Here is a 72089-nt window from a genome sequence, read left to right on the forward strand (position 1 = left end):
TGATTTAAACGTAGGTTGATTATCTTTGCTAAAGTCTTGCTAAGGCATGTGAATTGAATTTGCTCTTCAATATCCCCAGAAAGGATCGGGTATGATAAGGGCCCAAATGTTGGATGAGTTAAGAAATAGCTATGATAGATCAAACGAGTTAATAAGAATGTGCATTGTAACTTTGTCTTTTCATCATTCGCAAGGTTACCGGATATCAGAATTGAAAGTTCTGAAAAGTATTCCAGTTTTATCACTGCGTGTCAGCTAAATGTGTGAGGAAATATAGAAGTGATGCAGGTCGCAGACGTTTACAACCTCGGTGAAACCCATGAGCAGGTGTATGGCTCTGACAAACCTAGAATATAATCGAGGCAAACCAGGATTCGAAGCCACAATCAGAGGTTTCTTGCGTGCCCAAGGGATGGAACTGCACAGCGAATTACGACGCCTTAGACGTCTGAGCCAGCCGTGCCCCCAGGGAGGCATCAGCAGCTTCTTAAAGCGTATATTCAATATTGAAGTCCTTTTTTGTTTGTTTGCGTACGAATGTGACTGAAGGCTTGATCACCGTCACATGCCGTCCGAGTACGAAGCCACACAAGTTAACAGGTCACAGAGCCTGATCCCCCGATCCCTATTTCGGACGTCGTATGACAAGAATGAGACACTAATGATCCCTTCTACCCCGGAGGCCCCAAATTGACCCAAAATGTTTTTCTTAAGCGATGAAAATATGAGAATCTGGTGATTACATTTTGCATTATTCAGTCATTCAGTCTTTCACTCAATTTATATGTAGTCATACCTTTGTAAATGAGAAGCATTTAGGTCAGTTGTCCCATACTGGTGCTACCTTATTAATTCTTTCCAAAATAAAAAAGTTGGGTGTGGGTAAGTGTCCTACTTTAAGTTGGGAATTGTCCTGTGGGCAAATGTCCATGTAGCAAATGTCCTGTGGAGAAATGTCCTGTGGAGAAATGTCCATGTGGTCTGTCCGGACCCCATGAATTCCTATATACGCACCACAAATTCAAATATATTACCTGTGTGAAGCATTAGGAAGCTGAGAACTGAGGAGGCAAGTATTACTCGAATTCACAAACAAATTATTGTAGATATAGTTGAACGTCAGTTGTGGATGGGGTCATTGACGTGTGAACGATTTAAAAACGCTCGTAAAAACTGTGAGAACATCGGAGCTTCACCAGCGCTTTTAAATCGTTCACACACTTCAATGAACTAATCCAAAATAAAGTTCTGGTATATCAGTATTATATCGTAACAATAATTGCTTACATTGAAGTTCTCTGGGTTCGCCAAACAACATTGCAACAATGTTACTTTGTCGCTATATTACGGCTCTCGATCACATACCCTTCCCTACTCATACTTAGTTACGCAAAGAAAAATAGTTCTTTGAATATATGCAACATAAGCTGAAAATATATCAATATCAACATAATTTTATTCTCTAGACAAACTGACAAATAGGTTTTGAGATTCATCTAATCTTCTACATTGGTAACAGGAAAGCAAACAAAGATATAAACATGACTCGATGCATTGAGGCAAGGTAAACCTTCAAGTGCGGATTTATATATAATGTCACAGACGTTTGTAAAGAGGTGTAGTTCGTTGGTTGGTTGGTTTGTTGTTTAACGCAATATCAACGCAATATTCCAGCGATATGACGACTGTCTGTAAATAATCGGGTCTGGGCCAGACAATCCAGTGATTGATATCATGAGCATTGATCCACGCAATAAGGATCGATGACATGCATCAACCAAGTCAGCGAGCCTGACCACTCGATCCCGTTAGTTGCCTCTTGCAACAAGCATAGTCGACTTTTACGGCAAACATGGATTGCTGAAGACCTATTCTACCCCAGATCTTCACGGGTCAGTCGTATTTCGAGTTGAACGGGAGCATGAGGATGAAATTTATACTTACTGCTGTTCAAAGTTGAGTTTATGGAACAGTTGTGGAAAATACCCCCATGCATGAACCTTCCCATGGAACTAGCAGGTTGTGAATACGACATATTTATGAAGGTATTGCTTGTGTTTGGAAAATCGCAAACCAATACGAACGATGTGGATTTGACTGGTGGTGAATGAACGGATTGCTCTGAAACGTGTGTGTTTTGTGTTTAAACGATAGGGTGACTTATGTTTGGAGTTTGGGATTTGTCATGTGTGTTGTAATACTTTGCTTCCTGGTGTTTCTTGTCACCTGAGATGGACCTACTGTGTGACCTGTTGTTAGCTTCATTTATGTGCCGTGTCCTTCCTCACGTGCAACCGCTTATCGGCCTAGAATGCACGGAGAAGGTCGGCACACTCAGAAACCGGAATAGTAATCCATTCTACGGAAATATTTCTCGTCTCCGATGACCAATCTGTAATAGAGGTGGGCATGTTTTTATTTATTTATTTGGTTTCCTTTCTTTCAGTTTAATACCTTTTGTGGCCGATTAATCAGTTTTCATGAAAACTCGTCGACAATTCGTCCACGACATTACGGGAAAACAAGTGTGAGGTTAATCAGTATGTAACAGGAAAACAGCCTTTGTCCGGTATAAATAACTGTGGACTGTTATGTCAATGTAACTAGCAGCGAAAGAAATAAGTGTTGTCTAAGCGTGTCATTAATTGTCCGATTTGCGTGGATTGATGCTCATGATGTCAATCACTGGATTGTCTGGTCCAGACTCGATAATGTACATCATATAGCTGGAATATTGCTGAGTGCGGTGTTAAACAACAAACAAACACGAACAGTGTTGTCTGAGACTATCAGAGATCAGATTCAATCCTCATGATCACAACTATGACAATCCATCTTCAACAGCTACATGTTTTCGTATTCGAGTCTCAATCACCTTGTAAGAGAGCCAATGATGTCTGCCCCATGTGTTCCTCCACTTGATGTATCTGTATAAGCACCAACAATATCATGTCTATGCGGCCACATTCTGTGACACTGACCTAAAAGTCAGCAAAGCATACACTCGAATGCAGTGACCGAAATCTCAAGATAAAGACACAGGTTGTCATTAAAGTAAACTTTATTTACACCTATCCCAGGATTTGGCAATAATATACCATAAATGACCACTTTGGATTGATTGACATACATATGAGGTGTACCATGTATGACCTTTCTTACATGGTGTTACCACATGATTTTGATAACGAAACACCACAAGAGAAAGAAAAAAGCAACTATTGTTTTACTCTCGATTACACTGAATTGTTCCTTAGTTAAGTTACTTGCAAACGATTACTGCAAATACGGAGGTGAAGTACACATGAGCCTGTGATGGCTTTGTGCACAATGCAAGGGGTATTCTTTGCTTTTCAACCCTATAGCTACGGGCTAATTGATTGTAATTCCATCGTATGGAGTGACACAGGTTATCTTTTTTTATCGTGTAAAGTTGCATAATATCGTCCTTGACCAAGGCGCTAAGACGATTAATAGTGTGTCGTTATTCACATTTAGTACTAACTACTGAATGACTTTATCGCGCGTATCCAAACCATTGGCTAATTACGTCCGTAACCCAATCACCCCTCGTAACTCTATCACCCCCGGGTCACCACTCAGGCCCAGGGAATAATCCCGCGCAAGCATCATCCCGCCTTTTGTTACAGTCCATCATTCGCGCACAGTCCCACTTCAAGTACACACGTGTTTCACTGTATCTAATCGCTTTCCCACCCCTTTGTTTTCCTTTTCAGCCGGATGTGTCCTCTTCACCTGGAATGCTAATCACTTCTTTTCTTCAGCGTTTATTCTATTACAAATACCAGCAGAGCAGATTGTATATATGTAAATAAACCTGTACATATGTAAAATAGATTTTCAGGGCGCTTGTATATATGTACACACCTTTTAAACGATTCTGATAGGTGTAAATAAACATGACTTCTAAATAGCTGTATATATGTATATATGCGGATACCTGTCTCAACAATAAACCACGTCGAGGTGTGCAGGGTTCTTGTGGGCTACACTGCTAGTAACAAATTAACTTGCTTCCAAATTAATACTCGTGCTTAAGACTACCTGCTTTTCAGCTGGAACCTTTCCGGGGTTACCTGCTTCTCAGTGGGAACCTTTTCAGCCGGGGAATCGTAAAATAACATACGTTGGGGCAAACAATTGCCACGTATATGGGCCCGGCGGCGGAAGTCGTCTTATCAAGCGATAGCTGACAGTTGGGTCCGCGGCGGTAGTCGCACAATGGTTTTGCTAATGGGGCCCGGCAGTTGGATCTGCTTTGGCCGCCTACCTGGGGCCGGGCAGCGGTAGTCTGACTTAGGCCAGCAGCGGGAGCTGCTTTTGGCAGCGTGGTAGTTGCCAAGCAATGGTAGCGTTTAAATATGCTACCGTGGGGGCCTGACAGCGGTAGCAGTGTCAGGCCAGCAGCGCCAGCTGCGAATCGCTGTTGGCCACGCTAGTGGCCATGGCAACGGTAGCATTTTGGTATACAAAATTAGCAGCTTAGTAGCCCACTAGTACCTGCACACCCTCAGCCATTTAACCCAATCTCATCTTCTGTTTTTATTATAGGCATGGGTATCCACGGCTCGGTGGCCCGTGCCTCTCCTTGGCATATGGCGGGATAAATGGTAGATTATGTAGATCCGGTCACCTTACGTCTGGATGAACATCATCTCATACAATGACATCAATGGTGATTCATGTACTGCGAAGTACACAACATGAAACAGTATATGTGAGGAAGGTCCAAACGAACGCAGCTTGCAAACGTGTCCTGCTTTCGTAAAACCAATGCCCTTGTCATTTGGCGCTGACACACCAATGTTCACAGTTCATAATCTTGGCGAATCCAAAGGTAAATTCGATTGACCATTATGTACAGATCTCGCTGTCATGCAATATTGTGGCAGAAGATAATTCTGTGGTCATTGATAAGTTGTCATAGCAATGTTGTTGTTAATCACTCCATTCAATTTATCATACTTCTTTTTGTCATCCGTCGATTTACACCTGTCAGACGCAGCGTACAACAGGAAAGGACCACCAAATATTAACTGCAAAAAGACAAATATATATATATATGGTAAAAAAGTGCACAAAAGTCATATTATTATATTCTTACACAGACACTAATACATATCAGTTATATTGATTCAAAAATAGTATTTTTAAGAACCATTTACTTCGTTCCTCTGTTTCTCTTTGCTCTTTTCAACTCAACGCACAAGTTCACTTAAGGTGACAAGTAAAAGTGAAAGAATTAATGTTGTTGTTTACTGAAACCAACGATATTGGCTGATACAAGATCGAGAATGCCAAACAGGAAATGATCATGTTACCGGAAACAAGGCAATGATAGCTGCTGCTACCATCATCCAGGCAAAGCCAAAACGTTCGGTGAGCAAACCTCCAAACAGTGGACCAAGTAGCGTGCTAGAAGCATAAACATAAAAAAAATTACTTAAGTAAGTTCAAGTCGTACATGGACAGACAGAAAGGTTTACCCAGAACTAAATGTATTAGGTCCAATATATAGGTTTATTCTCAAATTAAAAATGTGAGAGCTTTTATATTTGATTGGGTACATGGTATAGAAATGTATGCTCGCCCATGGTGAAATATGTTAATAATGCTATAAATTAGGCCAATTAAGTTAAAAGGAGTTGAATTATGCGTTGTGATACTTGTAGACACACCTTTATGTATATGCAAAAGAAAAATTATCAGTTTTAAGCAAAGGCACCTGGTGTCATCACTGATTTTCAGATAATGTTCATTATTGAATTGTACGCCCAATGGAATCTGTTTCGGCAGATATGCGAGAATGATTTTTCTCTAGTGTTGATTCTTTTCTTTTGTTATCAGGACCATAATACATTTCTTACCTTACGGGTGAATTTGACCCTCAGTTATCAAGATTAAGAATTCTCTTAATGATTATAAAGTATAATAATACAAACAAATATTGTGTAGTTATTTGTAATTCAATGTAACAAACGACATAGAGCATACATGTATGCTACTCATTGAATGCAGCCTTGTCACATGTCCTCTTGTTGCCATACATAAGTATTCAAAGTACTTGTTTAAAGGCACTATTTCCATTCCTGAAGGAGAAGGCATTTAAGAGAAAAATGGCAAATGAATATGATCATATGCATGTTGGACACTCAAAAGCGATGGCGCCCCACCCTGGGATCACTGACATTTGAAGTTGCAGTTTCACTGACTTAAAGATATTTCTTCTCAATTCAGGTAATTATGTATGCTGTCGCTGTTTTCAAGCTTTGTCCTTGAGGATAATCGAGGGCTGTACATGATATACACTTGATATGATACCCTAAGATTCATAGAACTGTGTGGTTTCACAAAATTATGACAATACTTTTACGTACACCATTTTAATGCGCTTCTGAACTGACCACATGTAGAGCAAGCTGTCGTACAAACTGCACACACTGTCAGTGAGTAAAGTCCTTATCATTAAGCCACTGATTTGTCAATATTGATTGTCCTTGTCCACTAATCACTTAACAGGTTCCAGTGTTTTCAAGTTGACGACATGAAAAACACTTACCCTAAGCAAACCGAGGATTGTACGACTCCTCCTACAATTCCAAAGTTAGCTCCTTTCACATCGAAACCAAGGCTCCTGAAACACATGATTATCCGGGTTGGAATTGGTCATCATAAGGGGCTACTAGATTGGATCGGGCGGCCATGGTAAGACTCTGTTCGTACCAAATTGTCGCTACATGTTTATATTGGTGCTGTCCCTGTGGGAATTCAGTGTAGAATTCAGGGTAGAATCAATGCTTATACGAGTAGAATCTGTAGACCATGCACAGTGACTTGGCTGAATGTGCACGTTGCAATGGCGTGTATCGCTGCTTATAATTTCATCCACTGGTGTGTCTGGTACGGACTCGAATACTTACAGGCAATTGTGATATGTCTCGTTCATCAACTCTATGTTGACCCACCAACATGACACTGTGGGGATTCCGGGTTAGAATTGTAGGTCCCCAGCAATGCTTGTCGGAGGAGCTATGGGGATCGGGTGGTCAGGGTTGGTGACTTGATTGATTGTATGTCATACTACCAAGATGGCCTGGGACGTTGCTCATAGTATAAAACACTGGTTTGTCTGGTCCAGACTCGATTATTCACCGACCGTTATAATGTAGCTGACTATTGACGTTAACGAATATATTCTGCATTCTATATGGAATGCAGACAAACAAACTATTATCAAGTATGTATTTAATAATCGCTGCTGTCCTGTCAGAAACATGAATATGAAATATTATTAATAAGCGTATAAGGGTATTAACAGACTATAGCCTTAACGACTACGGTATGAACATGGCTATACTCTAAAAGAACTACAGCTATTATTTTAACTCACATTAAAATACTAACTTGCTAACTAGCTTGTTTAGTTAAGCAGCTTGATCGCACACAGGGTACACAGGAATCGATCGGAACTTGCTTTTCTCGCAAATGTATCGTTGAATTTCTGTAACTGACAGATGTTTTTTTTCCGAAGACATTGGGTAAAAGCAAGTAACTCGGTTCGATTGCCTTGTCTGTTACGAGTTTAGCTAAGTCAGTGAAACTGCGGACATATGTTCCGGACCTGTATGATTGAGTGAGTGAGTGAGTGGGTGAGTTAATATCTAACGTCACATCGGCATCAGCCTTATCATGACGAGAAGTTATATATTATCAATACATACATTAGGACTAAATAAAAACCTATCATCGATGGACAGTAAAATAACTAGAATATCACAGATTACTAGCATACACTACTGCCTAAAAGTTCATTCCCCTAACACGCGTTGAGAACGCGTGTAACACGCATGTGACACGGGTGCTCAACGGGTTGCACACGGGGTGAGCACCCGTTGGACACGGGTGTGCAACGGGTGTGCGTCGCGTGTGCAACCCGTTGCACACGCGTGTGCCACGCGTGTAACACGGGACCGGGTTCCAGTTGAAGTTGACAAATTTATCAAATGAATAGTGAGATAAAACAAAACAGTGAGATGTGAAATTTGAGTTAATGAGCGGCCATTGAGCTGTGCTCACCAGACCGTAAATACAAGGTCGGCCCATCTTAATTAGTGTTCGGTTGCTAGACTTTTATGGCATGAAGCATTCCACTAGGGTCCAGTCTAGCCATTGTGGCTAGCCGACAGTAGAACAGTAGTGAATTTAGATGCGAGTTTATTGCTAGGGGAACCCCCGTGTTGACACGATTGTCGCGGGTTGGTAAATGTTCGCCATTAATAAAATGATTGTTTGTGGATTGCGAACATATTCATTAGCCCACACGAGTCATTCCATTTGATTGCAAATATAACGTTTTTCGTTCGCCAAATTTATGCTTTAGACAGTACAATTATGATATAGCCGTCACCACTACTAATGTCTCATTATTTCACGTAGGAACATGTCCCATTTCCCCACACCCCACTTTCTGTGTTGTATTTTGAAAGAATAAATAAAAGAAGGTTTTGTGTGGGACACTTTTATACTAATTATAAGAGGATGTTGTAAATGAATATGAACAGCCATGCTGTCTGACACTTGATAGAATTTGAGATCTTCACAATCACCGGGTGTGACCATGTTGACAGAATCTCGTTAGGGTTTGTGATTTTTACATTTGCCCAATGACCATGGTGAGTATTGCTGGGGATACCAAACGTAACAGTTTATTATCAGAGGTTGTGAGTACCTATACCACGTAGATAGGATATCTTTAGGATTTTAATCCTTCTTTGAGAGGCATTTAGAAGTTGGAGTACTACGTTAGGAGAAGATTTATGGGTGACTTTAATCCTTTCTTTCTCTGTGGGTAATCCTTTCAGGTTGATTGGAGGAAGTCACTCAACCAGGTCATGACAGATCGTGAGTTTACTCACTAAATACTGTGAGCGTTTTTGGCATGACATCTTTTCTTGAATAAACATAGAAACGATGCTCACTCACTCACTGTTAATCTTCTGCAGTTTGCTGGCAAAGTGGGGATAAACCTCAGTGTCAAAGACGATCAAATTTAGTTCGAATCCTTGTTTATATGTGACATCTCCCAAATGGGGACATTTTCATAAACTTGGCAAGTGATGATGAATTTTAATATTAATATTATTATAGTTTATGAAATTGTTAATAAAACTTTAATAAAATTGTGCTTCACTCTCACGAAAAATATATTGTCTGTGAGTAAATTTATATGTCACGTTACATCGGCATTTTTCAGTGATATTGGGACTACATGAAACATGGCTGGTTTTACATTTCTGATACAGGTGCTTGACTGACTGAGTAGTTCATGATCAATAAGATATGTTTAAATCAGTCAAGTTTGCAACAATAGATGAATAAGTTGATACATTTGGACCGCAGTTACCGATTACCAACTTAAGACATAGAGACAGGGAGGAGATATATAACCAAACCTATGATCCTGTTGAGACAGTTGACAGTTAGAACGTTGGATTAAATGACAGTAACTAATTTGAACATTCCCCAGTTATATCATAAAATACATCATAACTCATAACAGTCCGAGAGACAGCTTCCAGACTTATACTAGTATTGAAGGGACAATAGCTTTTGACAGTTTAAAAGTAAACTCACCTTAAGGTGCTTGGCAAGTCAAAACTTACCTCCCTGTATATGTTTTTTAGGTTTGACAGCAACTATGCTTGTAGATTTCATAGATAGACATGATTGGTTAGCTAGATGTTATTACAATAAGCGAAAATGTCTTAAAAGTCCACAGTTTGTTTAAAAGTACAAAAAGTGTGTTATAGATCTATCAACGTTTTCTTTTATTGAACATAATATTTGCACTATATTGCTGTAAGCTGTAAATAATCTAGCCTCCCCATGTACGTAACTTACATATATTTATGTATGACCAGAACAGCAAATAAAGTTCTGGTAGATAGGTACCTCGGAGATTTAACGTGCGCTTTCCGACTTTAGCCTATCTCGCACACGGGGAAGCACTTATACTATTAGGGTAAAAAAGCGTAATGATTAAATAAAGAAGTGCAAACACCCCCCCCCCCCCCCCCCCCCCCCAAAAAAAAAATAAAAAAATAAAAAAATAAAAAAATAAAGTTTAGTCCTTGTAGTAGTCTCTTCTCATCCTGGGGGTCGGGATTCTGGTAGAGACTCTTGGCAAGTAGGGCGGCGGTATTGGCGACGAAGTGGTTTGAGGTCAGTACGCCACTACTCTGGAAGAAGTGGTACAAGTCTGTGTAGTTTGTGATGTCGTACTCGATGTCCTGTCCCCCCTTCTTGTGCACCATGACGAAAGGGACTCCTTGTTTGGCGTAGAGATATTCCTTGGGGGTGTTGATCTGGTCAACCTTGAGATCCGGCCGGGGCTTGTAGTGGTTGATCGGAATGTCTGATTTTTCCACTAGTAAATAAAGTTCTTTGGTATGACCTCTTTTATCCCTGCTGACGTTATCCTAATGTTCAATTTCAGTCTGCCTCACCAAGCGTAAGAAAGCATTGTATATGATAAACCACAGAAGCAATTTTCTATATATATATTTGTAGATATGAAGCATTCTAGTTAATTGTGGATACACTGGGCAGACAGAATTGTGTTTATTTCCAGGCCATCCTGATCGTCGTTTACTACTATAAGGTGTATGGTTGGAGGCAAGATCAAAGGCGCCGCACAGCATTTATTAGATAACAGACGGGGTCGTCCGTTTCGCTTTGAACAACCACCACACCTGTCTGTAGGAGTTATATAATCAGTGCGCAAATAACTGTGTCAAGTCCACTGCCGGGCTGATGCGGTGTCAGTGTCAGCGATGAACATGAATGCTCAAATCATAGACCTGTAGCACTCACAAGTTGCTTAGCCAAAATATTTGAAAAGTGTATATTCAATTCTCTGATAACAGCAAATATCACCTTAGAAAAAGATTCAACATACAAACAATCAAATGTAGAACACAGACCTATGCTTATTATCATTTCTTCTGGATATGATCAACCTGCGGAACCCTCTATCCGATGAAGTAACTAATGCTCGCTCATTAAAAGAAATCAAATCCTTAATTAATCGTTCTGATGCAATTATTAATAATTTTGACTTCAAATATTTTCATAGATCTTGCCAAATTGTCCACTGTCGCCTTAGGCTCGGCTGCAGTGACTTAAACGCTGATAAGTTTAGACGACATGTATCAGACATACCAGACTGCACTTGTGGATATCACCTTGAAGATGCAATTCACTTTTTCTATAACTGTTAAAAAATACGATAATATCAGAAACACTGTGTATTTCTACACACATGGGTATGGTCTAAACATGATATTACATGGCAGTAGTTAAGCAGTTCTACAAACATGACTCTTCTTAAATCAGTTCATGACATCAATGTCAAAAGCAAAAGGTTTGAGTAGTTTAATTTTATGCATGTAGTAAAGGAAAACTGCATTACCTTATTTCACAGACACCACTTGCTTCAGTGTACTGGCTTCGTGTATTTCATTTGTGCATTTTGTATGTTTATGTTCATCACTCTCTTATATATATATATCCAGGTGTTGTTAAGTTGTTACCTGGAGAGGTATTACATAAGCAAGTTTTGCTTGTTTACCGATCCAGATTTCTTTTGAAATAAAAATACGTTTAAGCCAACACAGCTAACCCTAAAACATATGATTGTAAACTATTCAAAAAGGGGCACTAATCTCTGGCTCATTCTCGGGTGTCGAACTCAAACTCAAACTCATTTATTCTTAGAATAACATGACATACAATTATCTACAATTTTTATTATGTACAATTTAACAAAAATATTAAAAATAGGATACGTGGATACTAATACAATTTACCAATTGTATTGTACACATTGTTAAGGAATTTAGATAGGCCTTTTAGATTTCTTACACTGTTAGTGGTCATAATTTTCTTAAATGTTTGGAAACTTAAGATATTGCTTATTTAAGTGTTCATATCGCCGTTGGTGTAAAGCTTCACATCGGAATGAATAATGCAATTCATCTCCCACAGCGATAGAATCACAGAGTGGACACTGGCTGTCTTCCCTGGGAATGTTCAGCCATCGACCAGTTTCAACTGGTAATCCTTGGTTAGAAAGTTCAGAATTTTAGTATTGGGAGAAATATTGATTTTAAGAGCAGTAGATATTTCGCAAATGAAGGTTGATTCTTCAGGTAATACGACCTTTGGATTTCCGCTTGGGCTTACTAGCTGCCGTGAGTCAATTTGCTCGTTAACGCAACCGAGCGTGACAAGAGACTGGGCTACCAGTCTGCAAGGACAGCTAAATAAACTTACGCATTTTTGAAAACTGATTGGTTACCCGTGATCTATGAAGATTTCAACAAAGGGCGCATGGTAATTAATTTCTTCAGCCTAAACAAACGGCTAACAAACAAATAACGGCAAAAGCTCATCGGATGTCGTTATTTGGAAATACCCCTGATGGTTACAGTTTGATAATAAAAAAAGTATCCCTGAGTGAAAGCATTTGCGGATTTCGGATTGCGTGGATGATACAATTACTACTCCCTTGTTGTCATCCACATTTTCTGGTATAACCCTACACTTCTGTATTTGTCGTAATTCACATGCTGCTCAGTTAATGAATTTATATCATGTATACTCAGTTGTAGCACCACTCAGATTACCGGATAAATGTTCAAATTTGGTCTTTCTTGTACCTGGGATAATTATTTAATCTAAATCCAGGTTTGGAGTGAGGTGGAATGTGAATTATGCACGTGGCAGCCCAGCAAGAGATGTATGATCAGTTGATTTACTTTTTTTGTAAATCAACTGATCATTCCCAGACATCAAAGGATCAACAGGAAATACGTTGATTGATTAATTACTGTTATCTTGCACAGTGGATATGTCAAAAGTAAGTGTTTACATGTGAAGGTAGGGTTACTAAACCTAGGGAATAAACTCATATCATGGCGTAAAGTACAGATGTAAAAACAACATACTTCGTTCAAAGGGTAACCGATAATACACTGACTGGTTGTTCATTGTTATCTAACTCAATGTATGTTTTTAAGAACCGTGGACATTTTAAAAATAGTTGTCACGTGGGCTTTCTAGGCTAACTTGGCACCTATGTGAAACAATTGAAACAAACTAAGTGATCAGTTAAGAAACAGACACGGGTTATAATATTCGATACATTTAAATAACGTTTAAAAACGATATATTTAAATATTTTAATATATTTCATATATATTCCAAATATTGTTTCCAAATAATTATTATTAAAGTATTTGATTCTCACATAGACATTTGACATCGAATAAGTATTTTTGTACAGCTGCAGACGCAATGGATATTGTTCCTTTATGTTGATATTCCCGGATACATTATAACTTTGGTAGGTTGTAATAATGATATTTGCATTTCGTTTTCATTCATTCGCTGCAGCTTTGAACAGAATCATTCTTGTTCCTTTCCGTTTGGTTGGGAAGTTTTTCGATGCGCGATAGACGTTGTTTTCACAAGTATTTTCTTTTGTAAGCGTGTATATGTTACAGTCAATGTGTAAAATATGATTCACTCAGGCAATTTATTAAATATCTAAATATTTCAGTCATTTTACAAATTGACTGAATAATCCATTCATTTATTTAACCGACTGACTAAAAATGATAAAGACGACCAAAAGAGCTTAAACACGTCATAATATATTAATTATGCTAAGAAAAGAAGCAAAACAATACAGAACTGTACTTGGTGATGATATTAAACATAAACAAATATTTGGAATTCGTTATCATATTAATAAAGATGGACATATTTTTCAGTTAATTTGTAAAATAAACTGAATATTTAGGCGTTTAATACATTTCCTTAGTGAAATCTGTTTACATTTTGAATGTAAACATATACACACGGTAAAATAAGCAATGTGCAGATGAAATATTTACTTTGTGTTGCAAGTCAAAATAGTGTACACGAAGATCGCACAATTACCAAGCAAGTGACTTATCAAAACTGCATCACCATTACCGATGCTCCCCACAAATATACCTACATTTCAAAAACTGTATTTCATTTTTGTTGATTAGTGTGACCATATGTCCTTCTACTTTCAATAAAAATGCGCTTACGAATGGCGAGCACAGGTCGCGAACAAGTCTAGATTTCAGCTATATCATCCGGGTACTCACTGAGAAAATACAGTAATGCACAGGTAACAACTACTCCCGCGGAATTGCTTTAGATCAGTGCTCTTTTGTACGTTGAATACTATATATTGTGAATGCCAAAATGATGTATCAAGGATCAAGTAGAAGATACATTGACCGTTGCACTGGGAGTTTATTCAACAGACCGTGAAAATAACACTGCTGTATCTTATTATTTATTTTAGATGACGCAGTCAAAGCTCACTTCTCCTGGCGGCCATTATCGAACGGCCAGCTAAAACACAACCCCGCGCTTACGTCTACAGGTCTCTTCCTGTAGTACGGTAATTAGTATTCTCTCCCTCAAGTGTATCCTCAATGATATAACCCACCCTCATTAATTACATGCTGCTCTTTTCCAGCCTCACGGCTATGGAGCTGTGATAAAGAGTCCAAGTCATCATAAAGTAATTAGGGTCCAATAAAAACAATGCGCCGCCAAACCTCATACATATTATCACTGAAAGTCGTACTACAGACGGTTAATGTCAAATCACAATAAAAGCATTTCAATTGCAATAACATGTTCCAGGACCATGTATTCTCTTAACACCATCGGATTTAGAAGCAATGGTCGTATAAAACAAAACACATCTATTTGATCACAACAGTATTCATGTTATTCCCACAAAATCACATAAAGAAAGGAGACATTAGGAAATACATGTGCATTATCATTTTTCGTCAGGATAACAAAATTTTCTCTCCTTGTTACCACCTCCAGGTTCAGCTTAAGACGGGTCCTCCTTTGGTCAAAAGTTTGTTCCCCCTCTAATGAGTGTGTCACGCGTTGCACACGAGTGGCGGACGGGGTGCACACCCGTGTGCAACGCGTTGCACACGGGTATCACACGCGTGACCAACCCGATGCACACTGGTTGCGTAACGCGTTGCCCATGCGTGTAAGGGGAATGAACTTCTAGGCAGTAGTGTACAACCTTAAAAAGATATCACTATATGTTACAATACAAATTTAAAAAAGGGCTATAGATCGCCAGCAGCTGAAGGTAAGTCACCATGCTAGGGTCCATGGAGACTTACAGTACCTTTGCTACCTGCATGGATCTGTATGATTGAATGTCGGTGACGTACATTTGTTGTAAACCTATCCGTCGAGGCATATTATATGTTGTAGCAGGAACACTCTGGGTATATGGGGTTTTAAGCGTCCCGCAAAAAAACTAACTAGGGAAACGTAAAACCCTATGTACCCCGAGTAACGAGTAACGAATTTATCTTACTGACATGATTTAATATGATACTGTAAAAAGAATTTTTTTAAATCCAAATTGACAGGAAACATCTGTTCGATTGAGCGAGGTTAGCTGATGTTGTATCACGTGATTTCCATTGAAGCATGCCACCTTTTGCTTGGAAACGGGATATAAGGGATTTATTCCACCTCCCAAAAATCCACGTATAGACTGCCTTGCTCGTGGCGGGGTATGAGGGATTTATTTGCCCCCTGAGAAATTTATTCCCCTCTGACGCGGGATTTGTCGTATTTTATCAAGGTCTCATTGACCAATCAAATCTCATCTTTATGACATAGATATATGATAAGATGTTATGTACCATGTTTAACAGCCTATTTATCTTGCGGTAAGAGTTCATAGGCTCACTAGGGTAGCCTAGTGGTTAAAGCGTTCGCTCGTCACGCCAAAGACCAGGGTTCGATTCCCGACATGGGTACAATGTGTGAAGCCCATTTCTGGTGTCCCCCGCCGTGATATTGCTGGAATATTGCTAAAAGCGGCGTAAAACCATACTCACTCACTCACTCATAGGCTCACACGTATCGGCTGACAATGTTTATTATTGCACTCCAGCATTAAAGAAGTGGTGTACATAGGCTCACACAGGTCACACCTGGCCATATCCACCTCGTGATCGGCTGACATACTATTGTACTATTGTATTAAAATTTGTTTTGTTTCAAAATTACGAAAACAATCACTGACCGCATTATTTTGATCACAACAATTGAACTATGACTATGAACCTTACCCTGCTCCTTCAACCAGGCACTTGATAGAGCTGACGATTACTGGAGCGAGGCACAAGCCCATCAACACTAACGCCACAATGATTGTCACCATGCCACTACGAAATACAATATACCATTTTAAAAAATGACTCATATATTAATAAAATATTTACATGAATAAAAAGGTTGTCTCCCAGTTGTTACACAGTGGATTTTAGTTACATATCCACTTTTTACACAGTGGATATACTGTTAACAACAAAACAAGACAAGACCGCAACACGGCAGTATTTTCATTTCGAGTATTGTTTTACTTCTAAATGTGTAAACACTTACTACCCGCTTATTGAAAATAATAGATCTTCCTAAAGATGAACAATAATGTCCCCTATGTAACTCGCACTTTTTGGTTGTCGAATTACATTATTTCATTGGCTGGTGGGAAAATCAAAGGCAAAAAGTATAAGTGATCGAGTGTATTACATCTGAAGCAATTCCTTCCAAATCATGGACCTTTTCCTCAAACTATGAATGTGTGATATCTGTTGATTATTTGCGTGAGCAAAGATATTATCTATTAAATACTTACTGCGGCACAAATGGCAGAAACGGGGCTGGTCCAAAAAGCAGGGAACAGATCGAAGTAAGAATAAGACCTACTATTATCAAGAATGTGGGTGGCACCTGACAAAAGAAGAGGGTAATCATAAGTTCATACAACAAAAATGATGTGTAATTGTTGCTTTGTAACAACTTCTTTCACCGAGAAACGCTAAAGGCATGATTAGACCAATAAACCCACAAGTACGTGCTGATAATGATCTCATCAAATCAAGTAGTATTACTTTACCAAAGATATGTCAACATTATGAAAAAAATATCGGATAAATACTCAAGTACTTCAAGTATATGAAACCAATGCCTCTAGAGAGACGCGGACTTTACCACAAAGACTTCAGCCAAGATTTCAAGAGCGTCATACAACTCTTGCTCAGAAGTTGTCCAATCAATATTACAACATTCAAGGCCTCAGTAAAGCTTTCAAAACGTTATATGGCAGAGGACATTTCCCAATTTGACGCATCAGTGACCAGAATGACGTCTGATGCAGTTCCCTATTTTGATTCGTACTATATGTTCCTCTATTTTTTCAGGTGAACATTTGACTTGCATGTGTTTGTGACGGGTGATAGTGAATCATAAACACATGCTCTTGATATAGTCGAAATCGTACAGTCGACTCTGCTTTGTGCAGATATTTCTTGTGAATATTGAAAGGGTTTTGTTGCTTTTTCAAAGGAACAGAATCAGTGTTTAATCAATAGATTGTCTGGTACAGACTCGATTATTTACAGACCGCCGTCATATAGCTGTAATATTAAACAACAAACAAACAAACAGTGTTTAAAGTGACGCAGCGATACCCTAGAAGCTTCTCCATTTACAAAACTACTGGGCCTGTCACTTGGCTCAGAAGTATGTTATACACCTATGGTTTGAAGATGTAAAATACCATTCAGTTTGTAAAATCTGGTACACAACGTGGGTGATACGGGTACTTACTATTCCAAACTAAAGAAACAAAACCGTGCTCATAGGTTTCTCCAAAGGTATAAACGATCTGCATCATTTGGGGCTTTCCATTCACAAACTGACATCCCATAAAATGGATGAAAAGGTGTGTAAAGCAGCATTACAACAAACTCACTACTGTGGTTTGACATACCTTCCAGTCAATAAGATACCCCCACAGGGGCGTTGTGATTGCGTACATTCCTGGAGTGATTGTGTACAGTAGGCCGATTACAACCTGGCTTAGATCAAACTGTAACAGAAATATGACATTGTCTTAAGTGTGCCATGGTGGATTTGAGGGCTGGGAGTTTTGGTTGAGAGAGGTTTGTATACACTGCGTTCGTAAATATCATCATCCGTAAATATATGCGATGTAGTCACTATTTTATACCAATGTATCAGTATAAAACAAATTGTCAATGCAGTCTTGTTTATCCGTCGAAACAGATTCGACAAAAAACTCAACAAGCAAAGTCATGGTTGCCGCGAGAGGGAAGAGAGAAGCCAATGCTAAAACCAACGACGGTTCAGCTTACGTCGCTGACGGGCAACCACGGTTCTTGTTTGACAACGTGTCATGCTGCTGCAGTTCCACACTGCTACACATTCTAAAATCTCTAGTGTATTTCAAATGTATTTCTATGGCTTATCCTAGGTTTTAGAATGTTTAAATATGTTCCATATTGACGAGGGTTTCAAATATTAGCATTTCCCTGGGCTGGGAAATATTTGCAAATTTGTAAATTTCAAATGTTTACATGCCTCATCACTTTGGACATCAAGGGTATGTACAGTATTATATGTTCCTAGCACTGTTATTAAAACAGGATAACTATATACGTTTCCACCATGTGGAATATGGTTTAACATTTGCTGATTCCTTTTACAATGTACTCGAGATGTGTCAATGTCGGCTTTATACTATATGGAGTGGTGTCAATGTTGACTATATACTGTGGGGAAGAAGTGTATATGTCAGCAATTAGAATGTGTCAACTTTTATATGGAAGTAGAGATTGTTGTGTGTGTATCTCAGAGTTAGTGTAATGTCGTGTACTGCACTGGTCTGATGTTCAATGTTCTTGTGGGGTCATTTATTGATTTCACAATTTAGTTCTGCTCGTACAGATTTCTGGGGTAACCTTTGGGTTCCAATTTGGATATCAAATTTGGATCACAAATTTATAGTGTCCTGGAGTTCTGCCTATGGTGACTGTATACCTTACTGGATAGGTGGCTATGTATTGTGTCAGAGATGTTCCATGTGGTTTTCATACTGTGCTGGAGGATGTCTATGTCTGGGGACTGTCACTGTTACTTGAGTACATTCTTAAAATCTTTATATGTGAACCGTTTTAGAAGAAAAATACCTCCTTTAAGTGCAACGATAGCACAGGCATCCACATTAAGGCCGCAGTATAAGCACATATGGTGACAAAGCTTCCAAACAAGACCCATGGACTTCTAAAGATGGTCCATCTAGATGGGCATTCAGAGTCACTGCATTCCTGCCCATCTAAAATATACAGAAGATTAACTTCCATAATTACCCGGAGGACCAAAATGTTCAGTAGAAATCAATTGCATGCACAATTGTCACCTTATCGTGACAATGGAATTCAAGCATTCACGCAAAGAACGTAATTACACATCAGTGTCCAGTGAGTTCAATACATGACAGGCGCAAAGTCATGTCCAACACATGCTTACGTCTATAGACGTTCCACTATTTCATTTCATACTTTCATATGTTTTATCCAATGATTAGTGTATTGTGCATTGGTCATACGGAATGGTCAACACGCTTGTCACAATAAGACCCTCGCAATCTATGTTTGTATGAGGCGACTAAATGGATCGGGTGGTCAGGTTTGATGACCTGTACACCTTATGCCATTTAAGTACATCTTTTAAATACTGATACATCTAAGTTATAAAAGATTACACAGATGCGACTGGCCTGCATTACAACCCTTGGAATTCCAATCTTAGACTTTGTACGTAGTGTTTGGACCTACAGTCTCAAAATGGTTTAACACTAGCCGATCAAAAATCGTGATCCACAGTTCTGTCTCCTGGTCTTTAAACCCCTGCACATTCTCATTTTCTTAATCTACCTCTTCCAAAGATGTTGCTGAATAAAATCAATGTCACACCTCCAAAACGTTATCATGATCGAAATCATTGGTACTTATATAATCAACCACACCATGAGGATGCCAGGTTAAAACAAATCCGAGCAATATAAATGTATGGAAGGCTAAGAATGGATTTGGTGGCTTAGTTTAATGCGTGTAATCATACATCGACAGCGTCGATCGTTGCTCATGTTATCAGCCATTGGCTTGTCTGGGCTGTACTCAGTTGTTTACAGGCTTCCGAGATACTGCTGAGTACGGCGTTAAAGAAGAGAAACAAACTATGAGACCAACCTATGTAAGCATAAAGATGTGTCATCATGATGCAAAAAACAAATATTTTTGCACACGTATGTTCATGTACTTACAGTGTTTTGATGGCAGCAGAATCCACGATACTACACCGCAAGCAAATGTGCAGCCACCAAGAACCCAGAAAGGAAGACCGAATCCTCCTAACTGAATAAAAGCGACAAAATCGTTGTTCGTTATAATTATAACATCATAAATATCATGTAAAATTTCATTTTTGTATACATCTTAACTTCGGTAATAGAACAAATTGAATAGAGGTTATGACGCTAGCAATGATAGCAAATATCCACACTGTATATTCCTAATACTGGATATTGACCATCACAAAACACACAAGCGTGCTAACCTCTTTATCATATAACATGTTCTTATGTTCATTTGTCGAAAAGCATGTTCCCATCTCTCACAAACATTTTTTTTATTTTTAACTAAACATTGCAAGTTTCCCTGACATGTGTGCGTTGAAATTTAATACGTCAGAAGTTCAGTGATTTTTCAGTCGGGCAGTGACAACCGTCAATATAGTTCCAACTAAAAAATGTTTCTTGGACAGTGGCGTAACTTCATATAGGCAAAATAACAATTGCCCACACATTCCTGTTCTACTTGTCTTTCGCGGCAAACCATCTACGGCAACTGCCCTTTATAAAAGGGAAGCTACTCCAAGCCTAGTCCATGAGACGCCACGTTTGTTTAATTTATGTCATGTAATAACGTTACAAAGTGCAGTGTCAGATGTACACACAGCGACGAAATGAAAAGTTCAGACACATTTCGGCTAAATGCAACTGTTTTAGGTTGGGGGAAACCGCAGAGGTCTACACGCAATTTACCTCGTTAATCTGTTTCGTAAATTATATCGCCAATGTTTCCAAGTCTTCTAAAATCAGTTACCAAACAGTTTGAGCCTGAATTTTAGTATTTGTGACTAAAGTTTGATAAACATTTGATAAACATTTATGATAATAATTATCCTTATAGTTTTTACAGATTCAGGATGAAAATATTAGCAATGTTACCGAACAGTATTATTGCACGTGACAATAATTCGTTAATACTATTTTCATTATGGCAACTATATTTGGAGTGTTATGAAATAATTTGTATTTCTTTATGTTGACATCGTTTTACATAAGAAATAGAACATTTGTGCAGATTTTAGTAACAGATCAATAACATAAATAATACAGCTGTCTTAACTAGATCGCGGTTAGAAAAAGCACTGTTTGCATAACAAAGGCTGCCGTTGTTTTAACTAGGTCGGGGTTAGAAAAATCACTGTTTGTATAGGATGTCGCTGTCTTACCTAAATCGGGGTTAGAAAAAACACTGTTTGTATAACGAGAGGCTGTCGCTGCCTAAAGTAGAATAACCAATAAACGGAATAGCAAGAGAGTAGCCTTTTCGCGATTGTCACGATCATTGCAAAATAATAGATAAAAAATCCATGAATTTAAAATTGTACAAGGAAACATATATATAGGAAACACTTTGTTGGAATAAATTCCTATTATATTACGTTCACGACATTAGTTCTGGAGTTTTCAAAGTAAAATTTAATATAAGTGTTTCTGTGATTTCATGTAATGGTGATTCTAAATATAAAATATTGGTTGATATTGTTTGACAAACAGTTGTATACACCGTCCATTGTGATGCTTCTACTTAAGGATGTTTGTTTAGTCAATTGACATGTGTTCTTTGTAAACAAGGATCATTAGTGTGAAAGGATTACTAAGTTTGTCATCCAGTATAATGCACTTCCTCGATTAGCATAATTAGAACAGAGTTTGTAATTAGTTACATCTTGACTCCAGTTAATCAAGGCAGCTACATCAGTGGAGAGTGTGAGCAACTGGAGAAGAGGCAAGCAACTCAATGTGATTTATGAATTAGTGGAATTTTAATAAATAAACAGACGCCTGTCGCAAAAATGCATTCGAACATTGAACACGCACAATCGCAGATATTTCTATCGTACATTTGAGGGTGCACGTGAACGAAGCCGTGCAGGATTCCTTACAGCAAGTGCAACAAGTGCAACACCTAATCTTAAAATGAAAGGAATTAATATTTATGGCTTTGGGAATAATATTTCAGTCAGATTCTTATATTGACGATAGAGTTAAAAAGGAAAGCCCTATGATTAATTGCCTTAGAAGTCTTAGATACCTTTCTGGTGTCCACCGCCGTGAACCATACTCACTCACTCAGTTAAATAACCCCTTTCACATCATAAGTTATGTTCAAGCATATAATGCCCATCTTTTGGATTATTGTACCAAGAACAAGAATTAATCCTAGAATGTTTACACTAAGTTTCATTTCGGACGCTGAAATAATGCCGGTGAGACGTTAAATTTTAACTCACTCACTCAATACGGTCTATACGGATACTGATAGGGCGATAAGGGGTACAGGCCACGAGAGAATTTATAGAGAAAGCCATTACACCTTTTTACAAGATGGAAAACATCTTTGCTGATAGTAAATTACATTTATAGAAATCGAACCAATATACAGGCTATATGTTGTAGAACAGAATGCTATGCCAAGTCATTCCTACCTGATGCCATTAATAATTGAAATGATCATCTGATATAGAGGATTATTAAACTTAGACAGTGTTACTTGTATACAGTTAAGCCATGATACCAGATTTTGTCACATAAACTTTATCGCCTCGGACTCGGTTGTAGTGATTTAGACTTCCATCGGCTTAAAAGACAATATATTAAGAAACGATTCGCCTTTCTATTCTAAAGGTTAAGTGAGTTTATATTCAGTGGTTTATGGGAAACAATTTGTCAATTTAGCCATTTTGAAATCAGTCCATGTACATCCTACGTTCGGGTGAATTTGCACTAATGTTATAACTTAATTCATATTTTAAGACACGTATTAAGTATTAAACAGTTAAATAGCTTTTCTTAGTAATTGAACACCTGTCCATCGACCGCACCAAACTATTGACCAATCGTTTGTGTTCTGTTTTAATTTTTATATGTACTATTTAATACAATTTGTATATAGGAAGCTTGGTGGGGACTTTTAGGATATAAGAAATGAATACAGACTGCCATATTGTCTGAATGTCTTAACAATCACCGGGTGTGACCATGTAGACAGGATATTATTCGGGTTTCTGATACTTACTTCATGAGCATACTGGGTATTGGTGCTTGGCGATATTATCGTGTCGGCCATTTTGACGTCTTGTACTTGATGTAAATGTATTACGACGCGCTGTCATTGTGACTGACTTACTGAGGTAGTTCTTTACAGACCCTTCTCATATAATGAGGATATAATTTGAACACATGTGCTGCTTAAGATGTTTCTGAAGAGCAAGCTGTGCATCCATACGCCTATGTCACCTCTCTTTTTGAGGAACTATTTTACTCCGCGATATAGCTGGTTGTTGTATGGCTGTCAGTGTAAAAATGAAGTCACACGTACTAAATGAAATTGTGTTTAGATGTTGGCCTACATCCTTTGAGGTAAGAAATTGTGATGAAAAAATTATAAGAATTGACTTAAACTTTTTGAATTGACTTCCCTCACTTTATGAAGGTTCATACTCCAATGAACTCACACAAAGTGAAGGTCAATTCTTAATTGAATGACATTAGATATATGCTCCTATACCGCCGCTGGTGTCTTAATTTGCGAGAATTAAAGATTTGGTTTGCATCCAACCATGCGCGTGCTAAATAATACAGCGTCAAGCTTTCAGAGCGTCAACTAAGTTTTCCAAAGTAGAAACTAAACTAAATGAATATTTATCAAGTTTCCTTTTGCTAGAACATATGCATGCTGTTGTGGTTTTTCAAAAAAATCTTCGTTCTCTCTGTTGACAATATTAAAACAAGTACTATAAAGTATAATACGGAAATATATTACATATTATTTACGCATCCGGCTGCTCACAATACAATGCTAGTAACCAATATTTGTGTCCCAGGGAGTGAATACCAAATAAACCAAGCCAGCTCTACAGACACTGACTCTCTCAAAGAAAGCAAGGTACATTATACAGTTGACTGAAAACTGTAATCTCAAACATATCTAATGCTACTTCAACACTTTATCATATACATGTACTTAGCAGTTGAATATTCTGTATAATTGAAATTAATCCTCTATTAGTTTACAGTGACGATTCTTGCAGGCTATAAAATGCAGGCACGGCCCGTTATATATCATTCAATCTTTATCTTTCTCACTTTCTTATAAAGGCATAATGATCAATAATCTCTTGTGTTGCAGTGTGGAATGTTAATTTATTGTGACTAAGGCTAATCCTTTTCTCCAGACATTAATTGATCACTCATCAACAACTGACAAGGGATTAGTCCTCGTTTAGGCAGTACAAAGTGATACAGTATACTGCAAGTTAACTAGATTAATTAACTAATTAAGGGTTAAATGAGTTGTTTGATAGGCATTACTTAGAAGTTGACGGATAACAAGATAGACACAATTTTTATGGATAACAACTTCTTTAATACTGTGAAGAAGCGACGTTTCGGTATAGATCCTTATACCGTTGTCAAGCAAGACTAAGGATCTATATCGCAACGTCGCTTTTTTACAGTATTCATAGTATTAAAGAAGTTATTATACATAAAAATTGTGTCTATCTTGGGTTAAATGAGATTGTTTACTTAGAGTGTGATGTAATCTGTTTGATGTCGAATTACAAAGAGTGAATCTTCAAAAAGGGTAAGCATACCCAACACTACCGGTAGCACCTGCCATTCACGTATAGTGTTGTTCTAATACATCAAGCTATAATACTGACACGTTGCTTAAGGGTTATTGGAATAAATTTGAATTTGATTTTCACATATTTTCCTCCTTTGCTCGTGAGCATATACATGGATATACATGCATATGCATTATAAATTTGAAATGCAATTGTTGTTTTTTCTTCAGAAGAGTCGTGGCCGAGTCCTCGGGATACGCCATCGCGGCCTTCCCGTCCAGAAGAAACAGAGGTACGAGGACGCATTAAAGATAGCTCAGTTGATGTCCTCCGAGGAAAGTAACTATGACGAAGACGGCATAAAGATTTTTTTACAGTACGACCAAAGAACTGCGAGTCGACGGAACTGCAGATGGCGAAGAGGCTCGCAGATGAGACATACATGAAGAAGCTGGACAGTACAGCAGCTTTCCCTAAGGCAAGACGTGTCCGCTGACCACCATCCAAAAAACATTCCCTGACATGAAGAAGGATCTGTCCTGGGTGAATACCGAGTATGGAATCTCTTAGATGCGGTGTGGAGCGGTGCGGTGCGGTGTGGTGTAACGTAATATAGGTAGGTAATTTTTAAAGAAATAAATAAATAAAGATAAATAGATCAAGACTGAGTTAGGTGCATCCCCCAAAAGAAAACTTCATGTACATTCATGAAATAAAAATGATTAAATCAAACAATCTTGGAGCTCCTAGATTATAGTTATAACCCGGGGTAGATTCTTGGACCTCCTAGAATTTACCCGGGTATACTCTGAAGGGGGGTAGATTTTGGCACCTTACACCGGCATGTATTGGCGTTGTTATGATCTCAAAAGTGAGACCTCCAACAGGATGTCGAAGATCGGAGTTAATTATTCATGGTTATACAAAGGTCAACGCCGGAGAATAACCCGTCTCGCTTATCCGCCGAAACAGATTCCATTGTCGTAAAGAGTTAGAATAGGTCTTCAGCAAGCCATTTTTGTCGTAAAAGGCGACTATGCTTGTCGTTAGATGCGACCAAGGGGATCAGGTGGTCAGGCTCGCTGACTTGGTTGATGCATGTCATCAGTCCCAACTGCTTGGATTGATGCGCTTGATATCAATCACTGGATTGTCTGGTCCAGACTTGATTATTTACAGACCGTCATATAGCTGGGATATTGCTGAGTGCGGCGTTAAACAACAAACAAACAAAGAAATTATTTGGCGTAAAAAGCAATAAAGCGGTGAATTATATGTGAAATATATATGAATGGCACTAAGAGTTGGCGGAAAAGGATGAGCATGTACTGTTCCCCGGTAGCACCCAACACTCACTCAATTTGCATGAAATAGTAAGAATTTGTTTGTTGACTACAACCCTGAATTGTGAATGATTACCAATTTTTGAGAAAGTGTTTTAGTTCAACGCTTTGAGGCAAAGATGTAATATGTCCCTGTTTTTGTTATGCTAAAGTAAATTTTAACGTCTTTCCAAGAGAATATTTAAAATTCGACAGTATAACCCGATGGTGCGGGACATTTTCATTTCCTTTATGTTTGAGGGCGTTTGGTACTTCATTATGGGTTAGTTCTCCCTCTATGCTATTATGTTAATCTGTATTAGGCTTATATTAGGTGTACCAAATGTTCGAAATCCTCCTGATATTGGTAATACCTTAATACATTTGTACTTGGTTGATGAATTTAATTTGTTTTTGATACAGTTGTTCCGTTTTTGGTTTCAAGTATCAACAGTGCTTTGTTAAAAAACGTTTTTCTCTCAATGGCAAAAATATATTTAGTTGGTTTCTCCAATTTTCAGTCCATTGTCTTTTGGTCTAATTATAAAACCTTCGATATTTGTATTAGTGTCTTCATTTTATTTAGTTTTCGTTATAACTATGTTTGGTAGCAAAAACAAAAACCTCTTTCAACATATAAAGGCTCATTCACAAAAATCTAATATCAGTGTGAGTCTAGGCGCTGTTGCCGTGGATCGGTTGGTGTCGGCGTGGCATGTCTCCGTGTAGTTGAAAGCTTTTGAAAGCATTTCATAACTCTTTGTAATGTACCAAATAGCACTTTAAAGTCATATGATATCAAAGGCACATTCGCTGAAGCATCCGGTTACATGATCTGGTGTCAAAGCTTTAGATACAAACGAATTTGATTTTCTTTTGGGACTGTTACATGCCCATGACTAATATAAAGACGTCACTTTGTCCAGAAAAAATGTCTTTTAAAGAAGATCTTGTTAAATGAATTGCCATTTCCAAACCACACCCTGCTTTTCATCTCTGCCCACTTGTAAAGGCAAAAAATATACAAATCTTAACGGTAGTCCTACTGACTTTACAGTCGCATTATAACATGAAACATTTATCCAGTCACATTATACTTGAACCAGAAATAACAAGATCATACATGCAGGTCGTGAGAACCGTTTCTTGGACCTCCGCAGTTTGTCTTGGCATTGTAATTATCTTAATAGCGAGTCTTCCCGCTCGAACCTGAACTAACATGTCCATATGTGCCGTTCATGAGAACCGTTTCTTGTGCCCGGTATAAAGTCTGAAAGTATAATATAGCAGAACAATTCGTCATCTGCAGTTTGTACTCCAAGCTAGCAACACCTCTCCAGCCTACCAAGCCATCCAAGCGCTCCAGCCATCAAGCCACTCTCACCCAGCAAAAGCCTCCCAAACCAGCGCAGTCTCCACTGTTAGCCAGCAAAAGGAGAAATACACTAGATGACCCGGCCTGGCCCGTGTGTGAAATACGCTAGAAGTCGAGAAAATCTCCAATGTAAGTAAGAAGTAAGAACAATTCGTTAAATAGTGGCGTTAGGTTACATGTATTAGCATACCGCTCTACCAGTGCAAAGGCATGACTGTTATGTAAGGCTACCGCATAAGGTACCGTTTAGGGACGGTGTCTCCTGTGTGGGACAAATATCGTGACCGACGCGCGGGAAATGTTTTCTCCTTATGTAACACTATGACTATACGGAATATAATCAATAATTAAGCACTTTAAGGTTTTAACGTATGTGGCATATATCAATGTATTAGGCGGCAGACGCACAGGGCCACATGTTCTTATGATGCAGCATAACAAGTATAGGCAATGTAAATTCATGGGCAGAAACTTGGAAAATTACACCCAATAGGTTTTTAGAACGAATATAACACACCTTATGATATGTTGGTAATGACTAATGCTCCATACTGAGTTTGAATAACCAACGCACCTGTACAAATAATGCTCCATGCCTACTTTGAATGACAAATTTAAACTTTAAATATCACAACCTATATTTGTTTGATAATGAATAACGGTCAGTACTAACTGAGAATATAATTATGTCACATACATTGACACGAATTAATTATCGAGTGGATGTGTATGTATTCGTCATTAAGATGAGGTCTTAATGAATGAATTATTTCCCCGTAATTCCCCAGTAGTATGTCACGTACGCTATCATGCACAGATCTAGTCAGGGTGGTTTTCACAAGGCAAAATTCCCATTGTGAGTCTATCGTGATTCACTAAGACACTGAGCTCTGTATCAAGACAGACACTGCAGTAGTTGAATGGGGAAAATGTATTCAGCTCCTATGAGCTATATGTGTTTTGTTTTAGTTGGAGCCTAGAGATTATGACACATAGATTATGTGTTAATTGCCATGTCTAAAGTTCTTGCTTAACTTACCAAAGTATAAGACCATTCTTCCTATGCTCCATTACATATATATCATGTCTTGGAACAACAAGTGACAACGTTCCCGTGTCCTTGAAATATCGGGGAAACAGATACCTACTGAGATTTAATATAAGAGGAGACTGAGACTGTAAGGACGCATAGAAAATACAAAAACCTCATTCAACATATAAAGGCTCGTTCACAAAAATCTAATATCAGTGTGAGTCTAGACGCTGTTGCCGTGGATCGGTTGCTGTCGGCGTGGCATGTCTCCGTGTAGTTGACGACAGTCGCTTTTGAATGTTGTTGTTGCGTTAAGTGTTTAGGAGGTCGCCTTCTGCCTAGGCAATTTCGGCTGACCTGTCCCTCTTTGGGACTCCTGTGTGTGAGTAGGGTACACCTATCTATTGTGAGTTTGGTGTTCACATAATTTCTGTTTTTGTATTGATATGATTTCTATTTTCTTATATTGATATGATTTCATTTCTATCCTTGGCTGCTCTGTTTATATACGTTCGAGTAGCGGTCCATCTCTCAGAAATAGAGTTAGTTTGGCCTTCGCTATTGCATCTCTTGGCTTTAGGAGATTTATGACAGATAGCGGATCTAACTGCAATTCTTGTTTTAACCTAGCCCGGGCTGGGGCATGGTCTTGACATTCTAGTAACGCGTGATCAATGGTTTCAGCCTGATTGCAAGATGAACAAACCTTGTCATGATGCTTTTTGTGACCGAGTCTGAGGCGTGAGATAGCAATTTCAATTTTCCTTTCATTTGAGTATGAGTTTGGCTTTTGTTGGATCTTGGGTTGAATTTTGTATAGCCATCTGCCGATCTTACTTGCGTCCCATTGGGCTTGCCATCTTTCTGCTTTGGAGGCCTTGATTTTGCTTTTATCTCTAGTTTACTAAAGGGAATAGGCTGTTTATCCGCTTTGTCTAGAGCTAGCTTCGCCAGTGAATCTGCTTTTTCATTTCCATGAATATCTATGTGAGAGGGGATCCATCACAGCTCCACCTGTTGCCCTTGGTCCGATAGTTTTGTATATTCGTATAGAATATTGTTGACTGTGTTTGGTCTGGAGTTTGAGTTTCTGCCACTGATGGCCTGAAGTGCTCTTAGCGAGTCTGATAGGACGACTGCCTTTGCTTCCGGAAGTTCCGGAATGAGTTCGAGTACATGATGAATTGCCTCCAATTCAGCCGTGAATACTGACTGACCATCAGACCAGCGAACTGAATGTGCTTGGGGTTTGGAGCTGTGGATATGGATCCCATAACCAGCACTGTTGTTGATAGGATTCTTGGACCCATCAGTGTATATATAGGCCCAGCTGTCCCAGGTAGTTTGAATTTTAGTGATAGCTACTGATCGTAGTAGGGTTGGGTTTTCTTTTTTAGTGACTTCTGATGTTAAAGCAGTGTCAACTTTGGGAGTTTTTAAAGTCCAGGGAGGGTGTAACCCTTTGTAGTGACTTTCTGGAGGCTGAATGTCATCACAATTGTGACTTCGAATGAGTTCACGTACTAATATCCCAGATGGCTTTAGTGAGGGATTTTTTCGAGCTAGGGCTTCATCTCGAGTGTTTTTGTCTTGCCATATCTTTTTAACCAAAGGGTTTGATGTTCGTCCCCAGAACGATAATATTGCCTGCTCTCTTCTTAGTTTCAATGGGAGTTATCCCGTTTCTACTTGTAGTGCTTCTAGTGAGGTGCCTGTTGCTGCGCCTGTGGCTAGCATTAGGGCTTTGTATTGTATTCTATCTAGGCGCCTCAAGACAGTATTTGATGCTGAATGAAAGGCCTCACAACCATAGTCAATTTTTGATCTGATAAGAGATTTGTAGAGGTCCAAATGAGTGTCCCTTGATGTGCCCCAAGATGTGCCTGAAATTGCCCGTAATACGTTCAGGTCTTTATGACATCTGTTTTCCACATATTCTATATGTTTGCGCCAAGTGAGGTGTTGATCAAGGATCACCCCAAGAAATATTGTAGATTTTTCGAATTTGATAGGTTCGCCTTTTATGGAGACATGGGGTATCATAGCATCTTTCCCCCGGCGTTTGAATAGAACTTCAACAGTTTTTTCACTTGAAAGGGTGAATCCCCATTTATTGCACCATTGATCTACTCCGTCCCGGGCTGACTGGAGTTTTTTTCTGATTTGAGAAATATCTCTGTGCTTTACCCATATTGCTCCGTCATCAGCGAATTTAGAAGTTTGGGTAGGAGAGTTGACATGGTCAAAAAGATCGTTGATCATGATATTGAACAGGGTTGGGCTTATAATACTGCCTTGTCGCGTGCCATTATCCAGTGCCATAGGATCAGATCGATTATTCCCTATTTTAACTGATAGCGACCTGTCTTGCGGGAAGCTCTCTATGAAGTTTGCCATGTTCCCTTCTACTCCATTTTGTGAGCTTTTGAAAGCATTTCACAACTCTTTGTAATGTACCAAATAGCGCTTTAAAGTCATATCATCTCAAAGGCACATTCATTGAAGGATCCGGTTACATGATCTGGTGTCAAACCTTTGTCTTCTCAATTTTAATAACAGGATATGCATGTTTTAAAACTAATTAGATGTTTACTGAATAGGCATTTATGTAAACTTAATTAGATGACAATGTTTTCACAGCAATTGGCCAGGTGAGATGGTAGGTAGGTAATTTATATGTGGGTGGGAGGTTCCCTCCCATAACGTAGATCTCCAAAATGCAGACCTCCCAAAAAGCAGTTAAAATTAGCTCACTAATTAATTGGGCCATGCTGGTCACACCTAATTAATGAGAGACTACGTTCGCGACACGTCAGAACACAACCATCCACCTAGTGATGAGGGAGCAGTGAGATTTGTCAACGCCATAAGGAAGAGGGCCAGGGAAGAGACAAACACCTATGCAGCGAACAAGGGCCCCATACAAACAACAACCTAGAAGGTTTCCACTCCAGAATCGGCAAGCCCTCCAGCACAAGCATCCAAACATCTTCAGATTTATCGAACTGATCCAGAAGGTAGAAATTTCGAAGAGAGCGAAACTAGCGCAGATTCAATTTGGAGCAGCACCGCCACCCAGGAAGGTTGTCTACAGAGAAAAAGAACATCGCCTTGTCTAACTCAAGGAACAGCTTCATCGCCGTGAAAAGACACCCCTTCAGTACCTGGATGCAGTTGGTCCACTGATGATAAACAAGTGAAAATGACTGATAATCATTAATGACAATGAAATAACATTTGAATAAAAAATTGTGAACTCTACCCAGCTTTCTTTCTTGTTACATGGGTGATACCATTTTACTTAAGGTTACAGGGTACTAAATACTGATGCAACCAGCCATAACGAGTGTTGTTTTAATGGGTCTGCATTTTGGCAGGTCTACGTTTTGGGAAGATACCGGTTAGTGACTGAATTTGCGGATGTGTGTGTTCGTGGTACTTCTATGCGGGTGTGATGTGTATTTTGTCTCGTAAGCCAAAATGGTTGGATGTTTAAATAGTGACACTTTAAAAAACTTTTCTTCTTCTTCTTTTTGTTCATTGTCAAGATACCGTGTATAACCTCCTAGACTGCTGACATGTGTTATCATTTTTTATCTTCAAATACCACGATGTGCCCACTGATACCGTCATTATGTTGATTGCCTGATTGTTAAGAACTATGAGCTGCTATATATATGATTGCTTTGTAAAACATCGGCATGCTGTTCACCTTCATTGGGACTGGATTCTGAGCGCAATAGCCAAAGTATCTCACTGTTGAATATTTTTTTATCATTTGCATTGACATAAGTAAAGAAAATATCAATTTAATCTGAATACGAGAATGTGTCAATTTCTTGTTTTAAAAAGTACAGGTATAAGTATTCATTTGTATTAGTAAGAATTTTTTTAATTTTCTTGCGCCTGTTGTACATTACATTTACTGTCGTAGTTTGTTTCTGACTTTGCTAACGATATTAGGCTGAGACCCCAGAAATGTTTTAAACATTTGATTGCATTTTAAGCAATTTCGTACCGTTTGGACAATATTCATAACAACAAATCTAACAGTGGCAAAAGTCAAATAAACAAAGATGGCGGATGCATTAAAATGTGAGAGTTAAATTAGTACTTTTAAAAAATCGGGGACAGCTTCCGCGCACCCGGCCACATGGGTTCCAGACATTAATGCCTACGTCCACTTTTGCCTACAGTCACTATTGCCTAGAAAAAAAATAAAGCAGTGTGGAATAATGCCTACACAATGAAAAAAACATACCCATGCTAGGAATGAACTCCTCCAATATATGATTTCCTTGAAATCATCAAATATCTGCTGGTGTATACTATAAGAACTAATGCAATGATGCAGAAATCATAAATTATTACTGTTAGTGTTATGGCAATGTGAAATAAAAAGTGACTTCATACAATTTTCTGTCTTTTGTCGCCTATCGCCATTATTCCACTAAAGTGGACTTGTCCAGTTAGAGTTTGGGTAGCACTAATAGCGGGCTCTGATCGAAAAGAGGACAATCCGCCACGGTTGTCCGGCAACACGCTATTTTCGGAGTATTTTAAAAAAATCTTTGATTATATTTTGAAGACTGGAGGAACTTTCCAAGGACTGCCCTTTTTTAAAAACGTGATTTTCCGCGTTCCGCCGACATTTGACATTATAACAATGTATACCCTACAATTAAACCGACAGCTAAGAACAAACTAAATTCAACACTTTTAAGTAATGATAAAATGAAATAGTTTTCATCCTCTGTGTAATCCACTCTGGTGGCTAATCTGCTATGTGCACGAGAGCATGTTACAAATCACATCGCGGCCTCCCCGTACAAACGAATCCAAGCTCAGCACAAATCGATTTCAACACTTTCAACATAGAAGTCACCGCCAATGCAATCACCCCCAACAGCTAATCCTCTCAGTGCATTTGATCATAACGTCTACTCACATACCAAGCACCGCGCCAGGAAAAGTAGCAGACGCCTCAATCGCTTAACCATCAATATCATTGCAGGGAGAGTATGTACTCCCGCTAAGAGTGTGGAGTACTAATTAAACATTCCAGTAATGTTACACGCCACTATATCATTTTTTGGAACTTGCTCATACTAGTTTACACATACAAAGCAATTATAGAACAATACATAGCAATTGTCCCCCCTTTACCAACATACACAAAGAAACACTTCATTTTGCACATATATAACAATTATACACGAATACGTAACAATTATCTCCCTTTACCAATATATACAAAGAAAACAGATTTGGATACATTATATATACAAAATTTTATATTTTTGTATATGTCATATATACAAACTTGTATATTTTTGTATATATCATCATTCCAATCTTGTATATGCTTTGGAAATATCATCATTCCAAAGCATATACAAGCTTGTATAGATGGATTTTTTTTGCAGTGCAAGTTTGTGAAAATAATATCTCGCTCTAGATTACTCATGATGCTTAGAGCGTATGTGGGATCGTTTGACAGATAACTGACCTTATATTCTAGTTAACCGGTTATAGTCTAACTTGTCATCTGATAACATTGTCAAGTACCCGTTGAGTACTATAATGCCTGAAAATGCTTTACTTTGGGATAGTCTTTGATCGAAAATGAACTGTTGACACTGCTTGTACTGTGTATGAAATGATATTTTAGCTTCGGTAAAAGGCTCACATTCACATGTTAGAAGGCACATCCTTAAACTCTCAAATCTATCGACATATATTTGATATTCACTTTACACTTGATAATTGTTACAGGTAAACACGGCTTTTTCAAGTCCATAATTATAAATCTGGCTAAACTACTGGACCTTTAGGGTCCCGTATATAACATAATACCTCGTCATTTAAAGTGGATATTGTGTTTGCCATGCATTTGCGTCCTGATGCATGGAACTGATAATGCATATACTTCGTTATATTATTTATTACCTGATACAATCCACCGCCTATCGCAGGCCCTGCCATAAAGCCCAAGCCAACCGCCGTCTCAAAAATACCCTGAAACAGAGGTAGTTGCTACACGATACACAAATATCAATATCAAATTATATTCATGCCCCAAGTGAAATATTTGTTTCTGTCTTTAAAGTCTAATTATAGTTGTAGGTCAAAGCTAAAATGTTCCTGGACATAACCACAACGGAAGTCGTTGATGGCATGGTTCATTGAAATATTGATACTCAACTCAACTTTATTTGGAGGTCACCGAGAGAGTTTGTTGAAAATGTGGAGTCTGTTATTGAGGGCAGGGAATTGGTATTAGAAAAGATATATGGTCAGCTACAGCTGCAAAACCGTATATTTTATTCCAACAATATGAAGCATAACTATTTCTTCAAGAATGTTCTGGGACAATTTATTTTTTTTAATGGTCGGCCCGTAACAAGATACCGAAGGTACTATGGTCGTTTCAGTTTTCATTTCCAGCGTGAAAAACGCAGATCGAAATATGCTGAAATGACTGTAAGGAAAGCGGTCTTATAAAGGTCAAGGTTCACAATCGAATGCCAAGCATGACAGAGAAGTGATATGCGCTAACCCTGCAAATATACGAAATGTATGCACAAATTTTATATCAGCGGTAATAATAAAGCATACGTCATACATGTACTAAACTTGTCGTACATATTCACCATATCAACAGTTTCACAGTAAATCAAAAGATTTGTCTCTGATACTATTTACGAAGTCTTACATATATCGACCCTATGTTATCTGGATAGTTTTGGCTGGCGATCAGGAAGGATGAAGATATCAATGAAGATACTCCCGTTGCTTCGATCATCCTGACAGCAAAGCAGGTAACGATGAAGGGAAGGCCAGGCGAAGACATGTCCAAAGTCCTGAAGTTCAGAAAGGCAACAGTACATAAATATGCTCCACATGGAGTCTTAACTAGAACTATACTCTTTTCGCAAACACCTGATGTCATAACTGATTTTTAGTGATCCATTCATACAATTTTCAACTTTAATTTGCCTTTTACACCCTGTGGGATATGTTTTGGCAGATAATCGTGGGTGGTTATTCTCTGGCGTTTTACGTATATTATCTCATTAGAACCTAATCAGCATGTATAATGTTGATCCCTATAGTTTTGTGACAATCATTACTTTTACGACCACTACATACAGTACACTACGTAACTATCAGTCGAAATACAGTTTAGTTTGTGACGTCGAAGTTAGAAACTGCACGTTCACTGTTACGACTTTATGTTATGAGTACGTGAGTGAGTATGGTTTTACGCCGAATTTAGCAATATTCCACCAATATCACGGCGGGGGACACCAGAAATGGGCTTCACATATCGTACCTATGTGGGGAATTAAACCCGGCCTTCGGCTAAACGAGAGAACGCTTTAACCACTAGACTACCCCACAGCCCCTGACATCATGATATGAATCAACGAAAAGCCTGAAACGTTGACAGTGAAAACGCATTCCACAGTTGCATAATATGTTATGCCGTGTAATTCTTACAACTATATCAGTTTGACGTTAATGTGTACATTTTTATTACTTGTTAGTGCGGTTGATTACTGTTTTATGCCTTCATATTTCATATATACAGTAAGGTAGAATTTTCCATGTATCACATAAAAAACGCTGGAATTCAGCAGGAATGTCTCTAGCCCCGCATATAGTCAATGTAAGAGCTTTTCAACACTACACTACATCAATGCCCTCTTGTATATTATTGGCCTCCATAGCCGGATAAAAGGGGTAGCCTATTGATTAAGGCGTTAAGGCGTCTCACCCAAAGAGAATCGTTGTCGAACCAATTATCAATATTCCGGTAATGTAGAAGAAACGTGGACTGGCTGTAGATATCTGAAATAACAAACAATGTTTAGAACATCCACCGTTACTTATACATGTCTGAGATGATGCAAATGCGCAAAAGTCAAGTAATATACTACCTGGCAAAAGACTCCCGTGGCTAAACATGAAACAAACAAGAAATGGATATTCAATGATGATGTGAAGATTACATCAGCTGGTATCTCACAACAGGTGACGTGCACATAACGCCGAATTGGACATGGGCACAGTATGTGCAGAGTAAAGCAGGTTTTGTCATGATCAGTTTGAGGTTGGTCACATATACCAGACATTCTCAATCGCGAATATGACGAGCACAAGCACCAATGCACGCTTGTCGTCCCATCGATGTCGTCAGCTGCCTGTTGACGTCATTGGAAATCCGCAGACATTCGCCCCTCAGTGCGGCTGTCAGCTGTTGGCTGTACTGTGGTGGATTAGCTAGGACTTCTTCTGATCAGACCATCAAGATGATCCCACAAGTCGGTTAACTATGGGGTACGAGCTGGCCACTGAAGAACTGGTCCCGGTTGATGTACATGTTGGAGAATGAATCATGGTGTGATAGTGCTAACATTTGCTTAAAACTTCATGTCAAATATGAACATAAAAATCACAGTTTATAAAGTTCACACATGCATCTTTGCAGTGAATCCTCGGATATCTGACATATCTGACATTTAGGCTGTAACGACATGTCACCAGACATGAATTAGACAATAGATGCCTGTTTGCGTTGCAGTCACCGGCTGCATGTCATTTCCAGATTGCCAAGTTGACCGTCGGAGGTCAAACTGATATGCTGTTGGCGCTACTAAACGTCAGCCTTTGTTTTTTAAGTACCATAATCCGCTTATAGGTAGACAAAAGTTGGTAACTTGTTTTAGAAAACTACGATAATGCGCAAACCTGTACTACCGTAATTCGTCTTTAAATATGTCCATCATAAATGTTGCATCATTTCAAGCTGACGGGTCATTGTGAATTTGAAATTATTTTGTTTTTGTATCGTTTTAAGGTTAAAACAAGTTCCAGTTTGAAATTATTTCTGTATAAATATATAATGTTCAAAACATTATTCTATTCAGCTCATCAAAAATATAGTAATGTCTTGAAACCAAATCATCTGCAATAATGTAATTTATGAGTATTCATATGTTTATGTAATTAATTACATTAAAATGTTTCTTGGTTATTGATTGTTTAGCACATTGCATCTGAATCAATCTTGGAACTCTGATGTCATCATTTATCCATTCATATATTCTATTTTAAGGCAAGATTACCGAGAGACCGTTCTCATTGGTAACACCACGGGTTGAAGAACGACATTCCTACATATCTGGTCGTTGATGTTGCCACGGACAATAAGTACCGTCCGTTGGTTACCACATATTTTCTCCCCAAACCATCACCCCTCTGCTACATGTACATGCACTTCCTGAATGCATCCTGGCATTCCCCTTGCGCCGAAAAGCCCGAATACGGCCATCATTATTGAATAAGCAGAAGCTTCTTTTGTCAGTAATAACACTCTCTGTTAGTCACGGATCTGCCGGCGTTGTTCTAACCTCACCGAATGCCGACCCTTTTCGACGTCAATGTTCAGTGGTCAAGGCCATATTCCACGTATGAGGCGGTAGACTCCAGTTTCTGCGACTCGGAGATGTCTTAGCACAGAGCGTCGTCTGATGCGGTGTTCTAACGCTGTTGCTGCCGTTTCTGCTTTTGTGACGAAACTGTTGCGCAATGTGTTGAGGTACCTGGCATCATGTGACGTCGTCATGTGTGGTCTACCCGTCTGTTTGTTATTATGAGGATGGAACAAGGTTACACATGAACAATTGGAGTTTCTTGCAATTGGTGGTGCTTGGCACCATTCTGCTCATTTCTGCTCATTTCAAACACGCCCTCTCTCTGTGTTGTGCAGCTTTAGGTGACATATTGTTTGTGCATTTATATAACCTGTGATGGTTTGGCAGTGAACTATTGCATTTTGTACCATTTCTGCACGTACAGTTTTACGGGTACCTGAAAAAGGTATTTGGTGAGTTTTCGCAGCTGCACTTGAATCTTCCAAACTAACTGGTTCTGTTTTGGACTTTAAGCGTAACGTTTTCAGTCTTGTCACGTTTTGATAACGTTTATATTTTTTGTCAGGCAGATCATATCAGTTACGGGACGGTGGAGTAGCCTAGTGGTTACAGCGTTCGCTCCTCACGCCGAATACCAGGGTACGATTCCCCACAAGAGTACAATGTGTGAAGCAAATTGCTGGTGTCTCCCGCCGTGATATTGCTGGAATATTGATAAAAGTGGCATATAACCTTACCCACCTACTCACTACTGTTATCAGTAACAGCGGTGCCACATCAATTTGACTTCAGGAATTGTTTACTACTAATCGAACTACCTGTGCTGGCGGGCGATAAACAGTGATACATATTTTAGCCATATGACAATGTATGTACTATAGCATGTTCTTACCCAAACCGTCAGTGTGGTGTGTAAGCCGGAAGTGGTCATAAAATTATCTAGAAGCATGGGCTTTTTCTTTCAAAGATGTTCTGCATTTGGGGCTGTGTGGGGTCGTACCGGCATTATTTCGGCCATATAGCGAAGAGTCACCTGATGTGGCAAGGTCAAATGTGGATGGGTCTGCTCCTATTTGTGCATTTAATGTGAACACATTTCAAGGCAGCATACCATTCAATGTTAGATTGGTATACAATATAAGTGTGAGCTAGCAGATAACCAAAGTGGTTCATGAACGAATTGAATGACACTTGCAGAAAGCCCCCTTCATCTCATTATTGTCTTTTTATTCCAATTAGATCCTTGAGCCAAGACGAATAGAGAGTATTTTATACTCTGCCAATATAATGTAGGCAGTCTGTAATGCTTTTTTATGCGTGGTTTAATATTCATAGGGCAACCATGTCAAAGATGATGAACCCGATCTATCTGAAGAATCTTCTGTTTGTAGCATTACGAGAATAAGGTCTTACGTGCCGAGGTGAATGTTTGTTGTAAAAAGAAAATTTCGGAGAGGGTCATCAGACGCACAAAAATCCAGTAGCAGAAGGTTATTAAAGTCGATCTATCATCGTTATTGAGCAGCCTTATCTAGATAGTTACTAAAGTGTAAGACATTTGACTTACCAAAATTCCAAATAGCGGGGACACCAAGAAGATCACTAATTCTGAGCTACTGTAGATTAACCCAATGAGGGTTTCCCCCAATCCTTTCTTTTTTGCCTGGAAAGAAACAGGTAGTTTACCATAAGACAAGATGACAAGTTATTATCCCGAGGGAAATTTGGGTTACAAGATCTCAGCTTATTAATGAGCACACATATACTCAACAACAACAGTTCCTGTGACACCAATATTTTAGTGTACTTTTCAAACAAGTAAAGTTTGGTTTTCAATATTGTAGTACATGTATGGAATCAAGTCACAACAACGCACCTGCTACAGAACAGCATGCATTCCATACAAAAGTTGACTTTTATGCTAGCCCCATGCATTTCACTACCCAAGAATGGGTATAAAACATGTGCGTTAACGGGATTCCCTATGCATTGTTTAGCATCATGCTGACAACAACCACTCAGAAAAACAACAAAATTACGCAATTATTCAACATTATGAAAAGCCACGCCTGTCCGAAAATGAGCGTCTGCGAGCCATTGGTATGCTTGAAGCAGGATCGGGTCAACGTGATGTTGCAAGACAATATAACGTCCACAGAAACACCAGTTGGTGTTTACGGCAACGTTGGCAACAGACGAATGCAGTCAGAGACCATCCTCTGAGTAGCAGGCCACGCTTAACCAATAATCGACAAGACAACTGGATTCGAACAACACACCTACGAAATCGATTCCAGCCAGCAACAGTGACTGCAAGAAGCCTCCCTGGCCTTCGAAGAATATCTTCACAAATCGTACGTCGTCGCCTCAGATGTGCAGGGATTGTCGCCAGAAGACCCGCCAGACGTCCCATTTTACCGTCAACCACCGTCAAGCACGTCTACAGTGGTGCAGACAGCCTCTACGCTGGTCGGCCATGCAATGGGGACAAGTTCTATTCACTCACCTCAGCCACAGCGATGGACCGGTTCGAGTGTACCGACGTCAAGGTGAACGTTACGTCAATCATTGTGTCATGGAAGAAGATCGGTTCAGGGGCGGCAGCGTTATGGCATGGGTTGGGATTACAGCAAGACAGAGGACTTTTGAAAGTGTTATCTCTTATCAGGGAAATCTCAATGGACAGTGCTACCGCGACGAGATCATCAGCCCTGTTTTTCTTCCGTTTTTGCGTCCTCCTGGCCCAGGCATTACCTTTCAACATGACAACGCCCGGCCTCATATTGCTCGACTTGTCGGGCTTCTCTTCAAAAACGTGAATGTCATCCCCTAGGCCTGGCCGGCTCGCTCCCCTGAACCCACACCAATCGAGCACATGTGGGATGAGATGGATCGGCGCCTTTGACGTCAACCACGTGATCCACAGACACTCCAGGAACTTCGAAACATGCTCCAGCAGATATGGACAGATATCCCACAGGACTTTATGGGACGCCTGGTCCATTCCATGAGACGAAGATGTGTTGCTTGCATCGCAACCAGAGGTGGACACACACGCGATTGATTTGCAAATTGACATTTTGGCATGTTCATGTTTTTTTATATGAAATCACTCATTTTCTGAAGTCAGTATGGCAAATTAAACCATTTGAAGACTTACAGAAGTCTTTTATCTGTTGCAAACCGAAACTGTTTCAGATTTGGTAAAAAACATTTAATCTTATTCAATGTCACAGGAACTTTTGTTGTTCAGTATACAAATAAATAAGAGCACTCAAACGTAATCAACATTAAATCTGGCACAAGCAAACAAATGCTAAACAATGATTTATCACAAAACCCATTATGAAACCTGATACCAGCTGGTATGAATGAATTCCGGGCCCTGTTTGTTGTCAACATCGGCATTCGTATTCGGCGGCCAGAAGGAAGAAGTTGATACTCCGAATATAAAACATGCGAGATAAGCTTAAAAATTTATTTACTTTATTAACTTTTGCTGTGTATAAATACTACCGATGTCTTGGAGAGATGGCAATGGTGTTATTCTCCATGTTACAGATTTTGCACAGGTTTCAGAACCAGCTTGAGAAGCTAAAAGTCAGACTTCATAAATGTTATATAAAAACGATGACATGATATATATATATATAAATACAGCTCCTAAAAGACTAATCGTCATTATCCGACGGATAATTGCATGTATGTGCTTATTCATGATATGTCATTGTTCTATTTTTTGTTTGTTTCTACGTTTGTTTGTTGTTTAACGCCGCACTCAGCAATAGTCAAGCTATATGAGGTTTTCTTTTATATTAAACGCCGCACTCAAAAATATTTTAGCTGAGTTCGGCATGTAAATAATCCAGTCGGGACCAGGTAATCCAGTGATTGACATTATGAGCATCGACCCCAACTCTACGATGACACGCTACTGACAAAGTCACCGTGGCTGACCGTCTGATCATCAAGTGACCTCCCATAGTGAGTGAGTGAGTGAGTGAGTGAGTTGGGTTTAACGCCGCTTTTAACATTATTCCAGTTATATCACGGCGTGTCAGCTTAATGTGGGAGGAAAGCCCGAAGTGATACAGGTCTCAGACGTTTACCACTTCGGTGAAACCCCCGAGCACGGGTATGGTGCTGACAAACCTAGAAACATAATCGGGGTGAACCGGGATTCGAACCCACAATCATAGGTTTCTGGCGTGTCCAAGGGACGCAACTCTGCACAGCGAATCGCGGCGCCTTAGACGACTGGGCCACCTGTGCCCCCTCTGACCTCCCATAACATGCATGGGTTGATTTGTGCATTCACTGATCCGGAATACCCACGTGGTCAGTAATATACAGGTGCATTAGTGGAGAGAAACATATCTTTGATGTGCCAGTAAGCCGCGTGGTACGCTCAAATCTCAGATTATTCGTATGTAATCACCATGTCTCACTACAACGCAGAAGATTATCGTGGTTTGCCTTTAAAGTACGAATACGACTGGGTGCGAATAACCCGCGTATTCCTGCATAACGTAATGTAATGTTTTATTTCCCTCATTCGGGGTTGTTTGGGACGCAAATATGCCACACAAAAATAACTATGGAGTTCTACGATGCCCAAGAGGGAATTTGACGAAATAGTGGGCTGCAGTGTAAGCTCATCTGACTCGCCTGTTCAGTTCTATACATACCTCGATTGGAAAAAATGGGTCCATCAACGATAAACTTGTCCATGCAATAAAGTTTGATATGACCATCGCGGAGATAATACACTTCTTCCTGATACTCTCCTTCGCGTCCCTTTTTGGCAAAAGAGCTTGTCCATCTGATTTGGTGGAGCCTGTCACTTCCATGGCTCGTCTCCAGTTACTCTCCTAGATTTGTAATTGTTCGTATCTGAATGGCAACAAAATGTATTGTTTGGTATTAAACGTTCCAAAAGATTGGTAGATTGTATCACTCGGAGTTTGTGGCATTCGTTACAAAATAAAAAGCTTTAGAATGAATTTGATAGAAAATAATGATTGATGTTTTGTGTTTAAAATAATGTATAAACAGGGCATATAGCTGAGGACTCAAATTTATGTTCTTTATTGATACTCTTGCTACAGGCAGGCCGTAGCCGTTGCCATAATCGTCGAGGCAATGAGTAGGTTTTATGCCACTCTTTACAGACTTCAAACCCGGAATGGGCATTGCATTAATTAATTTGGACATGGAATTTCAACCCGGATTACAGGCGATGCTTTAACCCTGATCGTTGATGTTCTGTGTCGGATGTGGCGATGTCCATGTAACAACAGCGCGTTTAAATGTTTTCAGTTATGCAAGGAGTTGTCTCAGCTCAACGGTTAAACCTCGAATCAATAAAGGTCAGACATGCTTACAACATTCAGCAGAGACACTGGAAACATTCTGTGGTTCACAGAATTGGTACGGCGATCAGCCTCGTATTATCATATGCTCAGTATTGATATAATAATAATAATAATAATAATAATAATAATAATAATAATAATAACAATTACAACAATAAATACAAAAGTCTTTGGAATAGTCCCGTACAGAGCATCAGACCTATCCAGGCCTACAAACCTGATATTGTCCTTTTTTTAATAAATCCAATGAAATCATTTGTACCATTGAAGTTTCTGTCCCGTTTGACACTAATGTGATTGACAAGATTCAGGCAAAAACATGGCAAATATGCAGACATCGTTTTCGAAATGTCACGCTTGCATTCCAAGTACCCAGTTGTCCGCCTCCCCATTGTTCTCGGTTCCTTAGGTTTGGTTCCTCCCAATCTGTTGACTGACAATGGGAGAGTACCCGGGTTTTCGACACAGCAAACCTGACATAAATCATGCATAGGGATACGGTTATTGAAAGTTACAGCGTAAAACTTCAGCTAGATCCCTTGCTAACAGATAAGATTTCTCGACTCCACATAACACCAAGGAAAATATGCACAAAACAAATCTTACCTTGTAGCGCTTAAACCCAAAGCAAATAGGCTAGCATACAACCATATCATAGTTCTATCTGCTTGCGCTTCACTTCCAGTTGCAATATAAGATATTTCTACGTATACATATTTTACCTGGACATAAGTTCCCGAGACAGTTGTAAAATGTCACTTTGTCTGTTATAGAATCATAGCCCCAGTCGCCAAACTTCAAGAATCAATATCTCCAATAGACGTTGTAGGACGTATTAATTAGTTGAAAACTGGGACATCATTGTTGGGATATCACAATATGCTATAGGAAATACAGCACCATGAAATTGCATCATGTTGTCATGTAAAGCTCTTGATGCCCCTCAAATGGGAATAATACACTGACAGCCGGAGCATAAAACAATAAGCAATGTTCGGGAATATCATTGCATGAGTAATGATACAATGGATATGGTTAATGGAATCATTAGAGCGTAATTATGTTCATTCTGCTGAGAAACAAAATTAATTTATAATTAACAACGACAATGTACATTTCCGTTTGTTCTATGCAGGTCTTTCCTAGCTGTACTCGTGTTTCAGCTTATAGAAATGATTGCTTTATACATTATCTTACACGTTTTCTATTTAAATAAATATGTTGAATATGTTTAGAACATTAATCATAGTCCTCAGTTACATGTATATGTCCTGTGTTCATAAGGCGTCACACGACTCTTGCTCAAAAGTTGTTTGATCAAGGTTACAACAGTCAAGGCCTCGGTAAAGCTTTCAAAACGTTTAATGGAAGACATGTGGATGACATTTCTAATTTTGACAAAAATTATGTCCGATGCAATTCACTTTTTTAACCCGTGTTTTTTTTCAGGTGAACAATTGTATGCTTTTCCGCCGCTTCTAGCAGTATTCCAGCAATATTATGGCAGGGGCCGCCAGAAATGGGCTTCACGAATTGTACACATGTGGAGAATCGAACCCGGGTCTTCGGCATGACTAACGAACGCTAAAGCAATATGCTACCCCACCAACCCTTGCTTAACATAACATTATTTGTTTTGAGGGTTAGGTTTGTCTACAGTTCAATCGTCCTCTAACATATCGCGGAATGTTCCACAAAGGGAATGTGGTCAAGGCATATATATCTATTATGAAAACAGAAATGTCAATAATTTGGTTACAGAGAAAATATCACCCGGTGAGACGGAGGATTGGACCAGGAACATAAAGCTTGGTCTCGCTTGAGGGCCAATTATAATGGAGGATTCTGTAATCATTTTTGTAATTGTAAAATGACTATCCATCCTTTCTTTACGTATGTGAGGTTTTAGTTTGGTTTATAAAATCAAAATGAATTCTCGTTGTTTTATATACATGGTAAAAATTATTTCGTGGATATCCCTAGCGGGATGACCTTTATCCATTCAACCCTGTACCACATATATTTTGTACGAATTTATTGTCTCACAACATGTGGTTAATAAACGATTGTTGTTTGGTCTTCGGCGTGAAAAGCGAACGATTAAACTACTAGGCTACCCCACCGCCCCTACCAGTTTTGAACTTGGATTCGAAAATGTAGGTAGAAGAACTAGAAGACAAATGCTGAATGGTAATGGAAGATGTGACAAGATCAGCAGACCTTCATTTTTTTCTGGTGAACTTCAGGGCCCCGTTCCACAAAGCGATCTTAGTGCTACGTTGATCGTAAGCCAATGATAAAGTATGGGAGTTACGACCAACTTAGCACTAAGATCGCTTTGTGGAACGGGGCTCAGGACATGTTGGGTAATTTGTTCTCGAGACACAGAAATCAGATACGCTGCTCCGAATGCTTCGGACGGTCTACAGATAATTTAGAAATGTGATATGTGAGAAACCACAGCCCACATGGAGAGTGTGTTAGATTTTGACAGAGATGTATCGAATTGGAGCAAAGGATGTTATTTTGATTAGATTGAACCATATAAATCTAAGTTAAGAAGTCACATGAAACTATTTATCTTGGTTTCTATTTTTTCGTCTGAAACGAATGATGCATTAAAAAAATCAAATTCATTGTTTTAATTTAAATATTAATTCAAGTGATTCTGTAACGGAGAGATCGGATCCATACGGGTTGTTGCTGCACCATCTTGAATCTCCTAATTGTCATTCATACGCACAATGTTTCTGTCATCGTATCCAAATTGCGGGATCGATGCGCATGGTATCAATCACTTGAGTGTCTGGTCCAGACTCGATTATTTACATACCACCGTCCTATAACTGGAACATTGCTGAGTGCGGCGTTAAACATCAAACAAACAAACAAACCTGTTTACTAAGGTGAGATGCTTTTGTGGAAAAGAGGAATATGAATGAAAGTTGAGTTTTTTTGTTGAATGTCAATAGAATCACAATGTCAGATGAACAAGCTACATTTGAATCATGGCATCGTTCAATATTAACACGCATGCAGAATTGCAGCTTCATTTGTGTATCATCTTCAAAGCAAAGGGATGCATTTTAAGAGAACTTAAAATGGCGGCCATTTTGGACATCAGAGAGCAAGCATGTGAAGTACATGTTTCAATGGTCCTGCGTTTTCTCAGGAGAAGTTAGTTCTTTTCGGATCACAAGCAGGCGACAACATAAGCTCACCAGAGCTAATTATGGATGCATTACTCTACATTATCATTTTATCCTAAATTCAAATTCTGGAACTTACATTGCAAGAACTGTATTTTAATGAATCCTTCGAGATTGTAGGTAGAATCGTGCGTCCTTGGGCGAATGTTATAGTTTTCCTATAATTAATACAGTGTTAAACCAACCTTATTAATTGAAATGAATGCATCATTTACCGGATTGTACACCCTGTTAAGCTTTAATTAACACTTTTCATACACAGTGTTGAGTAAGAATACTCCAAAAACCGATAATCTGAAAGGAATTCGAGAATAAGCTTTAAAATCGCTATGTACTTGTCATTCTGTGTGCAGGGAACATGCCTTATTGCAAGTTGTATATGTACATTTACGGATCAATTTCTGATATGTTTTGCTGCATCTTAATTATAACTATTTGCAGCCGAAATGTTTGTGCTGATTTTAGGCATAAATCAAGAATCAAGAGAACAAGAACTTTTTCCAAGATTGCGAAAGTTTGGTTTGTAAGTTTGTTGCCTAAAGCCACACGCCAGGACCTGTGTATAATCGAATTTTGTTGCAAGTTCGCCTCAGTTTGTTCATCGTTTAACGCCACAATCAGCAACAATCCAGCTACTGGTATATGCCGGCTGCCTGTATCTTTCATAAACATTATGAACACATTGTGCTGATGGTTTTGACCTAACGTTCGTCTGTACGTTGCCCCAGTTTTCTTTGTTTTGTTGTTTAAAGCTGCTCTCAGCAATATTTCAACTATATATCTGTAGTCTGTAAATAATCGAAAATGTATTGTTGAGAAATCATACAAAATGTATACACACACATACATACGCTGTTACCACCAAATGTACCACCAAATTAAAGTGTAATTAATACAGGGTGGATTCTCAAACAAGGATTTGCTTGCATTTATGCAGTCTTATAAAGGAATCCAGTTCAATTCTGACGAAACATTTAATTTTTCAATTTTGTACACCACTATCGCACTACGACTTCATTCCTTGGTCGATTGGGCATTTGTCATGACACGTTGTGAAAACAGCAGTTTTGTTTTTTCATTCCCCTCCAATGATTTTTTTCTGTTAATAAAAAGTGTTTTGTTTATGACATCCATTGAAACGTCCTCTTGGTAACGCTTCATACGTTCATATGGCTACCGTCGGGCTACTGTGTGTGGTTATTGTGTGTGAATTGCATAGATGCTCTGATTACTTTGGTAATTAGATAAATCGATGCAGTGGTGAATTCTACAAATATACATACATATACTTGCATTAGTGAGTGAGTGAGTTAAATTTTTAAGTCACATCGGCAATATTTCAGACATATCGTGACTATCAATAGTTAAACATAATACATATATTGAAACTTGTATAAAAACCTGTCAACGAAGGACAGTAAAATTACTAGATTCATCGCAGAAAAATATATAGAACTAGTACGGAATTATAACAGAGAATAGCACTATATAAATATACTTTGAAAGACGTGGTCTTACATACCCTCTCAGGGGGGCAATAATTTTACACTACTTCAACCCCCTTCGAGGATACAGCCACTAACAATCTCAGTTATCAAATTTATTTTACCAATTATAAAAACTATATTATATACAAAACATATCAATCAAAATTTAAGTAACAATTCAATTTCTTTTAAAAAGTCAATAATTAAATGAGCACTGATATTAAAAAAGATCCTTTAAGGATGAAACTTTGAAATATTTATCCCTTGTGATGGAAAAATCAACACAATCAAGCAGGACATGCTTGACGGTGATTCTTTCATCACAAGGGATACAAAATGGAGGATCTTCACCTTTCAACAAATATTCGTGATTATATCGACTATGGCCAATAACGACATCGTTGTAAAATGACCTCTTCAAATCTGGACTGACAGCCAAAGTAGGTGTAACCAATATTTGGTTTAATTTCATGTAATTTATTGATATCTACTTGGGTGTCCCACTTCTTTTGAATCAGATCACGGATGAAAGATCTAATTATAGTTTTATAATCACTGTATGGGATAAGAAGTGGTGTCATAGATTTGGTGAGAGCTGCCTTAGCAGCAGCATCGGCCATTGCGTTACCAGTGATACCGACATGGCTTGGTAACCAACAAAAGACGATATCATACTGGCCAGTAGCAAGATCATTATGTAGTTCTATTATTTCACGTAAAAGTGAATGTTTACAAAATATATTTTTAATTGCCTGAAGACAGGAAAGTGAATCAGAAAAGTTAATGAACCATTTATGTTAATGTTATAACCTAGCCCTCAGACTAGAGACAAAACCAGAGGCGTTGGGGACAGACTTTTATTTTCCAGCCACATGGCCGGTCCATACGTCATAGCCGAGTGACAGCACGTGCGGATTACCTTCATAGGCACGTGAGGTATTCATACGCGTTACTCTCACAGTACATAGTTCTAGGGTACGTCAGGTAATATAGTACTTATCAAGATATTACATTCCTCCCTCTTTAGATGGAAACAGTTCTAAACAAAACATATCTACATTAAAGGTGCCAAGGTGCTTCTCAACATTTGTACACAAAGAAAGCTATAGACAAAAATCATTCTCTAGATTTAGTAGGTATCTGCCATAAGAGAAATATGTTAACATCTACTGTTCAAGTAAACTTTACCTTAACCCAAAATAACATATGAGTTCACTTCAATCTCATTAACCAATTACTTCCTAACAAAGTCCTCAAAATATCTTGGTTCCCGTCGAGTCCTCTTAGAAGATCTACTCAGAACGGGAGATTTAACATTGCTATTGTCTGTTGATAGTACAATCTCTGAAGCAGGATCTTGTATCCTCTCTGACACGTGATCCTTCTCTGGATAGTCATTGATAGCAGGTATCTCGACATCGTGCGTCTCTGGTAGAGCAGATTCTACCTGTTTATCTGAATGAGAGTCAGTATTGCCTCCGGGTACTTGGGTTTCTCGAGTACGCACATGATCCTGATGGCGCCTCACATTTCGACCATCAGACAGTTCTACCTCAAACGATACTTGACCTGTCCTGTTCGAGACTGAACCCGGAAACCATTTCAGTCAATTTCCAAAGTTCTTAACATACACAGTGTCTTGTTCCTTCATACTTCTGTCCTTCACATGTAGGTCATGTTGAATATTCTGTCTCCATTGACTCTTCTTTACTGTCTGCTGTTCAGAAGGATGAGTCAAGTCTAGATGTGTTCGTAGTCTCCAGTTCACCAGAAGTTCGGCTGGTGTTTGTCCAGTAGTTGTCTGGGGTGTTGTTCTATAGAGGAACAAGAATCTGTCGAGACGAGTCTGAATATCCGGACCTTGTACCTTCTTTATCCCCTCCTTGAATGTCCTTACTGACCTTTCAGCGAGACCATTGGACGATGGTTGATATGGAGCTGTCTGCACATGGTGAATACCATTCTTTTCCATGAATGCTTTGAATTCCTCACTAGTGAAACAGGTACCGTTGTCACTCACTAACATCTCGGGTAATCCATGGGTTGTGAACACTCTACAAAGGACTGCCACTGTAGCTGAAGATGTAGCTGAGTGCACAACAACAACATCTGTCCATTTACTATATGCATCCACAATCACCAAGAACATTTGACCAAGGAATGGTCCGGCATAATCAATATGCACACGAGACCATGGTCGCTCAGGCCACTCCCACGGGTGTAGGGGTGCCTTAGCTGGTATCTGCTGCATTTGCTGACACACCTCACACTTTTTCACTGTTGACTCCAGAATTGAATCCATGCTAGGCCACCACACATAGCTACGAGCAAGTGCCTTCATCCTACTGATTCCAGGATGTGCCTCATGAAGTTCACGAACAATCCTATCCCGACCTGGCGGGGGAATCACTACACGGTTACCCCACAACACACAGCCATCCTGTACTGTCAGCTCATCACGGCGACAGTAGTATGGCTTCATTTCTGGGTTTTCACAGAAATTAGGCCATCCACACTGCACATATCTCAACACTGTTGACAACACAGGATCCTGGCGCGTCCATGAACGAATATGTTTGGAGGTCACATGTGTAGTATCCATCAGTTCCAGAAGCATGATGTATTCCGGAGGTACAGGTGTTTCTTGAATACTTGGTTTTTCTTTCACAGGAAGTTGGCTCAGACAATCCGCATTGGCGATCTGTGATCCTGGTCTGTAGACAAGTTCATACTCATAAGCAGGCAATGTTAGTGCCCACCTCTGAATCCGTGCTGATGCCATCATTGGTATCGCTTTGGTCTCAGCAAATAATCCTAACAACGGTTTGTGATCAGTCTCTATAGTGAAATGATTTTCTGCCAGGTACTGATGAAATTTCTTCACACCAAACAGCATTGCTAAGCCTTCCTTTTCCAGTTGTGAATAGTTTTTTTCAGCGGAGTTTAGGGAGCGTGATGAATATCCAATGGGACGATCGCCTCCCTCTTCAGTACGATGAGACAGTACCGCACCAACTCAGTAGGGCGATGCATCACAACAGAGAATGAGTTCGTTCTTCGCATCATAATGAACGAGAACTTTATCAGAACATAGCAGTGACTTGGATTTCTCAAAAGCTGACTGTTGTTGGCTTGTCCACTTCCTTGGTACTTCTTTCTGTAACAGTTTGTGTAACGGTGCCAGAGCAGTGGAAAGGTTTGGCATGAACCTTCCATAATAGTTCAGCATACCCAAATAGCTTTTCAGTTCTGTCACATTCCGCGGAGGTGACGCTTCCTTGATGACCTCGACCTTTTCAGCGACTGGTTGGGGACCCTCTCTATCCAGACGGTATCCAAGATGCACAACTTCTGTTGCCATGAAGCTGCACTTTTTTTCCTTACGAACTCTCAGACCTGCTGCCGCTAGTCTCCTCAGAACTTCATCTAAGAGTGTCAAGTGTTAATGCCTCGAACGGCCACCAATCAGAATATCATCAATCCTGACCAGAACTTGTTCAAGACCTTGTAGGGTATTCTCCATGATGCGCTGAAATATACCAGGAGCTGATGACAAATGGCAGACGGTTATACCGAAAGAGTCCTTTATGATTATTTATTGTGACGTACTGCTTGGAATGTTCTTCCAACAAGACCTGCTGGTAAGCTTGACTTAGGTCCAACTTAGAATAGAACTTTTCTCCTCCTAATGTTGCGAACAGGTCATCTGTCTTTGGACACTTTGTTCACAGTCACTTTATAGTCACCACAGATTCTAATACTCGAATGGGACTTCAACACAGGTACTATTGGTGCTGCCCATTCAGAAAACTCTACAGCTTCTATTGTACCATTACTCTGTAGGCGATCAAGCTCCTGTTCAATCTTCTGCTTCAATGTATATGGGACTGGTCTTGCTTTATGGAAGATCGGTTGGGCATTCTTGTCAACATATATCTTTGCTTTCGTTCCTTTGAACGTACCCAAACCATCCTTGAACACTTCAGGATGCTTATCCAACACAGTTCTCAAACTGCTTTGCGAATCCTTAGCAGTCACATGTTTGATTATATTCCAATCAACATCAAACACATCAATCCAGTTACGTTCAAACAGACTAGCACGGTTCCCTCGGGCAACTAATAGGGGCAGACTCGCAGTCACTCCTTGAAAACCAACCTCCACCATCACCTGTCCCGCAAGATCAAGCTTATTTCCGGTGTATCCAAGGTATAATTTAGTCGTAGGTGTCACAGTCAAGTTCTCTACACACTGTTGAAGATGTGACAAAGTCTTTTCACTCACAATGGATACCGCAGCCCCAGTGTCAAATTCCATCTTCAACTCTTGACCGTTGACTTGTACTGGTACATAAACTGGTTTGTTCACTGAACCAGAAACCATGAACATCTCATATGCTTCACTCACATCCACGACCTCGACTCTGTCTCCCACCACGATGTGAAACTCTCCTCTGACCATTTCCCCTCCTGTTGAGACATTCTGTGATAAATGTCCAACAAGTCCACAAGAGTAACACTCCTGATCTTTAAAACGGCATGTTGAAGGGTCATGTCTTCCGCCACAACGAAAACATGAAGAACTGTAGTTACCTCCCCTGGTTGGTTTGTTCGTAATAAAGTTGATGACACCAGTGTCACTGGATATTGCAGTTTGTTTCTGAAGATCAACAGAATTTTTGTCAGCCGCTTCCATTGATCTTGCTATGGCAACGGCTTTGATGAATGTCAAATCATCTTCTGACAGTAACCTGGATAACATTTTCTGTTTGTTTATACCGCAAACGAATCTGTCCCTCAGCATGTCGTCAAGGAATGCTTCATAATCACAAAATTCAGTCAGTTTTCTCAATACAGCAACAAACTCACTGATGGTCTCGTTGGGCTTCCGTACTCTCGTGTTGAAGTTGTAGCGGTGCACAATCTTCGACGGTTGAGGGTTGTAATGGTCTTTCAACAAGTTCCTCAAAACTTTTTGACGTCAGGCTTTTCGGGGCGAAGTAAGTCTCTTATTAATCCATAAGTTTTACCTCCCACGGAACTGGGAGGTCTGACTTTTGCGTTCAGTTATGGAATTCGCCTCGAAAAAGATCTCGGCTCGCTCCGCATATTGGCTCCAATCTTCGACTGTTTCGTTAAACTCGCCAAGATTCCCGTATACAGACGATGCTATCTCGACTGCGCTTCCAAACTTCGCAAAACTTCAGGTTTATACCTCGGCGCCTAGCCCTCAGACTAAAGACAAAACCAGAGGCGTTGGGGAGAGACTTTTATTTTCCAGCCACATGGCCGGTCCATACGTCATAGCCGAGAGACAGCACGTGCGGACTACCTTCACAGGCACGTGAGGTATTCAAACGCGTTACTCTCACAGTACATAGTTCTAGGGCACGTCGGGTAATATAGTACTTATCAAGATATTACAGTTTAGATTGAGTATTTATATATTTTAGAGCAGTTAATATTGCCTGTGATTCTTCTGAAAAAATGGAACCGTCATTCGGTAATCTTGATGATAATGGTTCTGGATCCAATGACAGTGGTGCTGGCAACAGCGCCACCATCCTTGGATCCATCTGTGATTATGGACTTGTAAGTATCATAAGTGTTCCTTAATTCATTATATTGTTGTTGATAAATTAGTTGATTTGTTTCAGATTTTTTTAATTTGGTTAATGCGAGATCGACCTCTGGCCTTACCATTTGCCAAGGAGGTGATGAAAATATCTTGCAGTTTAATATTAGCGGCAGACATGGCAGACTGGATTTCGATTCCAAGTGGTGGAACAAGAGACGATTTTTTATTATAAATATCTTGGTAAAGAGGATTAAAGACGCAATTAAAAGCTGGATTTGACGGATTAGAATATCATTTAGTGACATATTGTAACGATAATTTCAGACGGCGTTGTTTAAGAGGAGGTTCATCCGCTTCTACATACAGACTGTGAATTGGAGACGTCCTAAAGGCTCCATGGCAAAGCCTCAGGCCCTGATGATGGATAGTATCCAGTTTTTGTAAGTTACTTTTGCAGGCTCCACCATAGACGATGGAGCCATAATCGAGTTTTGAACGGATCAATGACCTGTTCAAGTGTAAGAGGGTTGTTTGATCCCCTTCCCACTTAGAATTAGAAACTACTTTCAACAAATCGAGTGCCTTCAGGCATTAAGCTTTAAGGTAATTAATATGCGGAAGGAAAGTTAAATGACTATAAAAAATAAGGCCCAAGAACTTGGCCTCTTTTTGCAATTTTGATAGGGGTGCCATCTAAATATAGTTCAGGGTCCTTATGCGGCTTATATTTTCTGCAGAAATGTATACAGTTGGTTTTTGATTTCAAAAATTTAAACCCGTTTTCGAAGACAGATTTGTAACTGCCTCTCTATTGTATGCATATTTTTTCCACGACAAGAAACATTAAAATCATCCACGAAAAGTGATCCATCTACTGAATCACTTAAACCTTTGAAAGACTATTTATTTTTATACTAAATAAAGTGACAGACTAAATACTGCCTTTTTAGGACATCCTGATCATGATGATAATGATCAGACAGGGTAGAAACCATGCGGATCTGAAATTGTCTGTCTGTTAAACACTTGGATATAAATTCAGGCAAACGGTCTCTCAATCCAAAATCATGTAAATACTTGAAAATACCGTGTTTCCACGTTGTGTCATACGCTTTTTCTAAATCGAAAAAGATAGACACTGCAAGCTAGTTATTAATGATTGCAATTTTCACAAATGATTCTAACCGTACTAAACGGTCAACGGTACTGCGATTCTTTAGAAAGCCACACTGAATATTTGTAATTAAATTATTTGATTCCAAGTACTATGTTAATCAATTGTTGACCATGCGTTCCATGGTTTTGCAACGCAACTGGTGAATGAAATTGGTCTATAATTCTATGGATCACTGTGATCCCGTCCAGGTTTCGGTATGGGTATAACTATGGCATCACGCCAGGAAGAAGGAAACTTACCTGATGTCCATATATCATCAAAAATTAACAAAAGGGTTTCTAAACACGGTTCTGGTAAGTGCTTCAGGAGTTGATAGTGTACATTATCAGCTCATGTAGCAGTATCATGAGCTTGTCCAAGAGCTGCATGAAGTTCATGGATCAAAAATATTTCATTATAATCTTCCCCATTATCTGATTTAAATTTAAAGTTTTCTTTTCCTGCTGTTTTTGAATTTTTGGGAATTCAGGGACATAATTTGAGGAAGAAGAATGTTTAGCTAACGTTTCACCTAGTTTAATTGCAATAACCAATTTATTAGTTAATAGTTCATCCCCATTCTTAAGATGGTTAACGCTACATTTAGAACCCTTTCCTTTAATTTTCTGTATCATGTTCCATACCTTGGACATGGGCGTTCGTGAGTTTATCTTGGAAACATAATGTTGCCAAGATTGGCGTTTATTTTGTTTAAACGTACGCCTGGCATTAGCATTTAAGATTTTATATTTATTCAAATTATGGACCATGGGATGGCGATGGAAATAGTGTTCAGTCTTTTCCCATGCCTTCCTAGCTTGTTTGCAGTCTTAGGAATACATTCATCTGCTATTTTGTTTAATTCATCTGAAAATAATTGTACAGGATCAGTTGCGTCAATAAATAGATCAGGTTTTAATTTATTGGATGCAAGCATTTCAAAGAAGTTCCTTCTTGTTAAAGGAGGAACATCTGAAGGTAAGACAGGTTTTAAAATAGTTGGGAAATGATCACTGCCACAGAGGTCTTCGTTGACGGACCATTCAAATTCGTATAATAAATCAGAGTGAGTGAGTGATAAATCCAGAGCAGAGTAGGTACCTGTGCCGGGATGTAGATATGTGTTTGAGCCATCGTTATAGATACATAAGTCATTGTTGGAAATGAAATCTTCCTAAAGTTTCCCCTTATTATTTGTCTGAACACTTCCCCAAATCGGATTGTGCCCATTTAGATCACCAATAATGATACAGGGCTTTGGAAGTTGATCATAGAGAGCTTGAAGTTCAGACTGTCGGAGAGAAGAAGATGGTGGGATATAAAGCAAGCACAATGTAAAAACAATGTGCAAAGTAAACACGGATTGCAACAGCCTGAAGGGGAGTAGTAAGTTGAACGGGGCTAAGGATGACGCCGTGTTTCATTAGAATTGAAGGACCTCCAGTGGCTTTAGCACCAGGAGGTGAAAAGACTTTGTTGGAGGTATAACCTCTAATATCAAATTTGTCAGTATCCTTATAATATGTTTCCTGTAAACATATGGCAGATGTCTTAAAATCCTGAATTAAGAGTTGTAACTCATTATAATTATTCCTAAGTCCTCTACAGTTCCATTGAATTAAATTTGATGAGTGAGTCATGGTGGTTCAATTGGTGATCTCTCACCGGAACTTGAGTAAGATGAACTCCTATCGCTACTGCCTGACGATAGAGTTACCTCCATGTCTAAAGCACTAAAGGAGTTGTGAAGAGATACTTCCGAAGAAGAGGGGGTGCTAGGTGATTGTTTCCTGTTTAACCTTTGTCTTTGCTTTTTTGATAATTTACGTTCCTGAACAGATGCTTGTTCAGGAGATGCCTCAGATGAGGTCTGAGTCTCAGCCTGAACACAACATGGTGGTGATGCAGATTTACTGTCAGAGATTGGAAGATCAATGACAGAAGCACTTGCAACAGGTCAGTCAGAATTGATAATAAAAGTTTGAAAATAAATGAATCTACATCACAATACCTTTATGTAACATGAATAATCAACTGCGCGTTGAAGTGCCCGAAATGGAACAGTTATAATGAATTCTAATAATGTCGTATCAATTGTTTTGATTTTTCATTCCCATCCAATGATTTTTTTCTGTTATTAAAAAGTGTTTTGTTTATGACATCCATTGAAACGTCCTCTTGGTAACGCTTCATACGTTCATATGGCTACCGTTGGGCTACTGTGTGTGGTTATTGTGTGTGAATTGCATAGATGCTCTGATTACTTTGGTAATTAGATAAATTGATGGAGTGGTGAATTCTACAAATATTCATACCTATACTTGCATTAGTGAGTGAGTGAGTTAAATTTTTAAGTCACATCGGCAATATTTCAGCCATATTGTGACTATTAATAGTTAAACATAATACATATATTGAAACTTGTATAAAAACCTGTCAACGAAGGACAGTAAAATTACTAGATTCATCGCAGAAAAATATATAGAACTAGTACGGAATTATAACAGAGAATAGCACTATACATAACGATACAAGATACAAACAGGCTATAGATCGCCAGCAGCTGAAGGTAGACCACCATGCTAGGGTCCATGGGGACTTACAGTACTTTTGCTACCTGCATGGTGCTAGGTGATTGTTTCCTATTTAACCCAATGCCTTTGCTTTTTTGACAATTTACGTTCCTGAACAGATGGTTCTTCAGGAGATGCCTCAGATGAAGTCTGAGTCTCATCCTGAACACAACATGGTGGTGATGCGGATTTACTGTCAGAGACTGGAAGATCAATGACAGAAGCACTTGCAACAGGTCGGTCAGAATTGACCCATGTAATATCGGTTTGACACAGAACCGATGAAAAGTTTTTAGCAGATTTGGTCACTGCAGCAGAATAATTTAGTGTTGAAGGAGTTGTTGATTGACTGGCAACAAGCTTCCTAGCGTCTGCAAAAGAGATGTTTTTTTCACATTTTAGATTCAGTATTTTGGTCTCGGTTTGAAATACTGGGCAGGATTTGGAAGAGGCCATGTGTTGGCCTTCACAGTTGGCACATTTGAGATCTTGAGTACAATCCGCACTGTCATGGTTGTCACCACAACCATGACAAACAACAGGGCGTCTACAGGTTTTCGAACCGTGACCAAACTTTTGACATTTAGTGCATCGGAGTGGATTGGGGACATACACCTCCACTCCGATGTTGACATAACCTGCTCTATTTGAGTTTGGAACCGATGGCCGAGCAAAAGTGAACAAATATGTGTTCGTTAGGACAATATTTGATTTGTCATCCTTTCGGGTGAAACGTTTGACGGCTTGTACTCCTTGAGTTCAGAAACAATTTCATCTTCCGTCATGTCTGAAAGGGAACATGTCCTGTCACGAACAATGCCACGACAAGAGTTCAACGTCCTATGCTTAGAAACAGTAACCTCAATATTAGCAAAGTGTTTGATAGATAATAAATTGAGAGATTGTTGTTTCCTCGAACATTCCACCAGAAGAGATCCAGTACGCAATCGTGTGACATTTTTTACTTCTCCACAATATCCATGAATGGCTTTGGATATAGCAAAGGGATTCAACTTTAGCGGTTCATGATCTGTGGCTTCGATCACAAGGAATTGGGCCCAGGAATCAGGAGGAAGAGTATCAGCTTCATCAGAAGAACTTGAGTCTTACTGACGTCTTTTTGAACCAGAGTGTGAGTTAGCCATGATTATGTTGAAGTGATTCAGCAACCCTGCTCCCCACCCACCATGGAGTATCATAATAGACAGTGTTGTAATGCACCGGATCTCCAAGGTGCAAACACCAGGGCTACAGGGTTGTTATACTCCAGAAAATATGACACAAACAGCAAAATTTGTATATCAAAATAAGTGCCAGGCTGGTTCTGCCCATGACAAGAAATTGAATACATATTGAGTTTGGAGGTCAACATTACCAGATTGGCCCATGAGCCACCGCCCTCTGGCATGGGACATGCAATTTTGTACATATAATTTTTAATGAGAACATTCATTTACAGCATTCAAACATACAGAACATACTTAACATGAATGTTTTCCATACACAGGGCATGACATGACCAGCCGATTGATTTGAACCGGGCCAATTCTACCACCCGTCTAGTTGAAGTAAGGGTCAAAGTGGTGTGTTGGGCAAAGGAACACTGTTCCTGGCTCCAGTGCCCTCAACCACCAGAATTCCGTCCTCCACCCACACAGGGCCGCAACCTACGACAAACAGGTTCCCCAATTCGGTCGCTTTGTACGACCAGCAGTGGGGTGCTTTGGACATATTCTACCCCGGGTCCTCACGGGGGAAGAGCTATAAGCGTTATCCAGCACTCACCACGGGGAGGTTGCTCTTCACGAGTGCCTATATACTTGCATTAAGGGTCATATTTCGCGTGTGGTCTTCAAAATGGCACAATGTGTATCCGTGAAGCAAAAACTTCACGTATATGCTTTATATCAGGTCGGTGGAAGCTTATGTTAATCTTCGGAGTGATTGCAGTATCAAACTAATTTGCTTGGTGTTGCCTGTCACTCTTACCACCGTTTTCCCATTGGAGGTAAGACTGAATTTTAAACTAAACTAATAAAACATGACAGAACGCCTACTTTAAGAGTCTTCTATACAAATATAATTACAAATGCTGTAACAATATGTGGGCCACAAATGCAACAAAAAGTAAATGCTTCGTGGGCATTGGTGCCTCACTTCAAATGCTGCACGTCACTAACTTTTATTACGATTACAGACATTTGAAATTTCCTACGTAAAATGAAGCATTTGCTGACGTATCAAAGAGCCGAGATCAACACGTGCCCATTTCTGACTGTTCATATTCCAGGCCTATCAAAGAAAACCAGCACTCTGGAACAACCAAGCTATGTGTCCTATTTAACTATTCAGAGCAATCAATAAGTATTTTAGATTACATACTCAAGATATGTCTTAGTGATGACCATGATGTTCTATTGTGGACGGTTCTGTTGTGGTCAGAATGCGTGTTGTTTGAGACGATTGACAGCCTGTGTGAAGACGTGTAGGTTCCATTATAAATCTATTGCAACATTTGCTGATAGTATTGCATGTATCTTGCTATCTATCACGTGAGAGGGAGCGTTTTGGGTAGCCTAGTGTTTAAGGCGTTCGCTCGTCACGCATGTTTTTGGCGTCACCTCCCGTGATATTGCTGGAATATTGCTAAGAGCGACGTAAAATCATACTCAATCACTCACTCACTCTCATGTGAGAGGTACTACTATCAAGCGAGACCTGTTGAGAGGTGTTATATTTCAAGTATAAGACCTGCTTGGAGGTTTCCCTGTTGAATTGTATATAAATAAATGAATAAATAAATCCTTTCCACATTCATACGAAATCTCTGCTAAAAGTCGATTCTACCATTCCAACTATATCATGAGCATGCGTTTATGAATCACCATCAAATAGTTGTGATACTAGGTGTTCGCATTCTGCGCCTAAGGTGACACCCGTCACAAACTGGCTCTTAATTTGGATCTAATACTGATTTTTGACTGGTTAACCTGCAACCTAAAATATCATGTCTAGTATAATTGTAACCCACTGTTTTCCCAGTGAGCCACCAGGGCAGGTGATGAAAGGGTGTTCAATCTTACAATTAGTATAGTTGTCTGCAAGCTGCACATGGTCTCTCCAGCCTGCTGTTATCAAATCCTTTTGTACCATGACTGCTGTATTGTTTCACTTTAAGGTAACCTGATGTTTTCTTATTCTTTCAGGTATTTCTTTCAAATACAATGCTCTTGGCCTTTGGCATTGCTCGTCATTCCACCTGAAGAGATAACCCAAGCTGTGTCATGTTGGTGGTTGCTGGGTATCGGGTGTGAATTCTCCGCCCGAGAACTTCCCACTTATGTTCTGTTAGGGTCATGACAGGTGACGTATCTGACAAGTCCAATGTCCGAATGCCTTCTCGTGGGGTATAATCGCTGTCGACCTAGAAACAATGTGGACTGGCATTGTCATCTTGCACTTCAAAATTTTGGCCGATAATTTGACCGAAAGGATCAAGGACAGGACGCAAAATTTGGTCAACATACGAGGGGCGTTCAATAGGTTTTGCAACTTGGGCATTTGTGTTTACACAAACTATGTCAACTTGTGGCAGGTGTGACACTAGTCATAACATCAGGTTGACACGTGTCATAGCAAGTTCCAGACACAACATTAAGTTAGATGTGATGGCTTCATTCACCTAATGGTGGTCACACTCATCGATTCTCTCAAACATGAACAACACACTGTAATAAAGTTCCTTACCAAGGTGGGATGCAAAGCAAAAGAAATCCACGGTCGCATGTGTAAAGTGATGGGTGAGGATGCTCCTGCCTATTCCACAGTTTGACGTTGGTCTCTACAGTTTAAAAGGGGTAGGGAGTCCATAGACGATGACCCAAGGTCAGGCAGGCCTTCAGAAGCCACCCAACCGGAAACCATTGCTGCTATAGAAAGCCTTCAGATGACACCCACCGGGAAGAATTTTGTCGGACCGACGAGTGAAAGGATCAGAACTTTCTAGGGAATTCCAAATATCAGTTGGAACTGTTGTAACCAGCGGATAAGGGTACAATATGAAGACATAACACGAGCAATGATTAAGGTCAAGGTCCTGAGAACTCCATATCTCGGTAGTGTCTTCTCTCTGACGTTTCCTGCCCATGAGAGTATGGACCACTGCCGAATTTGAGGGCGACATGAGGACCTTACATTGTCGTTCAATAGCAATGTTGCTGTTACATCTGCTGTATGCGATCTATCACTGTCGAGCCTTTCATCAAATTGTTCTGCCAGTGTATCCGCCCACATCATTATGTTGCCAAGGCAAAATTTGCCCTTCAAGTTCCTACGTTATGGTACACACTGGTCGCTGAAATTGTTAATTTCTCCATTAGAAATTGGACTATCGCAGTTGACGATGTTGTTGTCTGGCAGGCTGTCCGTCTGTGTGGCCTGATTCACAAAGGCAGTTCCTGGTCATACATCCTTCACCATCCTAGAATTGTTGTTGTTATAGACCTCTGGTGCCGTTTGAAGCTGCCCTGGACAACTATTGTAACAGTCAATCAGACCTGGGCCGGTTACGTGACGTTCTACGCTGTTTGTAGCGATATCTTAATCCAGAGACTACGGTGTTCTCCTGACACTCGTTCGACGACGTTGTGCAGATGTACCCGTGTGATATCATTTTCTGTATTGTTATTATCGGCTATAAAGCGTTTGGTCGTTGCTGCGTTTTGATGATTCCAACAATGACATTAATCGGCTGCCTACTTCGCATCACGACAAACACATCCAGCAGCATCTAAGGGAAAATCCTTACAGTTGGATGTGATTTGGTTTGGTTTGTTTGTTTGTTATTTAACGCGGCGCTCAGTAATATTCCAGCTACATGACGGCGGTATGTATATAATCGAGTATGGACCAGACAATCAGTGATTGACATTATGAGCATCGTTCGACGCATTTGGGACACGATGACATGCATTAACCAACAGATTATTGAAAATTGGTACATCGAGAAAATGTGAAAATGTGAGTTTTCTGATGTCATACGGAAACATCAGCTAAGATACATGTGTACTCTTCTTTTTGAACAACATCACATTAATCCGTCACGAACAATGGATGACGTCATTTTCAATTATTTGCGACAGTACGTTCATATAAGAAATCTATGGGCCTTTCGATAACCATAATAAATAAATAAATTGTACAATTCTGATGAAAGCATGACCAGAAAAATATAACCACATTTACTGACCATGTCAGAGAGGAAGTTCATTTGCTTTTTCCAAAGTGACATATACAGAGGTTATCACGCGAGTAAATATCCTGTATTAGAAATAAACACTATGTATTTATGAATACAATGATTCCCAATACAGTATATTAACCATCCCCAAACACACAAGCGTGATAACTTCTTTATCATACAATGTCATTCATCAATGCTGTGCTCGAAAATCGCTTTCCATCTCTCACAAGCATTACATAAACGTTGCAACTGGAGTGTGCGCATTAATATATATTACGCCAGGGGGTAAGTGATGTGTCAGTCGGACACACATATTGTTTTAAGTTGCCTTTCGCGGCAATCCATCGGTCTAACGGAAAGAGTAATTGCCCTTTATCAAAGGGAAGCTCCTCTCACTCTAGCAGACGGCCTGTCCTGTCATAACGTTAGGAAATGTAATCGGATGTACATACAGCGACAAAACGAAACAAGGTAACATATTTCGGCCAAATCAAACTGTTTTATTTTGTGAAGAAGGTCCAAGCCGTAGAGGCCTATAAGCACTGATATGAAAAGTGATCCTCGCAAAGTTGTTTCGCAATTTATACCTCCAAAGTTGCCCAAACTTGTAAAATGCCTTAGCTACGTCACTGGTTTTCAGTGTATTGGAACTATTCTTTTGATAACGATTACGATAGTTTCTCAAGATTCTCGATGGTTAATTTTGACTTGATCGCCGAATGACAAGGACGACGCCATGTTTGTTTCTAAACAGTGAAACTAGTACCTACTTGACAATTGGTATTTGTATATCTATCCGAATATAACCCCAACGGATATCGTTTTTATCCGTATGCGTTATCCTCCTGAGAAACCCAACCATTGTATGAGAAAAACGAATATATGCATATCCCCCATGTTTTCGCGTTTAGGTCTACTGCAGGTTTTAAAAAGCATGACGCTCAAGACAAACTTGCTTTCGTGCCTTCTTACTTTCACGGTTAATTTACTGTTGGTATTTGTTTAGCATGATATGCGAAACGTATTCCGTACAGCCTTTTTCGTAATGCGGAAACTGGTTCTATTATCAAGCAGATAATATTAATGCCGAACCCATTCAATATGTATGTACCTTATTTTATTCAATCTGAACATAAAATGTGACCCACCTGGAGAAAAGGGACCTTATGGGTGCTAGGATCCATATTGTTCTTTGACGTAAACTTCCGTAAAGACCGCTTCCGTGCGGACTGTAAAACAATCTTATTATTCTTTCGTTGGTTCGTAATGTAATAAAACATTATTTCAAAGCAGTTCAACATACATAGCTCCTTTCAATTAATCAGACATTATATCTAAAAACTGCAGTTATTGCATAAACGGTAAAAGCTTATCTATTGTATTTTTGTGGTCCTCAGATACTGTAGTTTTAAAACATAATAAGACGTCAAAATGTGATTTTCACCCATAAGGTCCCTTATTTAATGGTTTGTCACAAATAATGATTTCAGATCGAAAACGAAAAACCGGTAGCCGCTCGCGGAGAACCGCCATATTGTCTTCCTAAACATCTACCCGTGTTTTTTCAAACCTTAATGCTTAAGTTGACACGCATAGTAAATTTTATAACGTATTTGGAGGTAGATGATGGAGGAATGGATACAGTAAACACACCTATGCTGATATCTATTTCAAGATATAGACAAGAACAGGAATTAGTTCTTCATGAAAGTTTGAAGACATTTGCTACTGGAGTGGATGGTTAACTTAGCATATTGTTTTTGTTATATTAATACAAGATTGGTCTAAATATTTATGAATATTTTTAATTACCTTTACCCCCATTGGGACAGGGGTGGGAATAGGTTCCCAGTACGCCTTTGTTGGTCGTAAGGGAAAATAGAATGGATCGGGTGGTAATCCTCAATGCCTTTGTTATTTGTATGTCATCGTCACCTGACGGCTTTGAACGTTGCTAATAATATCAACCAATGGGTTGTCTGGCCCTGACTAGATTCTTTCCAGCCTGACTACAGAGAGAAACATGCCAAAACAATTTACACTGATTAATACATTTTCCTTAATCCATAACCCTTAATACAATCAAGGAAGAACTTTCCGTATTTTCACAGAAAGTATCTGAGTCAAGTGGAATTAATATCATGTGGATTCTTAAAAACGCAGAGGATTTGCTTGAATTATTTTGTACTTCACTGGAGGAACTTGAGGAAAACCTTCATTCTGTGATCGTTGGGGCATGGTTACCACATATACAGTTACTTATCCAACTTCAGAGGTTCAGGACAAGTTGTCAAATCAGAAAGCAAATGCCCTCTGAAGTTTGCTGAGAAAAAATATTTGAAATGCTCGACCCTCTTTGATAACATTTATGTGCAACTTGGGGGTAAGACATTCAGACAAGCATTGTCAGGAAACTTGTCCTTTAAATACATGAGTCCATCAGAGGGTGCACAACCTGCAAAGCCGCTGTCCAATGGTCGAGACCCGACTAATACAAAGCGTTGTCCTCAGGTGCCAATCACAGTAAGGCTGCCACGTGCTGCATGTGCGACACATGTTTGGTCAACCTTCAGTATGCAACACAATCAATCACAATGTCATGCTTCAGTGGCCAACCGGCAAAAGTTGGCATCCCCATGGGTATCAGTTGTTCATTGTCCTCCCCGTCTTGCTCATCTGTTTCTTTATGTATACAAATTGGAATTTGTGCTCGGATTGGAAAAGACGAAACAAGGGAAGCTTAACATAAGCTTCAGGTATATCGATGATCTAATATCATTCATTACCAGTCAAATAGCCAAATACCTTCCACTACTTTACACACCTGAACTCGAAATAGAAGAGATCAGTGAGGCCGCATTATCTGTTTAATGTTTAGATCTCTTCATAAAGAGTCATGGTGACAAAAACTTTCCCTGTGTGTTAACAATATTCCAGCAGCTTCAGCATTTGGCGTCTACATTTCACAACGTGTGAGATATAATTCAGCATGTTCTTTCTGCAAAGTGTTCGAAGAGCATCATACTACATCAGCTGAATAGTTGTTTGATCAAGGATACAAAATTCGAGGCCCCGGTGAAGCTTTCAAAAATGTAATAATGGACATGTGGACATTTGACGCACCAGTGACAAAAATGATGTCCGATCTTATTTCCCCTTTGACTTGTACTATATTTTCTTATCATGACTATTTGATAGTTATTCATAAACATGCTCATGACATAGTCGGTATTGTACAATCGACAGCTTTAAGCAGATATTAATTATTGAATATGGAAGCTTTTTTTCGCTTCTGTTTACATATAACAGACCCATGATGTACCGTTGTTGCTAGTATCATTGATAATAATCCCTTAATCAGTTCCAATGTATTTAGATGTAAATGTTTAACATAAATATCAAATACTGTCAATATATTCAATATCGTTATTCCGTTTTGGTTGATGCTATTTAATGATTTAGTGATGATAACATGAGAAAACAGAGGCGATGTCATCTCCGAAACACTTCTGTTATATTTGACAGAGATGCAAATGTGAAGCCACTTGTGAGTGTTCAACATTGCTGTACTAGTCGTGCACGAGGCTTTAGAATACACATGACTGAAAAATAACGCTATAAATGAAGGACCGACAGTTTTGGATGCTAACATTTTTGTTAACACGAAAACATTCGCCCCAGGTATAAACTCTATCCATCGCCCATCTTGCAAACTAAACATATGATATAATCGATACAAATACTCCCATATATGCCGTTCAGAAAGATGCATATTAACTTAGCATGTATCGACCAAACCCACATTGAAAATGATGTATGTACGTAATGTAAAAAACACACAACTCATTGGCTGAGTGAATGAGGTTATGGAAATGTTTAATATTATACAAATAATTAGATCAGATTAAGTTAATTGTTGAAACAAATACCCTTTTAATAATGTTAAAATAATTTTGACATATTATGGTAATACAAGTTCGGCTTAAATACTATTCATAATTGAACATATACTTCTCAAGAAATAAACAGTAAAAACAAAATGGTACATGTATGTAGGGGAGACTTTGAAGCCGAAGGGGCTAGGAATGTATCCACAGGGGAGGAAGAGTTACATCTTAGTACATACTCTCCGGAGGACATTGGAAATAGATATCATTGTTAGGGACTACTACTCCTAAGGAATCAATGTCCTTGCCCAGGGACTAATATTATATCAAAGTCAGTTTGATTTAATGCCGCGACACCGGCTCCAAATTACATGGAGATGTGAGGAAATATATTTCAGAAAATCTGAAATAAGTCTGCTTGGCGAGGAGCTCAGGTTATCATGGAGTGTCACTGATCGCTGTTCGTTGTATTTAGACCTTCTATTGTTGTATAATTCTTGTTATATAGAGTTGGCAGTTTGGACCGATTCCACCTTCTGAAGCACAGCAATGGACCAAACAAGAGTAACTGAAAGAAAGAGTGGGAGGAGTATACCAGTAAATGATGGGCAAAGGCAAATCATGTGAATCGCATAACAAATGTTATATTTGGGAAAACACTTTCTAGATCTGAGTATAGTACAGATTCCGGAGTGGGGCACCTAATCGCCAGCACACAAAGTCAGCGATCTGACCCGCCAGCACACAAAGTCAGCGATCTAACCCGCCTCCACAAAAATGAATGTCCGATAACTTGTAGTCTAGATCACGTACTTTGTGTACCCCTCTGACATGTGTAGATTGACACGGCTCCCTTGGCCGAAAGCTACGAAGACACAATGCCATTTATAAAGTGTCAAATGTAACAAATGCTATTTTGGGTTGAGTCCGGTCCGGGTGGGGCACCTAATCTCCAGTACACAAAGTCAGCGATCTGACCCACTCATGTGAATCTTGCATTTATCAGCTACTTTCAAACTTATTTCTCACTGACTCACTGATGTATTATTTTGTTAATTTCTAAAATGTGTCCCTCGTGTCAAAACCCCTTTAAATGGTTCAGCATTAATTTAACGATAAAACGATTCTTACCGGAAGCAAGAGGACAGGAACACAAGATGTCATTGCCCAGGCGAATCCGAAGTGTTCTGTGATAATACCGCCTACGAGAGGCCCAGTGAAAGTCCTTGAAAGGAATGCAATTTGTGAGAAATATGTGAACAGACATATTGGTGCACATTTACAACACTTTTTGTATGTTTGTAAACATTCTAAAATGTGGAAGTCTGAACATATACATATGTTACATATGTCTTCCTTGTGGTCAATGACTTGCTAAACACACGGAGTCGATTCCTCACATGGATGCAATGTTCAAACCCCAATCTTACTATCCCTCGCAGTAATAAAGCGTGCATATTGCTAAATTGATGCCGGAAACAGACCATAGCAATGTGTGTTTTCATGATCCGACAAGTTAACTATATACACCTTCATATTGAGAATGTGCGTACCAACAATTTACAAATGGGTTTTGAGGAGGCACGATCGTGTACATTATTCATTGTCATTATCGGAATTTAAATTATTATTGATTATTTCTGAAAAATATATACGTACCCTAAATAGTTAGCTGACTGAATTATGCCCGATATTAGCCCGAAAGTAGCATTGCTATCACTGTATCCCAGTTCTCTAAAACAAGAAAGTTACTTCATATACTCATCCAAAGACATGGTATTATTCTTATGTTCAGGTTGTGTATTAATTCAAATAAAATGATTCGAGAAACCATAAATCAAAATCACGAAATAATGGTGTGTATACATTGGTATATCTGGTATTATTGTGTCTCACCTTGCTTGTTCGAAGATGTATTTGATGGAACTAACAACCATTGGAGCAGTGCAGAATCCAACCAGCCCTACAGTCAGTATACTCAACCACAATGTGCTGTTCAAGTAGAAAATTCATATTATTTTCTTCTTCATCACCTTTTGATATTCAGCCAATTAATCGTTATTCACCAAACTGCACACTTATGAGAGGTAATGCTGGTTGTAAGAACTAACAAATGTGAAACCAGAACCGGAATCGGGCAATATAATAAATTGTCGGTATTCATGTGAAGCAACGTGTTTGTGAGGACTTGCTGAAACAAAATCAGCCCATTCTTTGTCATCTCATAGATGGCTTCCTTAATACTTGCATACTCTCGTGCACGTCTCTTCGGTTTGGTGAAACACAATAACCTCAAACCAGAATGAACTACTTTGCTTTTTAGATTACGTAATGGAGGAACCTCTATGCATTTCCGTCCTAATAACATCACTTGCAGTATAATTAATATCTTCAAATATAGAAAGTTCCATGCGTCTGCCTAGCTTCTCAAGACAGAAGTACTCCTTTTGATGGTATCACTCCTAGTCTGGGAAAAACACATGTCTATCATATATGCAGCACATTTTAACTAGTTGGTGCACTTCAAGTGTAATGACCTTAACCCTTAGTTTTAACCAATCGTAAATTCTAACTAAATTTTCACGTGTTTGATTTGTTCTACATTTGCAAGTAAACATGCAAATGACGGTGGTCATATTTACAGAAATGGGCATTTTTGTGAAAATGGCAATACAGTTTACGAATGACCTTAATTCGTGACCTTTTGTCTTTCTCATCCTAGGTAAATGGTTCTCGAGTGCTCAGGCTATGCACTTGAGGACGACCTTGACCCAGACTGATCAATGTGTCCCTAAAGTGTTCGAGGGATAAATTGGACATATTCGTGAGATGATATCCCTGAGCCTTCCAAGCACAGCGTGGATTCAACAACCATGGTGGAAGGAGCCACCTTCTGACTTAACAATGGGACTGCTCGAACGTTTTGCTTTGACCATCATACCAGTTTCTTCAACTTACGTTGGTACACACGATATGAAGGGAGCTGGTCCTAGAAACAAAAAGACAGTTGCTCCACAACACATGCCAGCAATTGTCACTGGAACGACTGGCAGCTGAAAGGTGAAGAACGAATACAACATTATTGCATACTTGATCGTAGAACATACGAGTTCAGCTGAGATGTTGAGGATTGAGTGAGTGAGTGAGGTGCGTTACGCCCCTTTGCTATAGTGAGGGAATGGTCTGTCAGCAATAATCACTATAAGAAAACTATATGTTCCGAGTCTTGGCTAGCAGCGATCCATGGAATCGGCTGACGCTGAAACACAATTATCAAAGTCACCTAGTCTGACCTTCTTTAAATAATCTCTACGACTAGTAAGGCAAACCCTGAATACCCATGGGGGCGCAAATGAACAATCTTTAGCTTGTCCAAGCTGAACTCATCTTGGCAAATATGAACTATAATAATAAACGTGAAACAAGTAAGGAATTCACAATGTATGAATCAGATAATATAATTGTTTAAACTATGTTAAGGTCGAGATGCCCGCTGACAAGAGTAAACCGGTCTTTCAGATTTACTGTGTTGTAACAAGAAATACCTGTCAATTTCATGTAATCCGACTGTGGCCAATAAGATATACTTACAATCAAGGTAAGTATAAGTGGTGTTGGATTAAATTCGCAATGTATACAGATGCCTAATTAGGTTTATATATACTTTTTACTATTGGTTTAAGATTATTGTATTGGAGAAGAAATTTCTCTCCCCACAACACTCCCGATCCCTTGTCGGACGAGGTGATCGGATGGTCAGGCTCTCTTACTTGGTTGATGCTAATGATCATATCCCATTCGTATTCAATAATTTACAGACCACCGTTATATAGCTGGTATTGATGGGTGCGACGTTAGTAAATAAACAAATCGTATTGTTCACAACTACAATTTGGTTGCTTGCATTGTTCATTTGTGCCTCAGGATTCGTGGTCAAGGGTTACGCAGTTCGAGAAAATATAGCTTAAATTTGAGTACCTATTATAAAAATCAGATTATGAGAATTAGTCATAAAAAAATCATTAATTCTTCATTAAAACTCGTGTATGATTTAAGTCACTTTCGGACTCATATCAATCATATTTTTTAAATTATTACTCATAAGAAAAATATCGTTCAGTATTGTATATATTTCTCCCATCTCGTTAAGAGTTGGTATTCTCAGACCTGGTAGAGATAAATTCATTATGGATAGCGCCAGTACTGTTTTTGGCCGTGTGTTACATACACTTTGCACAAAGTTGCAGCTTCTCTCAAATGTACGTACACTCTTTTCCAGAAGAAATCCACAGGACACTGACGCAATTGAAAAGGCAGCCGGGTTTGCCACAAAAATAAAGCCAATCACACTTTGGGAAAGGTTGAACTGAAAAAAGAATTAGTAATTCGTTGAGTAATCTTCGTTTATATCGACAACCTGCTTTCACGTAGCATATTTTGAAATGTAAGGTTTACATAGATATGATATGCATCTGTCTTTAGTTTACCTGCACAAGATGCTCAGCATACACAGGGTGCATGACAACAGTAGCATAGAGAGCAACAAATATACTGAAGATTCCAAACCAAACTTCAGGCGAACGTAGAAGCGTCAAATTCGAGGGGCTCTTCGTTGATTGAATATCTACAAATATATGGCAGTATACGTTAATCATCCCGTCAAGCGGGGGAGCACTTTTTAAATTGTGCACTTGTAATTTGTAGATATGGGATCACCAATATTGTAATATTGCCACAGGAATAGAAGTATGTTATAATCAAACGGTTCATATACTAGCACATTTTGAGTGAATTGAGAGACACTGTTTGAATGATGACACATAAGTACACTTTCAAATAGTCTATGAACGACATCAGGTTATTTGCTAAAATATTTAGGTGGTAGTTGTTTAAGGGAAGGGCTACATTAACATTACTTCTAACATTTTGGAGCTCACATCTATAATAACAATAACAATAATGATAATAATAATACACTCCCCACTCGAAACCGTCAATGTGTGATTTTGCATCAAAATGTTAATATGAAATGTAGATTATGCAATAAATTGAATGAGACTGTCCAATACATTGTCAGTGGATGCCCCGCTTTGGTACAAACACAGTATCTTAAGTGACATGATAAAGTGGCTCGATCATTTTAATACCGTCTTCGCCATGCAAAGGTCCATCCAGAATATGTAGAGGGCATCATGGAAAATGATGAATGAAAAATTCTTTCGAATATGCCCGTGTCCAGCCTCAGGCCAACAATCCTGATCTTGTAACGTTCTTTTTCATAAATCCAATGAAATAAATTATGTAATTGAATTTTCTGTCCCTTTTGACACCAATGTGATTGACAAGATTGAGGAAAAACCTCGATTTTAAAATGTCACGTTTGCATCCCAAGTACCAAGTTGTCCCGACTCCCCATTGTTATTCCCCGCCCCAAAGAAGTTGGCGGGGGA

At 39.2% G+C, this 72089-nt stretch overlaps 1 protein-coding gene across 1 annotated transcript; it reads right to left on the reverse strand.

The window, feature by feature from the left end:
- Positions 1-4928: 4928 nt before the first annotated feature.
- LOC139461886 (MFS-type transporter SLC18B1-like) lies at positions 4929-44310 on the reverse strand. Its single transcript, XM_071243372.1, has 14 exons — positions 44231-44310; positions 42822-43026; positions 39701-39796; positions 36474-36547; positions 35409-35556; positions 34643-34711; positions 20309-20399; positions 19173-19318; positions 17954-18052; positions 16817-16911; positions 16248-16343; positions 6581-6655; positions 5343-5436; positions 4929-5057 (listed from the first exon to the last, which is right to left on the reverse strand). The coding sequence occupies exons 2-14, from the start codon at positions 42981-42983 to the stop codon at positions 4929-4931; spliced, it is 1374 nt and encodes a 457-aa protein (XP_071099473.1). The 5' UTR covers positions 42984-43026; positions 44231-44310.
- Positions 44311-72089: the final 27779 nt, after the last annotated feature.

The sequence above is a fragment of the Haliotis cracherodii genome, unplaced genomic scaffold (genome assembly GCF_022045235.1).
Source record: "Haliotis cracherodii isolate W230 unplaced genomic scaffold, xgHalCrac1.p SCAF_1, whole genome shotgun sequence".
NCBI lineage: Eukaryota > Metazoa > Mollusca > Gastropoda > Lepetellida > Haliotidae > Haliotis > Haliotis cracherodii.

Bases quoted from the DNA above. Each gene is read 5' to 3' on its own strand.
- LOC139461886 (XM_071243372.1), bottom strand. From the start codon at position 42,983: ATGGAAGTGACAGGCTCCACCAAATCAGATGGACAAGCTCTTTTGCCA. The intron at 36,548-39,700 runs GTAAGTCAAATG...TTGTTATTTCAG, and splicing joins CCCCGCTATTTGGAATTTTG to ATATCTACAGCCAGTCCACG. The intron at 19,319-20,308 runs GTAAGTACATGA...TGTATATTTTAG, and splicing joins TCTGCTGCCATCAAAACACT to ATGGGCAGGAATGCAGTGAC.